General features: G+C 46.4%; 4 protein-coding genes across 4 annotated transcripts; all 4 read left to right on the top strand.

The window, feature by feature from the left end:
- Window positions 1-10,483: 10,483 nt before the first annotated feature.
- On the top strand, window positions 10,484-19,981 carry LOC132584053 (olfactory receptor 5AP2-like). Its single transcript, XM_060255838.1, has 3 exons — window positions 10,484-10,854; window positions 11,144-11,384; window positions 19,760-19,981. Exons 1-3 carry the CDS (start codon window positions 10,484-10,486, stop codon window positions 19,979-19,981), a joined length of 834 nt encoding a protein of 277 aa, XP_060111821.1.
- An 8,161-nt stretch (window positions 19,982-28,142) lies between these two features.
- Window positions 28,143-29,078, top strand: LOC132583391 (olfactory receptor 1N1-like). The gene has a single exon (XM_060255041.1). The coding sequence runs from the start codon at window positions 28,152-28,154 to the stop codon at window positions 29,076-29,078; it is 927 nt and encodes a 308-aa protein (XP_060111024.1). The 5' UTR covers window positions 28,143-28,151.
- A 15,878-nt stretch (window positions 29,079-44,956) lies between these two features.
- Window positions 44,957-45,907, top strand: LOC132583394 (olfactory receptor 5F1-like). The gene has a single exon (XM_060255042.1). The coding sequence runs from the start codon at window positions 44,957-44,959 to the stop codon at window positions 45,905-45,907; it is 951 nt and encodes a 316-aa protein (XP_060111025.1).
- A 24,230-nt stretch (window positions 45,908-70,137) lies between these two features.
- On the top strand, window positions 70,138-71,043 carry LOC132583929 (olfactory receptor 5A2-like). The gene has a single exon (XM_060255678.1). It carries the CDS (start codon window positions 70,138-70,140, stop codon window positions 71,041-71,043), a length of 906 nt encoding a protein of 301 aa, XP_060111661.1.
- Window positions 71,044-71,507: the final 464 nt, after the last annotated feature.

Consider the following 71,507-nt stretch of genomic DNA (forward strand, 5'->3'; position numbering starts at 1 on the left):
AGAATTAAAATGAAAGTCCTGATAGATGCGAAAGAGAGAGGTGGATTCCAATTACCAGATTTGAAACTGTATCATGAAGCAATTTGTTTAGTATGGTTAAAAGAATGGATAACGTTATTAAATAAAAAACTTCTAATGTTAGAAGGCCATGGAAAAAAATTCGGCTGGCATGCATATTTGTACTATGGAAAAAAGAAGATGGACGGTCTTTTCTCTCACCATTATATAAGGAGTAGCTTATTAAATGTGTGGATAAAGTACAAGAAATATGGTGATGAGAGGAGACCTTTATGGATAGTGCCGGCTGAAGTGATAAAGTTAACGGCCAAAACAGTCAAGGAAAAACAACTATCATACAACCAGTTACTAAAAATACAAAGCGGGAAAATAGAATTGAAAACTGCAGAAGAACTAAACTATAAATATGATTGGTTTCAAATGCAACAAATAAAAAGTTTGATGGAGAATGATATCAAAGCTGAAGGAATAAGGAAAGAACAAACAGAAATGGAAAGAGTTCTGCTTGGAGATAATGAGAAATTAATTTCAAAAGTGTACAAATTACTTTTACAATGGGCTACAGAAGATGAAGTAGTGAAATCTCAAATGATAAAATGGGCAATTAATGTAAATAAAGAAATAAAGATGGAATCTTGGGAATATCTGTGGAAAAATTCCATGAAACTCGCAACATGTCATAGTATTAAAGAGAACTGTTTTAAGATGATGTATAGATGGTATATGACTCCAAAAAAATTAGCAAAGATGAACAATAAGATGCCAGATAGGTGCTGGAAATGTAAAAAGCATGAAGGTTCTTTCTACCATATGTGGTGGACTTGTGAAAGAGCTAAAATGTTTTGGCAAATGATTCAACAAGAGATATCTAAGATCCTGGGATATGAATTCAATAAAGAGGCAGAGACTTTTCTGCTGGGATTACAAATGGAAAAATTTCCAAAAGAAGATAGAACATTAATATGGTACTTGCTCTCAGCTGCTAGGACATTGTATGCGCAGTTGTGGAAGCAAGAAAAAATACCAGAAAAATGGGACTGGATTATGAAAGTTATGTCATGGAGTGAAATGGACAAATTAACAAGAAAATTAAGAGACTGTGATTTAGAACTTTTTAACCAAGAGTGGAAGAAATTCAGAAGATATGTAGAGAAAGAGTGGAAAATAAAAGGACATTGGACAATTTTTGAGGATTAAGATTTTTAAGATAACAATATAACTCTTGAAGGGGGTTCTTCTTCCCTATGTTTCTTTTTTGTTTCGTTTTTTTTCTTGATAGTTAAGGGTACCTTTAATATCTGTTTTTTTAAAGAAAATAACACTGGCGGGGGTCAAGTAATTGGGGGAGGGATGGGAGAAAGTAAGATGTGGGGTAGAATGATGGTCTTTTTCTTAATATATATTAAGCTTTTTATAAGTTGTAGTTATAGTTCTACTACCATATGTTACTAATAAAATTGTTTATTCTGAAAGAAAGCCGCCTGACAAGTCGGTGTCCAATTCAGCCTGGCTCCCGGTCGCCTTGCCTCCTCCCCCCTCCCCTTCGTCTTCAGGAGGTCTGTTAGGGGCAGGGCGATCTGGGCGAACCCCTCAATGAATGTCCTATAAAAATTGGAGAATCCGAGGAAACTTTGGAGCTGTCTACGTGTCCTCGGGGGGGCCCACTCTAGAACTGCCTGAACTTTAGCTGGATCCATGGCCAGCCCGTCTCCAGACACCCGGAAGCCCAAATAGTCTAGTTCCGTGCGGTGGAACTCGCATTTAGACAGCTTGGCGTAGAGCTGGTGCTTCAGCAGGGTGGCCAACACTTCCCTCACTAGTTTCACATGGGATTGTTCGTCTTGCGAATAAATAATGATGTCATCAAGGTACACCACCACCCCCTTGTACAGAAATTTCCGCAATACATCATTTATGAAATTCATGAACACCCCAGGTGCCCCTTGCAATCCAAACGGCATGACCAAATATTCAAATTGTCCCATCGGCGTGTTGAACGCCGTTTTCCACTCATCCCCCTCTTTGATGCGCACTCGGAAGTACGCGTCCCGCAGGTCAAGCTTTGTGAAAATCTTCCCCCCCGCCACCGTGCTTAGCAAGTCTTTGATGAGGGGGATGGGGTAGGCGTTTGACATGGAAATTGCGTTAATCCCACGAAAATCAGTGCAAAGCCTAAGACTGTTGTCCTTTTTCTTTCTAAACAACACAGGGGCCGCGTGGGGGGCCGTCGCGGGTCTGATGAACCCCCTTTTCAAGTTCAAGTCTAGAAATTTTCGCAGCTCCTTCTTCTCAGCCCACCCCATTTGGTAGAGCTTGGCCCTGGGAAGGCTTTCCCCGGGGAGCAGTTCTATTGCACAGTCTGTGCTCCTGTGGGGGGGTAGCTGGTTGGCCTCCCGCTCACTAAATACTTCCATCAGGTCGCGGTAGGCGTCTGGGACATGGTGCACCTCTTCCACCAGGACGCACGCCCTCTCCCGAGCGGCGGGCGCTCGTGGCCCCCATGCTGCCTGCCAAAGGTGCTGGTTGCAACTTGGGTCGGGAAATCTGATGGTCTGGGCTCTCCAGCGGATGAGGGGCTCGTGCTTCTCCAACCACCCCACTCCCAGGACCACGGGGTAGCCGCAGGCGGGCGCGATCACAAACGTCTCTGAGTCCCAGTGGTCCTCAATCCCCAGGGGGCACGGCTCAGTCTCTTGCGTGCAGGGTTCCCCCCCCATTACTGACTCATCCATCTGTTCAAAGTGCATGGGGTGGGGCAGTTGTAAGCGTTCCAACCCCAGGGCCTCCACCACCTTGGGGGAAATCAGCTCCCTATTACAGCCCGAGTCTATGAGGGCCCGGATCTGTAGGAACCTTTTTAGCTTTGGGTTCAACAATTTGACCACTATAAAGTACAACCTTCCCGTGGGTCTCACCGTTAGTGGTGCCTCCTCTCGGTCGACCTGCTGGTTGGCACCGTTCAAAGCAGGTCGGTGTCGTTTCCCGCCGGCTCCTCTTCCCACGCCAGCTCGGCCAGCTCCTCTGATAGACGCACCTCCTCCTCTTGTAGGTCGTCTTGCACCAGGAGCGCGCTGCCCTTCGCCGCGTCCTTAGGGCGGCCGGTGGTGTTCTTGGGGCCGGGGGTGCCCGGGCGGGTGGCTCCCTGCGGCGGGGCGGCCCCAGTGGCTGGTTGGGGGCAGCCGGAGGCCAGATGGTTGGGGTCCCCACACCGGAAACAACGTCGGGGCCCCCCCGGGGCAGCCACCGCCTGCTTCTTGACTTTAGGTGGCTCGGCCTTCCCGGGGCTTGCTTTCGGCGTTCCCCTGCCGGCGGCTAGTGCTTGGCGCAGCATCGCCACTCGTTTCAGGTTGGTCTCCACCTCCCCCGCCAGCTGAATCCACCCCACCAGGGTATCGGGGCTGGCTTGCGTGAGCGCTCTATCCAGGATGCTCGGGTTCAGCCCATTGGTGAAGTGCTCGATCTTCATCACCTCGTTCCAGTTCCGGGCCCGGGCGGCGTTGGCCTGGAAGTCGGCCGCGTACTCTCGGATGGATCGGGCCCCTTGCTTCATGTTCCGCAGCGCCGCCAGCACTCGGGCTTCTTGCAGGGGATCCTCGTACTGGGTCAGCAGGGCTTGCACGAAAGTGTTTACGAAATGGAGGACCGGGCTGTTGGTTTCGCATAGGCTCACATACCACTTCTTCGCTGCGCCCCGCAGCTTCGACCCGAGGTAGTCCACGCGGCTCATTTCGTCGGGGAATGAGTCCCCCCAGTAGTACATGTAGCTGGTTGCCTGGATCGCGAAGTAGTTCACTTCCTCCGGGTCCCCGTCGAACGTGGCGTCCAGCTCCCGGCCTCCCCCCAGGTCTCTTTGTCTGACCGGGGCAGGAGGGGGCGCCGCTGGGGCTTGCGGAGCCGCTCCGGGTGGAGGGGCGGCGGGGCCCGGTTGAACCGGGGGTCCCCGCGGACCCGCCGGGGCTGCCTGTTGCTGGCGAGCCCCGGTCACCCCCAGCGCTCTGCCCAGTTGCGCGGTCAGGGTCTGCATCTGGTCCTTGAGGTCTCTCACTGCCCTGTCGATCTCCCTGCGGACCATCGCGCGAAACGTCTCGTACTCTTCATTGGTCTGGTCCTTGGGTCTCGCCCCTCCGTCATCCGCTCCGCACTCGGCCCCTTCGCTTCCACTCCCGGGGTCTTAAGTCCCCGCGGCTCCGGCGCCGTCGCTCGCCTCGCCCGGGTTAGCGGCGGCGGCCTCGGCCAGTTGGACCCGCTTGGTGTGGTGGGTCATGATCGCCTCCCGTCGGACCGGGGCTTGATCCATCAGCGTAGTGGAGGTCCTTGGCTGGTATTGCCGTGGGGTCACCACCAGATGAAACTGTGGAGGGTTGGCCGCGGTCCTTCTGGCAGTATGGATGTGCCAGGGTGTCTCGGCCCCCTCCACTCTGGTTGGGAATTCTCCGTTCTCCGGAGACTGTTCGGACATCGCCTTTTCAATTGCCGGAAAGGTTGAACTCCAAGATAGTGGAGTCCTTCAAAATGTCAAGTCGGCTGAATTCAATAACGAGTCTCTTGATGAAACAGAGTAACAAGTTTATTGTAATCAGAACTAGAGACCATGGCAGAGATTGAAGGACTGAAATACATATGCACGAAACCAGCATTTAAGGTATGGATGAAAAGGATTCCTACGGTGGGGGCAATCTATGCAGCACCTCTTCACACTAGGATGCTACTTCCGTCATTCCCAGGCCGAAGCCTTGACACCCCATCCTCCCCCAGAGAACAAGGCTGGGAAGGCGCCTTTATCTTATTCACATGTTAGCATTTCAAAGCAGACTACACAACAAAGCCTTTCTAGGGAGGGGGCAGGAAAGTGAGCTAGCAGCAATCGGTGTACACTGTAAAGTACCCAGACTCCTTTACTTCAGAACCGAACTTAATACAGATATTGAGTAACTCATAGCAGACTTGACAATAGCAAAACCTTTTAGAAAGCAAAATTAAACCTTGCAACTGGAAATGCAACAGTGCTTTATTTTATGCTTTCACCATTTCACAGAATAACTGTGTGTTCAGTATAAAATTCATCTCAAAATAATTTTAAACTATAATATAACAGATAAGAACTATAAAACCTGGAGGGATCCCAAGGTATCTATCTATCTATCTATCTATCTATCTATCTATCTATCTATCTATCTATCTATCTATCTATAAAAAGTAATATTTCAATTAATTTTCTGTGTCCTTAAATAGGGAAAGATATGTGCTAACACATAGAATTGTAGTTAAAAAAATCATCTTATGAAAAAAAAAACACATCTGTTTTTATTGGACTATTCTCCCAAATATGTGTTGTCACTTTTCAGCAGAGGAAAAATAACCAAGGATGGATTATGCTGCTCATTCAAGTTAATACTTATTTCATATTAAAATAAATGCAGCATCATTACATTTCACCTCCCTCCTCCCCCACCGCCCCCCAAAGAAACCTGGAGACCTTCCTATAGTCACACCAAATGGTCATACTGTGTTTTTGTCAAATTGTTAATCACAATGGATCCCAACAGCTTTACTGTTGAAGTTTTTCAGCAGAGGTTTGAGCACTAAAATGCTATACTGGGGATTTTTGGACTTGTTTGTATGGAATGGAGGCTATAGTAAGGAGGACATTTTGTCCAACCTCATTTTTGCTTTGGTAAGGGCAAGCGTTTGAGTACTGACTTTCTTGTGTAGAGAAACAAATTTTCCATTTATTCATTTGTTTAGAACATTGATCAACCACTCCACCACAAACAGTGTCTATAACAGTACACAATGACTAATTATGTATATAAACAATGCTATATAAAACTAGATACATGAGGGAAAAGAAACCAGCACCAATAAAACAAAACAGAAGATATGTTTGTATGCAGTTCCATCAAGTCATACATTTTAAATCTTAACTTTTTAAAAAGTTGCAACTGACTTATGGATACCTCAACAAGGAGCTTTCAAGGCAAGAAAGAAGCAGATACAGTTTGCCATTGCCTTACTTTACAGAATCTTCCTTGGTGGTATCCCTTCCAATTACTGACCCTGCTTAGCTTCTGAGATTGGATGAGATCAGGCAATACCTTCCTCTCCCCCAACATAAGATAGAATAACTGTTGAAGATGAAAGCAGGGGTGGGTAGCTAAGAGAAGGCTGCACGGAAAGGGTGGCTGAGCTTTGGTGTCTATATGTACAGGAGATGCAGGAGCCAGGCTTAAAGGCATGAGGGTTCATGCAGAATATGTTTCTTTCCTCAGTCAATGACACTACAATCTTATGAACAGTTTCAAGAGAGCAAACCCTGCTGAATTGACCTGAGTATATTGACCTCTGAGTTGGATTAGGATTGCTCTCTGAATTGGCAAGAGAGTTCTCTTTTTCTGATGCACAAACATGTTAATTTACTAGTGGGGAAGAGAATTATATGGGATCCATTAAACTACCATATACTAAATCAGACCATTGATCAGTCAAAGTCAGTATTGTTCACTCAGACTGAAAACATCTCTCCAGGTCTCAGGCAGGGCTCCTTCACATCACCTACTATCTGACTCTTTTAACTAGAGATGCTGAGGATTGAACCTGGATCTTCTGCATTCAAAGCAGATGCTCTGCTACTCAGCCACAGCCCATCTCAGAATAAATGTAGACAATCTGTGGTGCTAAACACAGCTATGCCTTTTCATTGAAATCAGTGGGTTTAGAAGGGCCATAACCTCTGCATAGGATAGCACTTTCAGTACTGCATTGTAGGGATAAAGATAAACTTAATTAACCATGAATTCATCTATACAATTTCTAACAAGGGGTGCTTTCACACACACACACTAAATAACACTCTTTCAGTCTACTTTCAATGCATTTTGCAACTAGATTTTACTGTGTGAAATAGCAAAATCCACTTGCAGTTCATATGCAGTTCATACCAAACCTTTAATGGCATAATAGATTCAGATAAAAATACACAGAATATAAAAATTTAAACATTGGAGATAAAATCAAAATAAAACCGAGCTTACAGATACATTCAAACATGGTCAGAATTAAATTTAAGGATGTCAGCCAGAAATTTTGCCACAGCCTCACTAACCACCCCCTCAGTATCACTCAATAAATAATAACAGGGTGGCAGAATAGACAAATCTGGAGAAAAAGAAAGCTTGCCAAATAAATCTTTACGGAGGTTATGGTAAAAAGAACAATCAAGCAATATATGCTGGATTGAGTCAGGGGTATTCGCTCCACAGGAGCAAAGTCTGTCGGCTAAAGGGACTCGCTGATATCTCCCTTGTAAAACTTTGGAGGGAAACGCGTTTAGTCTGGCCAACATAAATGCCCTGCGATGACTTGGAGTGGTTAGGTCTGATAGATAATTGGGCATTTTGCCACAAAAAGCATAAAGACCTAAGGAAGCTGGAGAGCAAGTATAAGGGAGAGTTGGCCGTAATTTCGTTTCCTCCAATTCCCACAGTCTCAGTTTAATACATCTGAAGATATATGACTCTTCAGAGGTAGAAAAATCATCTACCTCTAACCCCAATTGATTGAGTTTAGACAGAAGCACTGCTGTCCAGGACGAAATATATGGGTCTCTTTTCATACAATCAAGAAGGCTGTTGGGATCTGTTCTAAAATGAATTTTGAGCCAGAATTTAAACACTGCAATCCAGGCTTTTGTCTCCACCAAAGACTGACCCACTTCAGAGCAGAGAGCAAAGTAGGACACACATTTTGGCAAACCAAGAATTTGTCTAAAGAATGAGGCTTGAATGCCCTCCACTTTCCTGGTAAAAGCTGAGATCCATATAGGGATACCATAGAGGATTTGGGCAAGCGTTTTGGCTTTGAATACTTTAATAGCTGCTGGAACTAATTGGTTGCCCCTTGCAAAGAAAAACTGTTTAATTTGAGCAGCTGAACACTTAGCCAAGTTGATGGTGTTGTTACGATGTGAAACCCAGCTTAATTTGTGGTTAAAAGTGATCCCCAAGTATTTAAAATTTTTTGTTTGCTCGATTGTTGAATTGCCAATAAACCATCTCTGTGGGCCCCAGCAATTTGAAAAGACAACTACTTTAGATTTGGTATAATTGATAGTAAGTGAATTACAATTACAGTAGTCATAAAAGGCGTTCAAATACCTTTGCAGGCCCACTCTTGTACAAGAGAGGATGGTAGTGTCATCGGCATAAAGTAATAAGGGGACCGCTCGGCCTGCAAGTTTAGGCGGATGACCATTGATAGGGGTCAAAAATTGTGCCAGGTCAGTTAAAAATAAATTAAAAAGATGTGGGGCCAGCACACAACCTTGTTTTACCCCCTTTAACACTGGGATTTTACTAGTCAAGTCACCGCTAGAAGAAAATTTCACTTGGCAAAAGGTATTAGAATGAAGTTTCCTCAAGAGAAACAGCAAATCATTGAAGTGCATTAGAAACAACCACTGGATGTACTATTTTCCCATCCCACACTTTTTTGTTTGCAAGACGGAAGGTTATACCTACTATAGTTATGTAAGGGAGATTTTTTAATATACCTTATACTGATAGAATCTGCCCTTGAAGCAACAGGACTGATACATCCTTTCACACTCTGCTGGAATGCAGATTTTTTTGGGGATTATGAGGGACTATTCAATCAATCCTCCCCCAATTCTCCCTCTAAACTGTGGAGGCTTTGTGAGCAAAAATTCTACTTTGTGAGCTACTGGCATTAAAGTTGTGAGCTACTGCATAAATTAGCTTGCTCTGGGGCCATTTTTCCTGAGATAAGACAAAGATATGTGAGCTGGAGGCTAAAATACTTTGAGCTAGCTGACACTAACTCAATTTATAGGGAATAATGCCCCCCATACTCTGGAAACCCTGGCACTTTTGCTCAGTGATAAGGATCCTAAGATCACTCTAGCTTTTTTGAAATTTGTCTCAGTCCTTTTAGCCCTTGCATCCAATAATAAGAAATAAGTGTCTTCTGCTGCTCAAAATTCATGAATGAATGAGCTTCTAAGGATACAAAAGGAAAGTGAAGTGCATTAGAAACTGCATTATTTAACATATGTGAAAGCACCCAAGTATTCAAGGATTTTATTTGCCCCCCCAGTCGGAATGAAGAGACAGACACAAAGTGTTGGGTATAAAACCGGGCTGCTTTATTAATAATTAATCAACCTATAACTGGCAGGGATGGGACCTTAACAGGACAAGCCCTGGGGTCACCCCCGGACCCCGCCTTGTCCAAAGGGCGAGCCACCCTGCCCCCAGCACAAGCCCGCCGTATTTCGGGTTGTAGCTGAGCGGCCAGGCCCCAGCCATTCTCCACCTGGGCAAGCATCAATCCCCCATGGAAAGAACCGCCCAGGTGAGGCTTTCCGTGATCTGCATTCCCCGCACTGAGCCGTGTAGCCCATCTGCGGTTCCTGCAGACCACCCGCACCACTGGTGCTATGCCATAGGTGCTCCCCTGAAAACACTGTGGCCAAAACATCCTCCAGCCTGCGACCGAATTAAAAATTCCCACCGCTAACACCTAAGGCTAAAAGGCAGTACAAGGTAGGCGAAAAACAACTCCACATGGGCCAATTATGTGAAGATGAAAAAATTCCTACCTGGCCCCTAACAAGGCGACCAGTATAAACCTGTACTGTCAAGGGAGGGTGGCGGGCAGAGAGCCCGAAGGCACTGAGAAGATCTGGGTGGGGCCGGGGCTTATATAGCCCTGACGCCGCGCCCAGCAACAGACCCGGATGTACCTTGCAAGGCATTCCGTCACTCCCTCCTTCCGGGGGGGGGCAAATACGGCCCCCAGCCTGAACGCCGGCGATGCCGGCTTGGCTGGGAAGGGCCGGGCCATCTCTCAGTAGGTACTAGACATATTAACTGAATTGTACCTTCATGGCTGTATATTTGATAATTCGTGAGAAAAAGATCAATAGGTATGAGAAGAACCTTCTCTATTATTTGGTACTTATAACCATTTCAGAAGCAACTGAATTGCAACTGTTGTACAGAATGCTGACCTAGAAAAGCACAACTCATACTTCTCTGTTGTTGCTTCTCTTCACCATCTGACAGCAAATATTCAAAATATTTGCCTAAATCCTATCTTAAATGTTTTATTTTTTGCATGCCATCTCTTCCTGAGGGAACTGCACAAGAAAAAACCCAGTGAGGAGCAGAAAGCAGTTTTAAACGGCTCTGAGACCTTTTATGACGCTCATATCCTGTGCCATTTTAAATTAGGTTTTCAAAACAGGTGGAGTTGAGGAAAGCAAAAGGGGAATGATAGCTTCCCAAAACTTTCTAAGTACTGCCTAAACACTGATATGGAATATTTTGTTTGTGATTATGACCCCAAGCTTGAGGATATGAAACAGCAACAAAAAAGAATATGCATACAACCGCCCCCCCCCCCCCCCCATCCTCTAACATATGTCCCAGCTATTGTTCTTTCACAGATGGAGACACCACATCAAACGTTGAAGAATGGCACAGTTGTCACAGAATTTTTACTGCTGGGACTTTCTAGCAACCACAAAACCCAGCTCCTTCTTTTTGGTCTCTTTCTACTTATCTACTTGGTGGCCCTGATTGGGAACACTCTTATTCTTCTCATCATCAGTTTCAACAAGAGACTCCACAACCCCATGTATTTCTTCCTGGCCAATCTCTCTGTAGTAGACATTGGGTATACAACTTCCACTGTCCCCAAGATGCTGATGAATTACCTCTCCCAGGACAAAACTATCTCTCTAGCTGGTTGCTTCTCCCAGATGTTCTTCTTCATCTCCTTTGGAGGCATTGAATGCCTCCTGCTGGGTGTCATGGCCTATGAGATCCAGTTTGGTGTAGTGGTTAAGTGAGCAGACTCTTATCTGGGAGAACCGGGTTCGATTCCCCACTCCTCCACTTGCACCTGCTGGAATGGCCTTGGGTCAGCCATAGCTCTGGCAGAGGTTGTCCTTGAAAGGGCAGCTGCTGTGAGATCCCTCTCAGCCCCACCCACCTCACAGGGTGTCTGTTGTGGGGGAGGAAGGTAAAGGAGATTGTGAGCCGCTCTGAGAGTCTTTGGAGTGGAGGGCGGGATATAAATCCAATATCTTCTTCTTCATCATCTTCTATGATCGATATGCTGCCATCTGCCATCCGTTGCATTATAGTGTGCTCATGAGACCCAAAATTTGTATCTGTTTAGCAGCAGCTGCTTGGATTTTAGGCTTGGCTAACTCAGGTGTGCACTCTGGTATGATGTCTCTTTTGTCTTTCTGTTGGGACAATGTCATTCAGCACTTTTTCTGTGACATCCCACCCCTTTTCCAGCTGTCCTGTTCTGACACCCTGGCCAATCAAATTGCTATTGTTATGGTGGGTGTCAGGCGGGGGTTCATTGAAGCTCACAAATAAGCAGACTTGGTATTTGAAACAAAGTTGCATTTATTGGATACTTCAGAGTTACTCCAGCTTGGTAGGCATTGGAACTGATGGAGATCAGTTTAAATCTTTGGCTTTTAACATTCTATATCAAAGCAATTGCTTCTACCCCCATTCCCAAAACAAAAGGCTGCTTTTGCATGTGAGAGTTTTCTCAACGTTCCCCCCTTATCTTTTCAGTTGGTGGTTACATTTTCCCGGAGGCAATGTCCTTGCTGCCTCTAGGGAGAAGGTGAGAATATGGCACATACTTCCTACTTCAAAGAGGACTTGGCAACCTTTGATATTCCTAGGAAGCTACTCTCTACTTTCCCCCCTCCCCTCTTTACTACTCTGGCCCCTGGGTTAGTGAGCACATCTAGGCATTAATCGATATGGTTAGTAATCAGCATTTGGCAATGGTATTAATGAACAGAGCCTGACATACTGCCCCCCCCCTAAGCTCTTGCTCGGGGTTTGTCTGGGTGCAGTAGGTAAAATTGCTTAAGCAGTGGCGGAGCATTTAGATTAGAGGCTTTAACCCATTCATCACAGCTGGGCGGGAAATAGCGCCAGCGCACTAAGTAGTAAAGCACCCCTCTTTGGATTTTAGAGTCCAGGATTTCCTTGACTTCGTGGTGCTTCTGCCCCTTCACCATGATGGGCTTGGGCTCCGGTACACGAGGGTGCCACTTCGACCCACCCGGATCTCGACGCAAAAGGCTGCAATGGAAAACAGGGTGCACTTTACTAAATAGTTTGGGCAAGTCCAGTTCTACAGTCACTTGGTTGATCACCCTCTTTATTTTAAAAGGTCCCAGGAATTTGTAGGCTAGCTTCTTGGAGGTCTGTGGCAATGGTAGGTTCTTGGTTGAGAGGAACACCATCTCCCCCACTTTGAAGTCCCAGCTTGGACTGTGCTTTTTGTCAAACTGGGCTTTATAATCCCTCTTGGCCACCTCTAGATTTTCCTGTATTACTTTCCAAGTTTTTTCCAGGCAGCCCCACCATTGCTGACAGTCTGTGGGCTTGGAATCGCCTGCCCCCCCGGCAGCGTAGGGAACGGCTTTCCCTCGTAGCCATTCACCACCCGAAAGGGAGTCATTTTGGTGGAGCTGTGAAGGCTGTTGTTATACCCGTACTCTGCAAACGGCAGCAGCTCCACCCAGTTAGACTGCTGGAAATTTATATAGCATCTTAGGTACTGTTCTAGAAGCCCGTTCACCCGTTCACTTTGCCCGTCGGTCTGCGGGTGGTACGCTGAGCTCAGTCCTTGTTCCATTCCCGCCAATTTACAAAACTCCCACCAGAAGTTGGCAATGAACTGTGGCCCAAGATCACTAATGACCTTATTGAGGAATGAGTGGACCCGGACCATGTGCAGGAAGAATAAATAGGCTAATTCCTTGGCCGTTGGTAGCTTTCGGCATGGGACAAAGTGGGCTTGCTTAGAGAAAGTGTCCACCAGGACGAGGATCGCTGTCTGCCCTTGCGAGGGAGGCAGTTCCACTATAAATTCCATTGACACCACTGACCAGGGCCTCTCGGCTGTGGGGAGGGGCTGCAACTGCCCCGGCACTTTGCCCCCCTTCTTTTGGCCATGAGGCATGTTGGGCAGGTTTGCATGAAATCGGAAATGTCCTTTTTCATTTGGGGCCACCAAAATTGCCGGTACACTAGGTGGAGGGTTTTTACGTAACCGAAGAGACCGGAGAGTTTATTAGTTTGGCAGTGCTGTAAAACTTCTAACCACAAGCTCTTTGGGACGTACAGTCTCCCTTCGTAGTACCAGAACCCTCCCTCTCCTTTTAGCAATCCGTCTGGTCGGCCCTCTCCCTCCTTCTCGCTTTCCGTTATTAGTCTATTCCCCCCCCCCAAGGGTTTGGTGCCTTGGGGTTTGCTTTTGACCGGGTTTGTACCGCTCCTGCCACCGCTTCGGGGGGTATTAGGGAGTCTATCACTTCCTCCCGTTGGCTTTCGTGCTGCGGAAGCCTGGAGAGGGTGTCAGCTAAAAAATTTTTTGCGCCGGGGATGTGCTGCAGGGTGAAGTCAAATTTGGCAAAGAAGCCTGTCCATCGGATCTGCTTCCCCATCAGTTTACAGCGCCCCATGAGCGCTTCCAAGTTTTTATGGTCTGTCCAAATTTCGAACGGCACCCACGCCCCCTCCAACCAAGACCACCAGATTTTTAAAGTGAAAGTCACTGTGAATGCTTTCTTGTCCCACACAGACCAATTGCGTTGGTCTTGGAAAAATTTTTTGGAGATGTAGGCGCATGGTTGCAATTGGCCTCCCTCATCTTTAATATGGCTCCTACGGCCACATCGGAAGCGTCACATTGAACCACGAAAGGCTTAAGCTCGTTAGGGTGCACTAGCACCGGTTCGCTCGTGAACAGTCTCTTAAGGGTGTCGAACACCTTCTGGCACTCCTGGGTCCATATTAGTTTGGCGTCCGGTCTCTTGGCGTTCGGTCCCCTCCCTTTTGTCTTTAGGAGGTCTGTGAGTGGTAGGGCCACTTGGGTGAACCCCTGAATGAACGACCTATAGAAATTTGCAAACCCGAGAAATGATTGTAGCTGTCTATGTGTCCTCAGGGGTTCCCAGTCTAGCACTGCTTGTATTTTCACCGGGTCCATGGCTAAGCCTTTCCTGGGTACTCTAAACCCTAGGTAGTCCAGTTCCTCCTTGTGGAACTCGCATTTGGACAGCTTAGCATATGGCTTGTTTTGATACAGGGTTGTTAGGACCTTCCGCACGAGTTTCACATGCGAGGGGAGGTCCTTGGAGTAAATAATGATGTCATCCAGGTACACTACCACCCCCTTGTACAGGTACTCCCTCAGCACTTCGTTGATAAAGTTCATGAACACCCCGGGGGCCCCTTGTAGTCCGAAAGGCATTACAAGGTACTCGAACTGGCCCATGGGGGTATTGAATGCTGTCTTCCACTTGTCCCCTTCTTTGATTCTTACTCAGAAGTAAGCGTCTTGCAGGTCCAGTTTGGTAAAGATGGACCCCTCTGAGACGGTGCTTAGCAAGTCCTTAATTAGGGAAAATGATTGTAGCTGTCTATGTGTCCTCAGGGGTTCCCAGTCTAGCACTTGGACATAGAGATCTTGTTTATCCCACGAAAGTCAGTACAAAGTCTAAGGCTACCATCCTTCTTCTTTTGGAAGAGGACTGGGGCAGTGTAAGGCGCCATGGCAGGGCGGATGAAACCCCGCTTGAGGTTTTTCTCCAGGAACTTCCTCAGCTCTGCTTTCTCTGCCCACCCCATGGAGTATAGCTTCGCCTTGGGGAGAGACTGGCCGGGAATTAGCTCGATGGCACAGTCCGTGTCCCGGTGGAGGGGCAGTTCATCGGCCTCAACCTCGCTAAATGCCCCCCGCAGGTCCCGGTACTCATGAGGGATGGTGTGGACCTCTTCAACCGACACGCACAGCCTCTCATTCTTCGGCGAGGCTTTGGGGCCCCACTGCTCCCACCAGAGGTGAGACTTGCAGCACTTGTCGGTGAAGTCTATGGTTTGCTCCCCCCACTGGATATCTGGTTGGTGTCTGGCCAGCCACCCTACCCCGAGCACCAGGTCGAAGGAAGAGGAGGGAGCGATCACAAAAATTTCCAAATCCCAGTGATCGTCGATCCCCACAGGGATCCTTTGGGTCTCTTCCACACAGGGCTCGCCCTTCATTACTGTCCTGTCCATTTGCTCAAACTGGATCGAGCGTGGGAGGGGTTCTCGGGGTAGCTCTAACATTTCTACCAGTCTGGGGGTGATGATCTCCCTCGTACATCCTGAATCTATAAGGGCTCTGGCATGCGCGGACCTCTTCAGTTTCACATTCAATAAAGTCAATGGAACAAACAAAAGGGAGCCAGATATGTTCACCCTCAGTGGTGCCGATACTTCAACGACCTGCCGCCCGGCACCCATCAGTGCAGGTCGTTCCCGTTTGCCACCGGTTCGGTTTCCCAGGGGTCCTCCCCCAGGTCTTCCAGCATTATAGAATCCTCCTCTTGTACCATCGATAGGGCGGTGCTGCTCTGACTAGGCTCTTTAGGCCTGGTTGGTTTCTTGGCCCCCACCGGTCTCGGCTTGGGGGTTAAGGGGGGCCCATGGGGAGGGGGCTCTGGGCAGTTGGCTGCTAGATGGTTCAGGTCTCCACATTGGTAGCATCTGCGAATTGAGGGGGGGTTGCCATTCCCCCTCCCCCCTGGGTCTTTTTTGCTTCTGGCTTCACGCTTGGCTTGGGCTCCGGCCCGGCTTTGCCCCCTTGTTTCTGCTGCATTGAAGGGCCACCATATTCATGTTGGTTTCGACCTCACTCGCCAGTTGTATCCACCCGACCAACGTGGTGGGTCTCACTTGCCCAAGGGCTCGATCTAGTAGACTGACGTTTAGGCCCGGTCGGTACGCCATTATTTTCATCATCTTGCTCCAGCCCCGGATCTTGGCGCAGTGGGTCCGGAACTCAGCAGTGTATTCCCGGATGGTCATCATCCCCTGCTGCAGGTTCTGGAGAGTGGCGATGGCCCTCGTCTCTTGTAGAGGGTCCTCGTACTGGGATAGCAGGGCTTAGAGGAAGCCCCCCACGGTGTCTAGCTCGGGCCCCCTGGTCTCATACAGGCTCACGTACCATCTCTGGGCAGCCCCCTTCATCTTCGACCCCAAGTAGTCAACACGGCTGAACTCATCTGGGAAGGTGTCCCCCCAGTAGTGCATGTAGCTGTTTGCTTGAATTATAAAGTACTCCACTCCTTCGGGGTTCCCGTCGAATGTGGCATCTAGTTCTCGGGACTTCGCTCACCTCCCTGGCCCGGCTGGGGCAGCCCGTACACCCGGGGCAGCCGGTGCCGCCAGGGCGGCCGGAGCTGCTGGTACCACCGGGGCGTCTGGCAGACCCTGCTCTAAAGCACTGACTGTCATATCACAGTGGTTGTCAAAGGTATTGTGGGCTGAAACCATATGTAATACTTCCAATTTAATGTACTTTAAATATGATGATTTTAAGAGATGAATTGGCTCTCCTACATTTACTAAATAACTGCAGCACCATCCCCCTCAATGATACATGAATGAAGTATTTAAAACATACCAGAAACATTATTTTCCTGAGGATCTAATGGAACACCATTTATAAATCTTTACTATAGCATTGAATCTTTACTATATCACTGTGTGTTATACCTTTAAGAAAGAGATATCCAAGACACAGCTGCATGGAGTTACCTAGAATAGTTTTCTTTAAGTAGAGTTAGTTTTCAAATTTTTTGGAGAGAGCATTTGGCCAGTAAAATTCAGAAGGCTTTTGCATCTGGTTAGAAAAGAGGTTTAAGAAAGGCTAGCTCCTAATATAAATGTAATGCAGAGAACATTTGGCCAGTTAAATCTAGAATGTTTTTGTATCTGGTTAGGGTAGAGGTTTAATCACCATGGTTTATTCCAGGCTGAAAAATTCTGAAGAACTAAAGAGGTTGCAGAGAGCATTTTGCCAGCCAAATTCAGAGGGCTTTTACATCTGTTTAGAGAAGATGTTAAGGTCTAGCTCACTCCCAATATTAACACTGAATTGTAATAAGAAGCTGATAACTCTGAAGAAATAGAACACAGCTCCTACCTGATGCAGGCTGCCCAGCCATGCAAGTAGGGGGGTCACCTTTGCTCCCATGTAAAGAGGAAGGGTGGCAGGGCACAGGGAACCCTGGGAGTTTCAGGGGTGGACCCACAACTTAACAGCTGGCTGCACCCCTGCATCAGCAGTCTGCTCCTCATGCTCAGCCCAGCATTATGAGTTTTTGCTGGTTGCCCTTGTTCCATGGGGGGCTGGATAGGAATTTTTTCACCTTTTCTTATTGGTTAGCGAAGAGGTGTTTTTCGCTTACCCAGTACTGCCTGCTGAAGAGATTGTGGAATTGGCTGGGTTGCGGATGTTAAATAGGCTGGTCACTTTATGGTTGGCAGGATTTGTTTGGTTAATGTTATGCGACTTGGTGAGCACCATAAGCACCCCCTTTTGGGGGCATGGAGGTCTTGCTGAATCATTCCTGGACCATGCAGCCTGTTGAATGAGAATGCAGACTGCCTTGGGTCTGCCTGGATCTATTCTCCCCTGCAGCCATGCGGCTGGGGTTGAAACTCCTTTGCTGTGCTGGCCTGGTATGAGCCATTAGCAGATGGCTCTACCTAGGTGCTAGGGTGGTTCGCCCATTGTGTGGCAAGGGAGAGGATGTTTCAGCTCTGGCCTTGCCCATACCGCTAGTTAGGTCTACTGCCCTTGCTGTTAAAATATTGTTACTGAAGAAAGTGCCCTCATCTAGCCAAACCTTTGTGTCCACCTCTTTCCTCTGTCTATGTGAGCAAATACTCCTGAGGAAGACTTTTGATGAAATGAGCCAACATCCAAGTGCTCACTGAATGGACTTTTCTTTGCAATCTTGTAAAGCTGAACTTCTTTATAATGTGTTTAAAAGGATTTATATGACTTTAAAAGTTTTCCTGAATGTTGTTAGTCAGTATATTGCAGTGGTGTTTTGGTGTTTTGGTTTTGTATTTTCTGAACAGAAGCAAGCAGCCAGGCCTAGTTAAGTGATGCCAGTCAGGTGGCATCAAGTAACCCAGAGGGTGCTGCCAGGCCTAGAGTAGGAAACCTCCAGGAGGAGGCTGAAGATCTTCTGGTACCACAGCTGAACTCCAGATAACAGATCTTTTTCCCCTTGGAGAAAATAACTACTTTGGAGGGTGGACTCTATGGCATTCTATTTAGCTGGGGCCTTTCCCCTCACCAGAGACTGGCTTTCATAGACTCCACCACAAAATCTCCAAGAATTTCCCAACAATCTGGAAGTGGCAGCCCTACTCGGAACTGGTCCCAATGAGTTATCTCTCAAAGGCCAAAATAAGCCTGGAAAAAGCCTCATCTGCTTGCCTTTTACTGACAGAACCAAGCTTAGCCTATTCAGAAAATACTTGGGGATTTTGGGGGTGGAGTCAGGAGGCTTTTCCATTTCTCCCACCCAAAATAAAAATACAACATTGTTCCCCTGAATGCACACTTAATTTTCTCACTCCCCCAGCAGCTGACTGCACTTCCACTAAATGAAAGTGAACACACACACACACTCTCACATAAAGCAGCGAAATAAACACAGTTTGCAAGCACACTTTTGTGATCTTACTGGGGCAATTTACTCCCTGGAGCAATTTACTCACCAGAACTGCTGAATGTAACCATATACTGTCTTTCAACCAACTTCTTAATATTAGCAGGAAAATGAAAGCAGAACAGCTCCAAACAAACAGATGGGGCTCTGCTCACTTCTCTTCCTCTTACACACTCAACAGGAAGACCCAGAAGCCCTCAGCCAATTGGGAGAAGGCATTCTGTGACTGTTTCCCTCCTCCTCCCACTCTTAGCCAATGGAATGCAACAGACCTTGATTGATGGTTTGACAGGCCAAAGGTTGCTGCACCACCAATCAGGTGTTCCATTTTGCCACCACTAAAGGGCAGGCAAGTGGACAGACATGCAAACAGATGATGACAGGCAGACAGACAGACAGATAGAGACAGACAGACAGGATTAAGAAGTTTCCTACCAAAGTGTGTTTAAGTTTACAAAGCAGGATTGTCTGCACATAAACTTCTACAACTAGATAATGGCCATTTGTTAAATGAGTCCAAGAATGCACTATTGCTTTAAGCACAGATGAAGTACTTTTTAAGGTCCAGCCAAGGTTGATTTGGTTCAAGAATTTCAGCATCAGAAGAGCTAAGTGGTCCACTAGAAAAAGGACAATGGCCCACCAATAGATTGCACTCCACCCTTTTCAATGGCCTACAGGATGCATTGGTGCTTTCTGAAATTAAAATTGAATTTTAAAAGTATAGTCATCATGGAACGCAAATAATAAAAATTGACCACTGACCCTCTCTCTCTTTCCCTTTTAAACATCACTTTATATCTCTCTTTTATTTATGAAACTGTCTATTTTTTAAAAAAAAAATCAGACTACTGTTCCTTTCTGCCAACAAAGGCCCAATGTCCTGCATGAAGATGGACTTCATCAAGCATCTGAGAAGACAGAACTGACCAGTGTCACAGAGTTTGTTCTCTTGGGATTCTCTGTTGACCAAAAGAAACAGACTCTTCTCTTTGCTCTTGGCTTACTAGTCTGTCTGTTAACTTTAGCAAGGAATCTAGCCATCATTACCTTGATCTGGATAGATCAGTGCCTCCAAACTCCCATGTACTTCAGCAACTCCAATGTTACTGACCAGTTCTATGACATTTCCCCCCATACTGTGATACCTCGGTTAGCCAGTTGGTAACCTATAACCTTTCTGGGGGTAACTTGATTGTGGCTTTTGGTCTGATTTTTCTCTCCTACATCCTCATTGTCTCCTCAGTGCTGAAAATGCATACAGCTCAAGGTAGGAGCAAGGCGTTTTCCACCTGTGTTTCCCATCTCACTATGGTAAGCATCTTCTATGGAACCCTCTTGTATACCTACATATGCCCTTCCTCCAGTCATTCCATGGAGTAGGACTGCCTGGTTGCTGTACTCTATGCCAACATCACTCCAATGCTGGATCCCCTGATCTACAGTTTCAGGAATAAGGAAGTGAATGGTGCATGGAGCAGTTCAGCAAGCTCTTGGTAAGTACAGGGAGTAGATATTGGGCAGCTTTAAAAGACGGCATCTGCAAGAATAAAATAAAATTGATTGAAAAGACTGTCATTTTTTCTTTCTTTTCAACCTTAGTGTGACTTTTATTTATTTTATTTAACATATAACCCACCCTCCCACATGCAGGAGGGCTCAGAGTAGGGAACAGTTGAAACAACATTCCAGGTTAAAACATCTAACATCTTAAATTCAGTGAAAAGTTACAATTTGCAATATACAAGTTACTGATGGCACATACGGCACACTATTTGTGTCTTCATTTTTTAAGGGAAAAGAAAGAGGAAGGCAGGCTAGATGGAAAAACCATTGCTGTCCTCAGCCATAAAGTTGGCAGAACATCTCTGCCTTGCAGGCTCTTCAGAACTACATTAGGCCCCACAGGACACAGATCTCATTTGGCAGAGAATTCTATCAGGTGGTGTCGGTTCTTACAACATTTTCAACATCAATTGATAGGAATCAGTTGTTTAAACCATCTAAATCTGGTATTTTATAAAACTGTGGTTGGATCCAATCAACTTTAATGCTCAGTCAGCTTTAAATCTCATCCTTACTACAGTCATTGTCCAACAGGACTTTTGTCAATGCAGCTCCCATGATCCTTGGCAAAGTCTCCTGAGGAATCCAAGGATGACCCTCTGTACTCACTTTGACCAGTGGAAAAGTAGTGAATAAAACTCATAAGTACATTTCTTTCCCAGTCATAGGCGATAAGGTTTTCCCAGGAGTTTAAGGCAATTGCAGAACATCTAAACATTCTGAAAGAATCATTGCACGGCAACTGCAAAATCCCAGTTGTCCTCCATTGGATGGAAAAGCTGTGTAAGCTCAGTACTTTACTTCAGACATTGGTCTAATTCCCTGTGTCCTGATTGGCTAAGCTGTCAAACTGAAGGATGCAGTGGACTAGCTTGGCTTATATCAGCCTCTGGCTAAACTACCAAGAAACAGCAAGTAATGGAAGAACCTCAGAATATAGAATTGCCTGCGTGTTTGTGTGCATAACATCATTGACCAATGTTCTGTGCATTTCCACTTGTCTAATAACTCATGATAGAATAAATTAGGTTCATGTTACAAATTGTCTCAAACAAGATTAATGCAGCTACTCTTCTGGAGTTGAGAAGAAACCACATCACAAGTTGGCAGAAATCAAGAACATAGTAAGTGCTGTTTAATTATATTGTTTGACCACAAATAAACTCCCCCTCCCCATCAGCTCCTTGCTTTACTTTACTGGGTCTCAGTTTTTACACCATTAGTTTGTCAAAGCTTGTGATTTGATTAAAATATAACTTTCTCATTCCATAGTAAAATCTTTTAGAAAGCAAAATTAAACCTTGCAACTGAAAACGCAATAGTGCTTTATTCAATGCTTTCACCATGTCCCAAAATAACTGAGTGTTCAGTATAAAATTCAACTCAAAACAATTTTAAAATGTAATATAACAGATAAGAACTCAAAAATCTAGGCAGCCTATTCAGTTGGATCCTCTTTAATTGAGTTCCTATCCCATATGCCTTTTGTCCACCAGGTGTTATGATGCTAGGGACAGCCTCTATGGGTGGTCAGAGAACCTGGAAGGATTCTAACCTGGCTGGGTGGGAAGAATCCCTTTATTGTACTTGGGTTGATCTCTTTCTCTCTCTCTCCATTGATCATCTATCTCTCTATCCATCTATCATCTACCTATCTCTCTATCCATCCATCATCTCTCTCTCTCTCTTATATATATCATCCATCCATCCACTTTAAAAAGTAATATTTCAATCACGTTTCTGTGCCTTTAAATAAAGAAAAATATGTGCTAACATGAAGAACTGTAGTTAAAAAAAATCCTATAAAATAGCACATCTGATTTTTTTTTTTTTGGACTATTCTACCAAATATGTGTTGTCACTTTTCAGCAGAGTAGAAATAACCAAGGATGGATTATGCTGCTCATTCAAGTTAATACTAATTTCATATTAAAATAAATGCAGCATCATTACATTATACCCCCCCCCCCAAAAAAAAACACCTTGAGATCCCCTCTATGTTCACACCAAATGATCATACTGTGTTTTTGTCAAATTGTTAATCACAGTGGATCCCACCAGCTTTACTGTTGAAGTTTTTCACCAGAGGTTTGAGCACTAAAAAGGCTATACTGGGGATCTTTGGGCTTGTCAGTGTAGAATGGAGGCTGTAGTGAGGAGGACATTTCCTCCAACCTCATTTTTGCTTTGGTGAGGGCAAGCATTTGAGTACTGACTTTCTTGTGTAGAGAAACAAATTTTCCATCTATTTAAGAGTATTCATTTGTTTAGAACATTGATCGACCACTCCACCACAAACAGTGTCTAAAGCAGAATACAATGACTAATAATGTATATAAAAATGCTATATAAAACTACAAGATACATGAGGAAAAAGAAACCAGCACCAATAAAACAAAACAGAAGATGTGTTTGTGTGTAGTGCCATCAAGTCATACATTTTAAATCTAAATAAAAATAATTTTTAAAAAGTTGCAACTGACTTATGGATTCCTCAATAAGAAGCTTTCAAGGCAAGAAAGAAGCAGATGCAGTTTTTCATTGCCTTACTTTACAGAGTCTTCCTTGGTGGTCTCCCTTCCAATTACTGACCCTGCTTAGCTTCCGAGATCTGATGAGATCAGGCAATACCATGTTGCCTTCCCCTTCCCCAAACAGAAGATAGAATCAATTTAACTATGAAACAGGATAACTGTTGAAGATGAAAGCAAGGGTGGGTAGCTAAGAGAAGGCTGCAAGGAAAGGGAGGCTAGGCTTTGGTGTCTATATGTACAGGAGATGCAGGGGCCAGGCTTAAAGACATGAGGGTTCATGCAGAATGTGTTTCTTTCCTCAGTCAATGACACTACAGTCTTATGAACATTTACATAAGAGTAAACCCTACTGAATAGACCTGAGTATATTGATCTCTGAGTTGGATTAGGATTGCTCTCTGAGTTGGAAAAAGAGTTACTTTTTCTGATGCACAAACATGTTAATTTACTAATGGAAAAGAGAATCATGGGACCCATAAAACTACCATATAATAAATCAGACCATTGGCCAGTCAAAGTCAGTATCGTTCACTCAGATGAAAATATGTCTCCTGGTCTCAGGCAGGGCTCCTTCACATCACCTGCTACCTGACTCTCTTAACTAGAGATGCTGAGGATTGGACTTGGACCTTCTGCATTCAAAGCAGATGCTCTGCTACTGAGCCACAGCCCATCTCAGAATAAATGTAGACAATTTGTGGTGCTATCCTAAGCAATGCTATGCCTTTTTGTTGAAATCAGTGGGTTTAGAAGGGTCATAACCTCTGCATAGGATAGCACTTTCAGTACTGTATTGTTGGGATAATAAAGATAAACTTAATTAACCATGAATTCATCTATACAATTTCTAACAAGGAATGCTTTCACACACACTAAATAACACTCTTTCAGTCTACTTTCAATGCATTTTGCAACTGGATTTTACTGTGTGAAATGGCAAAATCCGCTTGCATATGGTCACTGAAGCAACCACTGGATGTACTATTTTCCCATCCCACACTTTATTGTTTGCAAGACTGAAGATTATACCTACTATAGTAATGTAGAGAAAATTTTTGAATAGGCCTTAGATAGAATCTGCCCTTGTGCAACAGGACTGATACATCCTTTCACACTCTGCTGGAGGGCAGATTTTTTTGAGATTATGAGGAATTATTCAGTCAATTCCCCCCCCCCCCAAAAAAAAATGCTACTTCTAAACTGTGGAGGTCTTGTGAGCAAAAATTCTACTTTTTGAGCTTCTGGCATTAAAGTTGTGAGCTACTACATAAATTAGTTTGCCCTGGGGTCATTTTTTCTGAGCTAAGACAAAGATTCGTGAGCTGGAAGCTAAAATACTGTGAACTAGCTCACACTAACTCAGTTTATAGGGAACAGCCCCTGGAAACCTTGGCACTTTTGCTCAGTGATAAGGATCCTTCCCCCCCCCCCCAAAATAAACTTTATTAAGCTTTAATATTCAAGTCACATCCAAAGCTATGAAATGGAATTTTATACCACTCACATCACATAATTTCAGATCCCCTAAGAGGGAAGATCTTTGTCTGTATATGTACATGACAAGCTTACTAATAACAATAACCAGTACAAACCGGTAAACAAATGAAACAGTTAGAACAATTAGATTAGTTGTTGTTATTAAACCAATTGCACAGTTGACTGAGTTAAAGACTGAGTTAAAGAAAAGAAAGATTACAGCTAAACATATAAACTCATTCTCAGTTAATAAAAAGCAAAGTCTAAGTACTTATGTGGTACTTTGAGCTCAGGTATTTTATTAGATTGTATAAAATCAAAAAATCCAAACCATTTTTCTAGAAATGTATCTTCCTTGTTTTCAGAAGAATCCATTTTAACTAAATTTGAAGCTATTTTATCCATCACGACTATTATCAAGGACAGAATGAGTAGGCACATTGATGAACACGAGTTAGTGAGGAAGACTCAGCATGGGTTCTGTAAGGGAAGATCTTGCCTCACTAACCTGTTACATTTCTTTGCGGGGGTGAACAAACATGTGGACAAAGGAGACCCAATAGATGTTGTTTACCTTGACTTCCAGAAAGCTTTTGATAAAGTTCCTCATCAAAGGCTCCTTTGAAAGCTCAAGAGTCATGGAGTAAAAGGACAGGTCCTCTTGTGGATCAAAAACTGGCTGATTAATAGGAAGCAGAGAATGAGTATAAATGGGCAGTCTTTGCAGTGGAGGACAGTAAGCAGTGGGGTGCCGCAGGGCTCAGTACTGGGTCTCATGCTCTTTAACTTGTTCATAAATGAGTTGGAGTTGGGAGTGAGCAGTGAAGTGGCCAAGTTTGCAGATGACATTAAATTGTTCAGGGTGGTGAGAACCAGAGAGGATTGTGAGGCACTCCAAAGGGATCTGTTGAGGCTGGGTGAGTGGGCATCAATGTGGCAGATGAAGTTCAATGTGGCCAAGGGCAAAGTAATGCACATTGGGGCCAAGAATCCCAGCTACAAATACAAGTTGATGGGGTGTGAACTGGCAGAGACTGACCAAGAGAGAGATCTTGGGGTCGTGGTAGATAACTCACTGAAAATGTCAAGACAGTGTGCGATTGCAATAAAAAAGGCCAACGCCATGCTGGGAATTATTAGGAAGGGAACTGATAACAAATAGCCAGTATCATAATGTCCCTGTATAAATCGATGGTGCGGTCTCATTTGGAGTACTGTGTGCAGTTCTGGTCACCGCACCTCAAAAAGGATATTATAGCATTGGAGAAAGTCCAGAAAAGGGCAACTAGAATGATAAAAGGGCTGGAACACTTTCCCTATGAAGAAAGGTTAAAACGCTTGGGGCTCTTTAGCTTTGAGAAATGTCAACTGTGGAGTGACATGATAGAGGTTTGCAATATAATGCATGGGATGGAGAAAGTAGAGAAAGAAGTACTTTTCTCCCTTTCTCACAATACAAGAACTCGTGGGCATTCAATGAAATTGCTGAGCAGTCAGGTTAAAACAGATAAAAGGAAGTACTTCTTCACCCAAAGGGTGATTAACATGTGGAATTCACTGCCACAGGAGGTGGTGGCGGCTACAAGCATAGCCAGCTTCAAGAGGGGATTGGATAAAAATATGGAGCAGAGGTCCATCAGTGGCTATTAGATACAGTGTGTGTGTGTATGTATATATATATATAATTTTTTGTCCACTGTGTGACACAGAGTGTTACATTGGATGGGTCATTGGCCTGATCCAACATGGCTTCTCTTATGTTCTTATGACTATATCCCAAATCATTGAGTACTATTTCTGGACTGAAGGGACTGCCTTAGATTTCCACAATTTAGCTAGCAATTGTGAAATTTGTCTTGGTCCTTTTAACCCTTGCATCAAATAATAAGAAATAAGTATCTTCTGCTGCTCAAAATTCAGGGCTTTTTTTGTAGCAGGAACTCCTTTGCATATTAGGCTACACCTTCCTGATGTAGCATTCCTCCAAGAGCTTGCAGGGCCCTTCTTACAGCGCCTACTGTAAGTTCTTGGAGGATTGGCTACATCAGGGGTGTGTGGCCTAATATGCAAAAGAGTTCCTGATACAAAAAAAGTTCTGTCAAAATTCATGAATCATTGAGCTTCTAATGATACAAATGGAAAGGGAAGTGCGTTATAAACAGCATTATTTAGCTTTTGTTCCTGGTTATACCATGGTGCCAGCTGAGGGTGCTGAGGTGTGATCTCATCAATGGCTGTAGAAAGCTAGTCTTGACAAGACTCAACTAGGTCATCTAGAGAAATACCTGGGAGCCAGGATCCATCAGGCTCCGCGGGTGAGCTAAAATATGCTTGCCACCTAAATAGGTTTGGGCTGGAACTTCCATATGAGCCTTCAGGACATAGTGGTCTGACCATGCCACTGCTTCAGCAGTAATCCGGTCTACTAAAACTTTCACTGCAAAGATCAGATCGAGCATGTGTCTGGCCTGGTGTGTGGGTGTTGTTACAAATTGGAAGAGTCCTAGTGTTGCCATGGATGACACAAGGTCCGCTGCCTGATTGGAATTCGCATCCTCAGCATGGACATTGAAATCACCCAGGATCAAAAGCCTAGGGTGTTCCAATGCCCAGCCTGCTACAGCCTCCATCAGGGATGGTAAGGCACTGGCCAGTGCATTAAGTGTATGGTACACCAGCCAGATCGCCAATCCCTCCCCAACATCCCACGCCTAACCAGCACATTCAATGCTGTCGGTCTCTGGAGATGGGAGACCTGGAAGGAGTAAGCCTCCCATATGAATAGGGCCACCCCTCCCCACTGCCTGCTAGTCCATGATTGCTGAAAGACTGAGTATCCTGGGGGAGCTACTTTGAGAAGCAAGGGGATTGTAACTCTTTGGTACAGAACAATGACCTAGAAAAGCACAACTCACACTTCTCTGTTGTTGCTTCTCTTCACCATCTGACAGCAAATATTTAAGTATTTGTCTGTAATCGTATCTTAAGTGTTTTATTTTAGCATGCCATCTCTACTCAAAGGAAGGTGGGGACATGTACATTTAATTAACTAAATCATCCTGTATTACTAAAAATGCCAATGCCTTAACTCTCTAACACTATCAATCACAATATTGCAAGAAATCACACAGGCCACTGGGCATAGATTAAGAGAGAATTTCTCTCTCTCCCAAAATATTAGAACTTAGGGGCAACCAGAGAACTTGATGCAAAATAGATTCAAGCTGGACAAAAAGAAATTTAAGTATGGAATTTGCTGCTAGAAGATATAGTGATGGCTGCAAGCAAAGAGAAGTTTAAAAGAGGAGGAATAGAGAAATAGTCCATCTGTGGCACCAAAAGGAAACCTCAACATTTGAGATATGTACCACCTGGAAAAATGCAGTTTGTGCAGTTCGTGGCCGAACCACAAACCAAACTAGAAGGTTCATTCATTCAATCAGGTTTATTATGGTTAAAAGATCAGCAAGGTTAAAAATAAATGAAAAGGCAGTGTTTAAAATACATAAATGTAGGATCGCAGATAAAAGGAAATTCATTCATGAACGGGATCATGGTTTGTGGCTGCACAAACCCCATTGAAAGAGACTACAGTCCCTTTAAACATGGTTTGTAGAAAGAAAAAAAAGAGCTGACTAGTGGAAAGCAGTCTGTTCTGTCCCACTCAGTTGTTTTGGGCTTAAAGGGACTGCACAAGAAAGCTCTCAAAATGGCAAAAAAGATAATAATTGAGGAACAGATTTAAATTAGGTTTTCAAAACAGGAGGAGGTGAGGAAAGCAAAAGGGGGATAATAGACTTCCCAAAACATTCTAAACGCTGTCTAAACACTGATATGGAACATTTTGTTTGTGATTATGTCTCCAAGCTAATTATACTTGAGGATATGAAACAACAAAAAAAGAATATCCATACAACCCCCTCTCCCTAACATATGTCTTACCTATTATTGTTTCACAGACGGAGACACTACATCAAATGTTGAAGAATGGCACAGTTGTCACAGAATTTTTACTGCTGGGACTTTCTAGGAACCCCAAAACCCAGATCTTTCTTTTTGGTCTCTTTCTGCTCATCTACTTGCTAGCCCTGATTGGGAACACTCTTATTCTTCTCATCATCAGTTTCAACAAGAGACTCCACAGCCCCATGTATTTCTTCCTGGCCAATCTCTCTGTCATAGACATTGGGTATACAACTGCCACTGTACCCAAGATGCTAATGAATTACCTCTCCCAGGACAAAACTATCTCTCTAGCTGGCTGTTTCTCCCAGATGTTCTTTTTCATCTCCTTTGGAGGCATTGAATGCCTCCTGCTGGGTGTCATGGCCTATGATCGATATGCTGCCATCTGCCATCCGTTGCATTACAGTGTGCTCATGAGACCCAAAGTTTGTATCTCTTTAGCAGCTGCTGTTTGGATTTTAGGCTTGGCTAACTCAAGTGTGCACACTGTCATGATGTCTCTTTTGTCTTTCTGTCAGGACAATGTCATTCAGCATTTTTTCTGTGACATTCCACCCCTTTTCCAGCTGTCTTGTTCTGACATTCTGGCCAATCAAATTGCTACCTTTGTGGTGGGTGGAGGGGTGGCAATGACTTCCTTTCTGCTTACCCTAGTGTCTTACATCTACATAGTCCTGGCCATCCTCAGGATCCGCACAAAAGAAGGGCGTCTCAAAGCTTTCTCAACCTGTGCTTCTCACCTCACTGTAGTCAACATCTACTTTGGCACCATATTCTTCACATATTTTAAGCCCAACTCCATATACTCTCAGGAGCATGATCAATTCTTGCCTGTTTTGTATGGTATCCTTACACCTATGCTTAATCCAATCATATACAGCTTAAGGAATAAGGATGTGCAAGGGATACTTCGGAAAACCATGTGTAGGACTGTATAAGATAAAGTGGTGAATTTATAAGCTACAATCAGTTTTGGGTAACCTCCTTTAGCATTGGTATTGAAGAAGTAGTACTGAATGCATGTATTAAGTACAACAGAGTAGTTTTATGAAATATTAAAGACTAATTTATTATTATACTAACTAGCAGAAAATCTCATTTTTGGAAGAAATACAAAAGGCCCTAGAAAAATATTCAGGAGGAGAGTGATGAATGTGTAGGCAGCAGGAAGGTAGACAAACAGAATGAAAGAGAAATAAAGAGAGAGACAGAGAAAGAATTTTAATGAAAAGATGGGGAGAAAAGAGTGAGAGAAAGACTCTTTCTCCATTCAGCTTTGCTCCAGATCTACAGAGCACTGAATCCACCTGCTACAAATTCGCATCATTCAAAATGCTTCTACATTTAAAAATATGCTCCTCACATTTTGTGGAGTTTTACTTCTTTATTTGAAAAGAAGGAAGCCCTAGGCAAGGATCCCCCCCTCCCCATGAAGCGATGTGCAGATTGCTGCCACGTGCTGCTTATTTCGCCTGCCTGGGACCCAGGCAACTGAAGGGGGTTGCAGGGCACCTCTCTGCCACTTGGAGGCTGCCTTCCTTTGCCACCACCTCTTTCACCTGCCCAGGAGCTGGGCAGGCCCAGAGCTAGGGCCTCGAGTGCCCCAGGCTGGCACCTGTCCTGTGCCCCCCACTTGCACCTGCCCTGCCGCTGCACCTCCACCCCCACCTACAGTGGCATGATGAAAATTTCATTGGTCTGCTTTGTATGTTTTGGCTATTTCCCCATTTTTGGTGGGGAAATATATTAAAAAGTTTGTCAAATCTTATTCAGTAAAATTCTCACAAGGCATTTGAACAATGTAGCCCAGAAGCATTTTTTGTGGGGGAGGGGGTTAAGAAAGAAAGAGTACAATACAAGTGAGAGGTTCTGGAACTCTGCTCCTGTGAGCTCCTGCCCAAAATGAGGCCTGAGTGAAAGAGATAAAGACAACAAGGAAGATAGAATGAAATAAAAAGACAGAGAAAGAATGAGAAGAATGAAGTGAGAGTTATGTAAAAGTTTGTGAGAAAGGAATAAAATAAAAGGAAAGGAAAAAAGGAAGATAGGGAGACAGAGAAATGACAGGAAGACAGGCAAGCAGGCAGGAAGGTAGGCAGCCATTAGAAGCCTGCCTTTAACCCCCTCCTACTTGCATGTGTGTGTGTGGGGGGAAGCTAAAGGGAGCCTTCAAGTGGCTTCCTGCCTCTTAAAGCAAGCAGCCCACTGTAGTCTAATTTGAATAGAAAGAGCGAAGCCTATTTGCAGGTGGAAAGGGGGCTTGAAAATAGAATGCATAGAATATAGAGAGTCTGTTTCTCTGGTGCTAAGCTCCCCCCCCGCCCCATTGTGAGGGAACATTCCTTTTCTGCCCATTGAAGAGATTTAACTGTTTTCTGTCAGAGTTTGCATCAGTGTATATATTTATTAAATAATGTTCAATGTTATTGAAGCAACTATGTCTGCCGCATTATATTAGTTTACACTGGATTCAACCACAGACTGTGCTGTAAATGAAGAGGTGGAATATTACCCCATAAGGAGGAGTTTCTGGAATATTATATAGATACACACCTCCCAAACAGTATGGGCGGGGTGTGCGTGTGCTGGGCAAGTGCAACTTTGGTGGGGAGTGTTAGTTGGAGGTGGCAAAATGGCAAAATGGTGGCAGTGTTGTTTGTGGGGGGGAGATGAACTGAGGAGAGGCAGTAGTAATCAGTGAGGCTCCAGGAAAACCTCTCAGCAGAGAACCATCTCACTCAAAGTTCATTGGTCTTTTGATGGGGTTCTGGCATTACAGGTGTGACAGTAATGGAAGGGTTAATAGAAAAACTAAGGACTCATAGAGCCTGAGTCACACTGTTTGACCAGGGATACCAGGTGAGATTTGAGAAAACCTGCTGCAAAATCCTGGGAGGTGGGGGAAAGTTGCTTGTGACAGGAAAGAGGGAAGGTAAACTGTATGTGGTCCAGAGTGATTGTGCCCAGGTGGCTCAGGTGTCGAATGAGCCTGTGCACAATAATTGTATACATTTGCTCCATAGGAGACTTGGGCACTGCGGATTTAGGGCGTTAAAGAAAACCCTGGAGCTTGTGCCTAGTTTGAAAGTAAATCCTTGCAAATGTTACTTGGATTGCCAGGTCTGCAAGAAGACCAAAAGCAAGGCGTGTGCTGTTGCTAAAGAAAGCTCAAGGGAAAGCACACGAGCCCTGGAACTAGTCCATTTAGACGTTATTGGCCCATTGCCAAAGAGTCTGTCGGGGAGGAGATACTGCTTGGTGGCCACCGACGACCACACGAGGTACGCGTGGGTTTTCACCATGGTGCATAAGTCTGAGGTGTATAAGACATTCACCAAGTGGGTCAAAGCAGTGGAGAGACAATTAGGGGTTAATCTCCTAGCTGTACAAACCGACAGAGGGGGGGAATTCTTATCTAACCAGATGAAACGTTGGCTGGAGAACAAGGGCATTGCCCACCGTCTGACGAACCCGGCAACGCCCCGAGAAAATGGGCATGGGGCTGTATTGCAGAATGTGATGTATTGCATGTTAGAGGATGCACAACTGCCAATGTCCTATTGGGCAGAAACCATACATGCAGCTGTTTTTTTGCAAAATAGGGTTTGGTGTAATACTGTGAAAAATGTGCCTTACAGGTTACTGTTGAACAAGACCCCAGATTTGAGTTCTTTAAAAGTCTTTGGGTCACGGGCTCGGGTTGGCATCCACTCCACGAGTAGCGGGGAGGGGGATGTCCGGGCAGAGAGCCTAATTTTTCTGGGCTACAAGCCAAGGGCCAGGTGTTATCGTTTCTGCAATAGCAAAAGCAAGATAACACTTAGTAAGAGTGCCCAGTTCAATGAAGAAAGCAGCTGGCCAAGGTTGCACTCCTTGCAGAAACAATTTGTCCTGCTGCCAAGTAGCGATAACGATGTTGGAGCGCAGCCCAGAACTCCAGCCCAGGAGGTGGCACCCAGTGGGGCTGGAGAAGGTGAGCCGAATGCTGGCACAGAGCCCGACGAGCAGAGTCAGGAGGCAGAGCCTCAAATGCAGGAACTGGAGGTAAAGTGTGAGAGTCAGGAGGTTCAACACCCAATTACAGGGGCAGAGCAACCAGCCCAGGAGGTGGGAACAGAGCAACCCGAAGAAGACAAAGCTGGTCCAAGCACAGGGCCACGGGTGTCTGCCAGGTCCACCAAAGGCCAACGTCCCGCTAGGTACAAGTGTCCCTATGTCACTCTGACTGTCAATCCAGACCCACCCGGATTTGAGGAAATGTTAAAAGAAAAGGCTAAGAAATGGAAAGCCTGGGTGGCAGAGTGCGAGGCAAGGGAGAAGGAGGCTGAAGCCAAGCGTCTGAAAGAGCTGGCTGAACAGGAACACGATGATGTGTTTTACAATCATGATGAGTTCCTGAACGAATTCCGGAAAGGGTTCCGAGCTACGTAAATATGAACTGTAATGTTGCTGGTGGACATGTATGTAAACTGTGTAAAGTGTTTTGGTGCACTGGGTTTAAATAGATTAGGAGGTGTGCTGGAGCAAGAATCTACATAAACCCAGTCTGACAGCCACAGTATGACAGCTGGTGATCTAGCTGCCAGGCTAGGTCACAGTGACCTGATCAGCAGACCGGCTTGAGCCGGCAGAAGCCAAGTGATGCAATCTGCTGAGTCAGCATGGCCAGGATTGGCTGCTTGGACTATATATGATCTGTGTGTGCATCACACAGGTCTCTCCCTGTGAGATGGTGGTTAGGCGAAGCACTTTGTCCGTGGAGGTGATATTGTATAGACTGCACAAGAGAGCACTTGTTGTGTATATATGTTAATACACCTTTTGGCACTAGTTGCACGTGTCTGCCTGATTTTCTTTCCTGAAGCCCTGTGTCGGGCAAGTCATCTCCCTCACTCTGCTACTCCCGCTCCGACAATCTGAGGGTGGGGGCCGGAGTGCTTGGAACTCTCAGGAGGAGTGATTGACAGATAATGGCTGGGGAGTCGTCAGTGACTAACTGTCAGAGGGAGACAGTTGAAGAGAGGAGTTGGTTTTTCAGCAGAGAGCTGAAGAGACAGGGAGATATCAGCTGAGAGCTGAGGAGAAGGAACTGAGACAGGAGCTAAGGAGAGACTTCCAGTGAAGTGAAGCTCGCTGCTAGCTCTGTGGAGACAGCCAAGGGGCTGAGGGTGACAAAAAGAGAGTCACAGTGAAAGACCTGAGAGGTCACAGAAACATATACACTTCTCTTAAGAACTAAAGAGGTTGCTGAGGGAGAGATGTGGGTCTAGAGGAGTCAGAAGGGCTGAGAGTAGAGACAGCAGTCGGCTCAAGAGACCAGACACATAAAGCCCAAGAGGCCAACCAAAAATAGGGTTGGAGAGTGAAGAATATATGAACTGTGAACCCTGAGAGACATCAGTAAAATCTGTACTGTAAAGCCTGAACCATTTAGCAACTGTTATTCATCTGAGATACAGTATAACCCATGTAAATACATCCCATCCCCCAGTTGGAGACTGTGTGTAAATAAAATTTTGTGGTTTACTTTTAAGTTCTCTGGTGCCTGTATATTGGGAATAACCGTCGAATCAGCCATGACCCTCTATATACTGAGTTATCCATCCATCTGAAAATAAAACAAAAACCCTGAAGAGACTAGTTTTGAGAAATCCATATTATACCCACCCCTTTGGTTCAGTAGTCGTGAGGTAAAATACAGAAGGAAGGAACAGAAGCTGAAATAGGGGCTGGGGTTGCCATAAGTCACCTCTGAGGGAGCAGGGCGGTCATAACAGGGCTGGCAGTAGGTGGGTCACAGCAAGGCTACCCAATGACAGGGGGAGTGGTAACAGAGTGCAAGGCTACTCCAGTGATAGCCACAACTTCCAATAAAAATTGAGGATTGAGCCACCACATTGAGCTTTTATTATATGCAGCATCCCCTCTAAGCTGAGTTAGCATGAGCTAGCTCACAGATTTTTAGCCTCCAGCTCACAGATATTTGTCTTGGCTCAGGAAGGATGACTCCAGAGCACACTAATTCATGCAGTAGCTCACAACTTTAATGACAGTAGCTCACAAAATAGAATTTTTGCTCACAAGACTCTGAAGCTTAGAGGGAACATTGGTTATATTTATGATTAACTGGAATGTAAGTGTCTCTGGATCATGCCTCATAAATGTGTCTGCATCATACCCACAATATTACAAATATGGCTTTGAAATCTCTAAGCATTCCTTATTTTTATTATTAAAATGTTTACAGTGTTTAAACATTTTTTTTAAATGCAGCCACCTAACACAGTTGGTGAGAGATAATAGTAACAAACAAGTAAATAAATATGTGATTGTGATTGTCATAAATTAAAGGAGTGCATTTAACAACTCAAAACTTAATCAATGGACTGGAGTTCCAACCTCACCCTGTTTTTCCTACAACAACCCACCTCCTTTACAGTGTTAAATATAATAATGTTTTTCTAGAATTCACATGTTGTCTATTAAGCTCCAATTAGAAAACATTATAACCTGAAATCCCACAATCTAATGAGATCAAGAAGTGATGTAGCACACAGACTCCTGGGAACACTCCACAAGAATTTTTAGCATGTTTTTTGAAGTATAATTTGCAACAGCATATTTGATAAGACACAGACTGAACAGATGCTGAGTTTGGTATGTGAGGTTAAAAATATCAACTTCACTGAAGTACTTTTCGAATGAGACTACAAAAGATACTACTTTCAACAAATGTAACAGGTAAACTACATTGTAAAGTCTAATTTATTATAGCTTTTTCATTTATTATTTTTAAAATATGAAAATAGTTTATTTGTTCCTCAGGTTGCCTTAAGATTTATATAGCTGTTTTTCATAGATGATAGATAGATGATGGATGGATAGATAGATAGATAGATAGATAGATAGATAGATAGATAGATAGATAGATAGATAGATAGATAGACAGACAGACAGACAGACAGACAGACAGACAGAGGCTTAGAAGATTTTCTGTGCTATAAGCAATGATATGACATTTACCAGTGAAGGGATGAGAAGTAGCATATATGCTAATGTACCCACCTAGACATATATGTGAAATGTGTACATGCGTATGAATGTAGCTGTATATGTTTGAGTTCTGATTTCATTTTAGTGAGGACAGTTCACAAATACATCAATATTAGTACATGAGCTAATAGAGTCTTGCAGATGGTCTCTCAAAGCAATGAGCTAGGAGACCAAGAATCAAATCCCACTCAGCAGTATAACTAGTTCATTGATTTTTGGTGAGTTGTTCTGTCTCAGCCTAACTGACCTCAAATGCTGATGTGAGAATAAAACAGAGGGGGAGACCCAGGGATTTTGCTCTGAGTTCCTTGGAGGAAGGCAAATAATATATACAGATGCACTATTCTATCTACCTTTCACTTGCAAAGGAAGAGGGTCACTGACATTTTGGACTTTTCCCAGAAAGCTAACTAACTAATCAAGCTGGAAAAACATTTCACAAAATTACCTCTAATTTATGTATGATATGGGGTATTAAGGAAAATAGTGGATGTATTAATCACAGAAGGCATCTCTTCATGCTGTGATTTTTCTGTCTACTACTGGAACAATTTCCTCATATCACTGACATCTAGTCCATTATAGATCCAGGTGAATAGCCATGTTGTTTGAAGCAGTAAAACAAAGTTAGAGTCCAGTGGCACCTTTAAGACCAACAAATTTGTATTCAAGGTATAAGCTTCATGTGCATCCACACTTCTTGAGAGAGAGTAAGTGAGAGAGAGAGGGTGTGTGTGAATACACATGAAAGCTTAAATCTTTTTTTAAAAAAAACTTTGTTGGTCTTAAAGGAGCCACTGAGCTCTAACTTAGATCTACTCCATTAGGTCACTGGTTTCAGACAACCAACATTTTTGTGCTGCTCTATTTATCTTTAGAAGCTGGACTTCAGAGTCGCAAGATTCATGCTGTAATGGATAAGGTGGACAGGTCTTGATGGTAATGTTTGATTTTGGGCTTAAAGCTGGTTAACAGATCTTGAAATAAATCAGTTCTCTAGATAAGATTATATCTAATACGTAGTAAGTATTTGAACAGAATGATGGGAGGTAGAAGATGGGGTGAAGACAGGTGTAGTGTAAAATGGACATATTTGATCCCATCCCTTCCTTATAATATCAGTGCATACTTATCCAGGAATACTATTGAACATAGTATGACTTGCTTCTGAGTAGACATTCATTGCATTATTAGTAACTCAGCAAGAAAAGTTGCTTTAAATAGTATGATATAAAGCAAGAAGAAATAAGAGGAGATAGTGGAGGATGCTCTAATTATGAGAATTCAAGCCATTCTATCCAAACCATTCATCTTCTTTGATGAAATGTGTCCTCAAATTCAGGGAGGATGGTACTGGAATTTCTTTCTTCCATTTTTTTTTAATTGATTAACACCGATGTTAACAAAGAGAAAAACATGCACAGACAAAATTATCCAGTAAAAAGTGTTAAGTGATTCATTACTATAAAACATATTTTAGTACTTGGGTTTTTAAAAGTATTTATATAAATAGACACCCCCACAACTCAGTATACAAAAAGATATTTCATCTCAACAACATTCTCCATTACACCCTTGGACTTTAGCACCACCAATAAGTCTAATTCATACATACCACTCCATAACTTTCCCCAGCTATTCAATTTCCTGGGAACTTGGACTTCTTTTTCAGTGTCTAGCAGGGACAACCTATGCTGCGATGATTATGTTAAGAATTATCACCTGCTACAGCCTGGGAAACTCTGTAGCAGGGTTCAGGAGAAAAATAAATCAGGAGATGACAGTACAGTTGTAGCAAAGCAACCAGAAATTCTCTTCATTTTATTGTCCAGAAATGCTGACACTGTATAATTTCTTATACTCTACCTGGGATCCAATACTATGGGGCGAAAGTTCAGTTCCTGGGGATACTAGAGAATTGCTAGAGAATGTCAAGCATGCGGATTCAATGACGAGTCGAAGTTGTTACAAAGACTAAGTTTATTAATAGACCGATACTTTTGGCATAGTCATCTCTTGAGAGTAATGAAACTGATACACTGATACAATACATTTAAGGCTTATTTCAAAGGAATTCCAAGGGATGGGTTTAGATAGATAGATAGATAGATAGATGATAGATGATAGATAGATAGATAGATAGATAGATAGATAGATAGATAGATAGATAGATAGATAGATAGATAGATAGATAGATAGATAGATAGATAGATAGATAATTTTATTTATATCCCGCCCTCCCCGCCGGAGCAGGCTCAGGGCGGCTAACAACATCATTCAGTTATACAAAAAACAAAGTTACATTTAACATTAAAATTCTGATAAGTTTAAAATTAATTAATTAATTAATTAAGTGATAAAAGTGCTAATGCTATTTGTTCTTTTATGATGGCGGTAATCATTAGCAATTACTTTCTTCATCAGCGAAAGCCAGTTGGAAGAGGAAGGTCTTGCAGGCCCTGCGGAACTGTTCAAGGTCCCGCAGGGCCCGCATTTCCTCTGGAAGTTGGTTCCATAGGTTCGGGGCTACAGAGGAGAAGGTCCGATTGCGGGTGCATTGCAGCTTCACCAATCTTGGTCCGGGGGTGGTCAACAAGTTTTTTCCAGCTGACCTCAGTGCTCTCTGGGGTTCATATGGGGAAAGACGGTCCCTAAGGTAGACAGGTCCTCGACCATATAGGGCTTTAAAGGTAATGACCAGCACTTTGTAACGAACCAGGTATATAACTGGCAGCCAGTGCAGCTCGCGCAGTCCAGGCTGTATGTGCTCCCATTTAGGGAGCCCCAGCAACAGTCTGGCCGCTGCGTTCTGCACCAGCTGCAGCTTCCGGGTTCGGTACAGAGGCAGCCCCATATAGAGGGCATTACAGTAATGCAGTCTCGAGGTGACCGTTGCGTGAAGTACCGTTGCCAGATCTTGGCGCTCTAGGAAGGGAGCCAGCTGCCTTGCCCGCCTCAGGTGGAAAAAGGCTGACTTGGCAGTGGCTGCAATCTGGGCCTCCATTGATAATGAAGGCTCCAGTAGAACTCCCAGACTCCTAACCCGGTGCGCCGCTTTCAGTGGTGCCCCGTCGAAGACCGGAAGAGGTATTTCCCCTTCCCGGGCGCCCCGACCCAGGCAAAGGACTTCTGTCTTCACTGGATTCAGTTTCAGCCCGCTCCCCCTCAACCACGTTGCCATATCCTGCAAGGCCCGGTCTAAATTCTCAGGGACGCAGTCAGGCCGGCCATCCATCAGCAGATAGAGTTGGGTGTCATCTGCATATTGATGGCACCCAAGTCCATATCTCCTGGCAATCTGGGCAAGAGGGCGCATATAGATATTGAATAACATTGGTGAGAGAACTGCCCCCTGAGGCACTCCATAATCCAGTGTGCTCCTCCGGGACCGCTCGCCACCAATTGCCACCCTTTGTCCCCGATCCTTGAGGAAGGAGGAGAGCCATTGTATGGCAGACCCCCTCACCCCTATATCGGTGAGGCGGCGGGTCAGTAGCCGATGGTCGACCATGTCGAACGCGGCCGACAGATCTAACAACATCAGCACCGCCACACCGCCCCGATCCAGGTGCCGTTGGAGATCATCTACCAGGGCGACCAGTACTGTCTCTGTCCCATAACCCGGGCGAAAGCCGGACTGACAAGGGTCTAGGATGGAAGCATCATCCAGAAAGCTCTGCAACTGCAACGCCACTGCCCTCTCTATTATTTTACCTAAAAACGGTAAATTAGAGACCGGTCGGTAGTTTGCCAATTCGGCCGGATCTGCTGTACTTTTTTTCAAGAGGGGTCGGACCAAGGCCTCTTTCAGAGGTGATGGAAAGCGCCCCTCCGAGAGGGATCTATTTATGATGTCCCGTAGAGGACATTCAAGCTCCCTCAGGCAGGATTTAATTAGCCAGGAGGGGCATGGGTCCAGGTCGCAAGTTGTAGGGCGCGCAGAGGAGAGAATTCCGTCAACTTCCTCCAGGCTGAGCGGGTCGAAATGATCCAGAGTTAAATCAGAAGACAGGCATAGGGCCTCGGGCTCATGTACTGTATCTAAGGTGATGGGCAGGTCCTGGCGGAGCGACGTGATTTTGTCTGCAAAAAATTTTGCAAAAGCCTCACAGCCTATTTCTAATTCTCTAACATCTGGTCTGCCCTGGGGCAGTGTAGTTAAATGTCCAATTATTTTAAACAATTGTGCCGGGCACGAATTTGCAGACGCAATCTTGGCCGCGAAGTACTTCTTCGCGGCCTTGACTGCCATCTCATACGACCTCATAAACGTTCTATAGGATTTTCTCGCCGCTTCGCCACGAGTGCGCCGCCACTGCCTCTCTAGTCGTCGGAGTCCTTGTTTCAACCGGCGTAGCTCCAGGGTATACCAAGGAGCCAGCCTTGAACGAGGGCGCAGAGGATGTCAGGGTGCGATCTTGTTGATTGCCCCAGATAGCCGGTCTTGCCAGGCATCAACCAGGGCATCAAGGGAATCACAAGGGGGCCAAGGATCCCGAAGAGCTGTTTGGAACCGTTCCGGGTCCATCAGGCTCCGCGGGCGAGCCAAAATAGGCTCTCCGCACTTACAGGGTTGTGGTAGCGTCTCCATACGAGCCTTGAGGGCTAAGTGATCCGACCATGGTATCGCCTCCGTTGCTATTTCATTCACTTTAATCCCGGCCGCAAAGATCAGATCTAATGTGTGCCCAGCCTGATGCGTGGGAGTCGTGACAAATTGGGAGAGTCCCAGTGTCGCCATGGAAGACACTAGGTCCATCGCCTGAGTGGAAGCCGCGTCATCGGCGTGAACATTGAAGTCACCCAGGACCAGAAGCCCTGGGTACTCCAATGCCCAGCCGGACACCGCCTCCATCAGGGATGGTAAGGCGCTGGCCGGTGCGTTAGGCGGATGGTACACCAGCCAGATCGCCAACCTCTCCCCGACATCCAATGCAAGGCCGACACATTCAACACCATCGATCTTTGGGGCCGGGAGGGCCCGGAAGGAGTAAGCCTCCCGTATGAATACCGCCACCCTGCCCCCCGCCCGCTAATCTGCGACTGGTGGAAGACCGAGTAACCCGGGGGAGTTATCTGGGAGAGTGCCATTGTCTCTCCCTCTTGAACCCAGGTCTCGGTCACGCAAGCCAGGTCTGCATCCTGCCGAAACAGGAAGTCCCTAATGGTCTCGATCTTATTATTTATAGACCTGGCATTGCATAACACCAGTGTCGGACGCGGGCAATTTCTCTTGGTCCCCCTACTTGTCACCGTTGGGATGGGAAGTAGACTAGAAGGGGGCTGAGCACTGTTTTGTCTCTGTCTCCTTCTCTCATATCTTTGTCCATTCCCACCGTCATATCTTCCCCTCCCCAGGAGCACTGGAATCCCCTGACCAGTCATCCCAAGCCTATTCTTTGATGGTTATATTAAGTTCGGCTGACTAGTTTACATGCACAGCACAGATCCCCGGCCCACCCCCGTCCTCAGTTCCCAATTGTCTAGATCACCAAAATCTTTCCTAATTGATTAGTAAATAAATAATTCTTACTTAGCACAGTACTAAAACCTAATTCTTAAAATTTTTAAAGTGCTAACATGAATAAATAATCAATCAATTAATTAATCCTATATGCATTTAATTACATAAAATACACAATAATAATCCGACTTCTAATCAATTTAAAATTTCTTATCCAATTTCTAATCAATTTAAAATTAATTCATTGTTAATAATTCTAATAGGTGATCAATAGTTAATTAGGCAACAAAGATGAAATTAAGGAAGTGAGGTAGGGTGTAGTTCTTAAAGTGCTGTTAGTTGGTGTAAAAAATTTTTAGAAACGAATGTCCAGGTTTTAGGCGTCTTTGGCGCTTCGTGGCGGCTTTAAAGTGCAGGTGCTGTTTTCTGGTATAGAGACAGTTTTTGGGTGCTGTTCTTAGTATAATTTTTTGAAGCATGGATGGAAGAGCTTCTTGGCTGATGGCCCTGCCTCGGGTGAGGGGGGTGTGGGGGCAGAAGAATACGGGAGCAGGGTAGCATTCACACATAAACCATCATAAATGTCTACGTTCCCATAGCATTATCTGGACTTTGTCCTTGCTTTCTGGGAAGGCACTGATTATTTAGTTTCTGTTCTCACTACTCCTAATTACAAGCCATAAAGCAAGGAGGGGGGAAGGGATAGAATAACAAGTTAACACAGTGGGATCCTTCATGACACTTCCCAGACCAGACTTACACAGGGCCCTAAAATAATTAATTACCAATGGAATTTTACCATGCTTGAGACCCTGTATAATTGCTTATACTATACCTGGGATCCAATACTATGGGGCAAAAGTTCAGTTCCTGGGGATACTAGAGACCTCATATTCACTTTATTAATAGCAGCAGAGAATTTATTAGCTACAAACTGCAGGGCTCTTAATATTCTGACATTGTACCAGTGACATTTAAAGACCTGGGGATATTTTATGCTGGACAAAATTAAATATTGGGTGGAGTGATTTGAGGGTAATCTGTCATCACATAATGTGATGAATAAGTGTTCAGCATGGATAAATATTTTTTTCTGGTGAATTAAAAACCTCACAAACATCCCAGACATCTAGGACTGAATATTTGCTTTTGTTTCATTGACAAGTTAGTTTGCTGCATTTTTTTGTTCTAATAAGAATCCATAATAACAAATTTTGTATATTGGTTTGAAAATATGACAGACTGTAACTGCAATTCATTTGGTTGACTACACAATAAGAGTTTAAAAATAAAAAAGAAGGAAATGTTCACCCTTAGAGGTCACTATGACATATTTATCTCATTAATTGGAATGGTTTTTCTAAGATAAATGAATACACTAATTACAGTTATACATAAGAGATGATGAATCTATCACATAATTTGCAGGAATTATCCTGAATCATGTGCCTTAAAATAATCATCCCTATAGCATAGCCATTGCAGAAGATATTTTGCTATGGACATGGCTTAGGGAGATGCATCTGTATGTCTGAGAAATCCATAGAACACCAACCTGAGGGGGAAAAGATGACATTCATTTCAGTGATTCCAAGGAAGCAATTACAAAACTGTACTTTTGACCTTTGAATGGAAACTCTCCAGGAAAAGGAAAATAGTAAGTATATAAAAACTTGCTACCACAACCAATGACTTTAAGTGATTCACAAGTGGAAATATAAACCAATTTGGCACAGTTTGCTTGTACAAATTCTTGTTCAAAACAAAAAGCTTTCCTTGCTAGATATAGAACCCAGAAATGGGTTCCACAAGTTATTTCATAAACAGGCTTGAAAATAAGGATACAAGAGCTCTAGTGCAACCAGAAACTTTGTGCTGGATCCAAGCCAATATCTACAATGCAGAAGAAAAGCCAGTGGAAATGGAAGGAAAATGGAGAATGTGCAGAGATTTTCCCCCCTAAAATATATATATATATTTTGCAGTCTCAGTACTGTTCCCCCTGGCACTCAGATCTTCTCACAATCAAATCAATAAATAACTACAGGTATATAAAAAGTCAAAAAGATTATGCATGGCAAAGAAAAAAATTAACAAATAAATTATTGTAAATGCCCTTGAATCAGAAATGTGTCATAATGCATATTCATGGAAGAACCTGAGGCTATGACAGATAGAGTACAGATATTTCTGTTTTAAAGAAATATATGCATGCACACATTCAAAGGACTGATAACAAGAGAAAGAACTGAACTGTTAAAAATCAACAGTTCATTAAATAATAGTCATAAATACTGTGCTCGTGGAAGGAGGTCTTCTGTTCAGAGATGGAATAGGAGTAGAAGATTTTTTATTCGCCATTGAGAAGATCCCCCCCCCTCCATTTGTAAGGTATTATATTTAGATCCAGCCAAATTTTTGAAAAAAGTTATTGCAATAATAATAGCAATATACTGGATAACTATATGTTTGAATTAGAAATTAGAATATTATTTATTTTAACCAACAGAAACAAATGCATCTGAGATTCTCAAAACAAAACAGTTTTAGTTAATAAAGAACCACCTCTCATTCAAGAGATGGTTGGGTAAATTCTAGAAGTTAGTGCTCATCTCACACCTCTGATACTTTGTTTGGACAAGTCCCATTAAATAAAACAGGACTATCCTGTTGACCTGCATATGATTTCTCCCTTAATTATGGCCAATTTAGAGGGAGGTCCGGTGACATCACTAATATATGTTTTTTTCCTTGGATGATACAAACTAGTTTACACAGTCTAGTTCTGTTGATTTTGACAAATCCAGGGTGATGCAAAACATCTGAAAGACAGGAAATATAGAATAAATACCTGGAATAAATCCTAGATGGAGGATTACAACATTACAATTCAGTTTTGGCTTATATTTCATTATATCCTTCCATCTCAGATTTATACCTATTATTTCTGCTTGATAATTCGGTAACAGAAAAAAAGCCCACAGGAAAAAAGTTCACAGAGAAAAACTTGCAGTCACAAATGCTCTCAGAAAAAAAAGCCCCCACAGAAAATGCTCACATGGAAATAAGCTCACATGGGAAAAAGTCCACACAGAAAAAAGCCCACAAAGAAAAAAGTCCACACGGAAAGAAGCACACATGGAAAAATACCATGTAAAGCATCGTAGATATTTATAATTGTGGATAACCATTTATGAATGAACAGGTATTACCTATATGCTGTTATTTTAGGATCAAAATACGTTATGTTCACATGCAACAATTTGTGTTGTGATTTTATCAAGTATAATTAAATAATATTTTTGCTAAGTTATTTGTATATTTGGTGAACTGCAGAGGGACCCAGCTTCCCAAATGGCCAATGTGTGGGAGTAGGAGAGGTAGGCAGCAGCCATTTGGCAAGCTGGATGTCTCTGCATATCTATGGTGCTTTACATGGTATTTTTCCATGTGAGTTTCTTTTCATATGGGCTTTTTTCCTTGCAGGGTTTTTTCTGTGTGGGCATTTTTCTATGTGGGCTTTTTTCCTGTGAGCATTTATGACTGTGGGGTTTTTCTGTGAGCTTTTTTTCCTGTGGACTTTTTTCATGGAACTGATCATTCCAACTTTTTGGATGCTGTTTACCATCCTGGCTCTGCTATACACTTTTGGCTTTCTGGACGACCTCTTTTGTTTGTTGTGCAGTTGATTTCAGCAAGACTTCTTCCCAAAAGGAAGTAGCCTAAAAACCTGAATGCATCCTGCCCACTGCCAAAAACTACAAAACCTTTCTCTTGTCATTTATTCAGTAGTCTGACCACCATCCAGTGAGAAAGCAAGGGAACTACATTTGACATTGTCTGATTTCTTTCTTATCAAGAAGATTTCAATGGCCTACCAAAGTGTGTTTAAATTTACAAAGCAAGGGTATCTCCACATAAACTTGTAGACATAGATAACGGCCATTTGTTAAATGAGTCCAAGAATGCACTCTTGCTTTAAGCAAAGATGAAGTACTTTTCAAGGTCTGGCCAAGGTTGATATGGTTCAAGAATTCCAGCAGCAGAAGAGTTAAGTGGCCCACTAGAAATGGGATAATGGCCGACCAATAGAATGTACTCCACCCTATTCTATGGCCTACATGATGCATTTGTATCTTCTGAAAGTAAAATTGAATTTTAAAAGTGTATTCATCATGGGAAGTAAATAATAAAAACTGAGTGCTGACTTTCTCTCTTTTCTTTATGAAACTATCCACATTAACAAATCAGACTACTGTACCCTTTTCTGCGAATGAAAGTCCACTGTCCTGCATGAAGATGGACTTCATCAAGCCTCTGGGAAGACAGAATCAGACCAGTATCACAGAGTTTGTTCTCTTGGGATTCTCTGTTGACCCAAAGAAAAAGTCTCTTCTCTTTGCTCTTGGCTTATTAGTCTATCTGTTAACTTTGGTGGGGAATCTAGCCATCATTACCTTGATCCAGATAGATCAATGCCTCCAAACTCCCATGTACTTCCTCCTGGGTAATCTGTCTTTTATTGAGATCTGTTATACTTCCACCACTGCCCCAAAGATGTTGTGGGACCTCTTACTGGGAGACAGGACAATCTCTTTTGTAGGATGTGCACTCCAGTTGTATTTCTTTGTCACATTAGGGGGCACAGAGTGTGTGCTTCTCTTAGCCATGGCATATGACCGCTACGTAGCTATCTGCCACCCACTGCGCTACACCCTTCTCATGAGCCAGAAAATATGTTGGGGACTCCTAGCATGTTCCTGGGCTATTGGAAACTTAAATTCCATAGTCAACACAGCCTTGGTTTTCTCCCTTGACTTTTGCCACTCCAATGAAATTGACCACTTCTTCTGTGACATACCTCCTCTTCTGCAACTCTCTTGCTCTGATACCTCAGTTAGCCAGTTGGTGACCTTTAACCTCTCTGGGAGTAACATGATTGTGGCTTTTGGTCTGATTCTTCTCTCCTACATCCTCATTGTCTCCTCAGTGCTGAAAATGCATACAGCTCAAGGTAGGATCAAGGCATTTTCCACTTGTGTTTCCCATCTCACTGTAGTGAGCATCTTCTATGGCACCCTCATGTATACTTACATACGCCCTTCCTCCAGTCATTCCATGGAGCAGGACCGCCTGGTTGCTGTACTCTATACCATCATTACTCCAATGCTCAATCCCCTGATCTACAGTTTGAGGAATAAGGAAGTGCAGGGAGCAGTTCAGCGAGCCCTTAGTAAGTACAGGGGGTAGGTAGGTATATATTTGGCAGCTTTGAAAGGTGACCTCCCCAAGAATAGAATACAATTGATTGAAAACACTATTGTTGTTTTCCCCCCTTTCTTTTCAACCTTGATGTGATTATTTATTTATTTACTTTGACTTACAACCCACTCTCCCCTGTGCAGCAGGGCTCAATTAAAACAATATCCCAATTTAACACTTTAAAATTCAGAGAGAAGTTACAATTTACAATTTACAGATGGCACATACAGCACACTTTTTGTGTCCTCAGTCTGTAGAGGAAAGGAAAGAGGAAGCCAGGCTAGATGGAAATACTATTACTGTCCTCAGTCATAGGCTTGGTGGAATATCTCTGCCTTGCAGGTCCTGTAGAAGTGCATTAGGTCCCACAGGGCATGGATCTCATTAGGCAGAGAATTCCATCAGGTCAGCATAGATTGTTACAAAACTTCCAGTATTGATTTATAAGAATGTGTTGTATAAACCATCTAGATCTGGCATATTTTGTGGTTTAACATTATTCATGTCCCCTCCCACCATCTTTGCCTCAGTATTAAAACTTCTAAATTTGCTTACATTCTAAAATCTAAGTTTTATAGCATACTGAGGCCTCTCCCCTCCCCAAACCCTGCACTCATCAGACTTCATCACAAAATCTCCAGGGATAACTCAACATGGAGCTGGAAATTCTAACCAGGGCTGGCCCCAATAATTACTCCTTCAAAGGCCAAAATAGGTCTTGAAAGAGCCCTGCCCCCTCCCTCTTACCTCAGTCCAAGTTCATACAAATGCTAATGGGTCTAACTAGAGAACAGAGCAGGGAGAAAGCAGAGGACAGAGATCTGGAGGATTTTTTTTTTTTGAGATTTTAGAAAAAAGCTTCTCTATCCTGGCCTGACCTGGTCAGTTGGTGGAGGAAAAGAGTGGTGATAAAACTCAGGGGAGCAAGGAGAAAGTGCTCTTTGGTGTGGAGTCCATGAGAGCAGGCAGAACTCTTAACTGGTGTTGGGAGGAGGCAGCCATTTAAGCATATGCTGTCCTGGAGAGCTGAAGAAAGCTTCAAGGTAATGAGCACTCTGCAGAGATCTATAACATTACAACCCCAGCCTCAAGCCCCAGGACAGATTGGGCCACTGGGGGAGCTGCCTTGGTGTCCTATTGATGTGTCCCTCCAGGTCCTCCATTTTCCCTCAGTGGCTCTTGCTAGGAAACCATAACATCCCAGTAAAAGGTAAAGGAAGAAGGAAGCCCTTTCCAGGCCTATTTTGGCCTTTGAAGGAGAACTCATTGGGGCCAATTTTGACTAAACTTGCCAGCTCCAGGTTGGAATATTCCTGGAGATTATGTGAGGTCTAAATAAAGCAGATTTTGAGGAGAGAAGAGGCCTCAGCTAACTATAATGCCATAGAATCCATCCTTCAAAGCAGTTATTTTCTCCAGGGGGAGGGAGATCTGTTGTCTGTTCAGAATGGTATTTTTTACGGAGAGCTCCACCCCGCTTTGGGAGTCAGAGGACATAGTAATTAATCTGTCTACTTGTAAATTATCCCAACAGGAAAGATGTGTTAAATTTGGGTCTAGGCTTTGCTCCCACCCCCTGGTATGACCCATTTAAGACTAGAGTTGATTTGTTTAAATTGTTTCACCAAATTAAACTGAGGTGGATGTTTGGGAAGATTGACAGAAAACAGGAACTGGTGGATGCAGTTTCTCTTTCACAGTTCCATTCCCCATCAATTTGCATGCCTACTATTTCAGATCTATGATTCTTAGCTTTGAAAAGGTGGTATTGAGGGATCTAGAAGCAGCAGCGTCTCAATTCAGAACAGTTTGGTACAATATAACATGTTGGGATTACCAGACCTTGAGGAATTTGGTTTAGGATTCAGAGATTATTATCAATCTGGCAGACAAGGGCGAGGCAATTGTTGTGTTGAATAAAGTGGATTATTGTACAGAAGTGCATCAGCAATTGTCAGATGAGTCTAGTTACAAATTGATCTCTGGTGATCCCACTATGCATGTAACCAATGTAATCAAGGTGATGTTGGATGAAGCTCTTATGTTGGGCTACATTGATTCTTCTTTATTTCCAGGCCAATAAAGATATTTGGATTTGAATTCTTCTTTGTTCACATTTTTGTTTAATAAATCTTCTTGTGTCCCGGTTCTTTATTTTTTTTATTTATTTATAACAGTCATAGAGCAGCAAACAATTCATAAAAGTCCAATTCATAACCAATAAAAGGTAATATAAATATACAATAATTATTATACACTAAGATATGATACCACCTAAAATATACATAAAATACAAATACAGACTTTAAGACACTGACACTGAAGATGTAAAATTACTGTTAAAATCAAGGATAAACTAAAAATCCTATCTAGGCCTCTTTGTTTCTTCCCTTAATAAATAAATTATTTATTCACTGCCTAAGGCAGCATTTAACACAGTAAAATCATACAAAATTAAAACTGATTGTCCATAAAATCATACATAAAAGGCATAAAATACTGTTATAAAACTACAAATATAACAAAACAGTTACAGCCAACAGATTGGGAAAGGTGTTTAGCCATTTCCTGACTGAATCATTAGAGTTTTCCTTATTCTTGTGGCAAGCCAGTCAAATTTTGCTAATTTGTATATAACCTCAAGGTTCATGGCGATTGATGAGGATGTTATCACCATCGAGGAGTCGAGCGAGGAGTCCTGGGATCCCGAGTCGGCGGGAAACGACAGCAACCTGCTTTAATCGGTGCCGCGAAGCAGGTCCACGAATCGACGGCACCGATGACGGTGAGAATAACCGGGGAACTCTTGTTTATGGCGGTGACTTTATTAAACCCCAGCCTAAAGCGATTTATGCACGCCCGGGCCCTAATAGACTCGGGCTGCACCCGAGACATCATCACCCCCCGCCTAGTAAAGGCGCTTGGGCTAGCCAGGTCCCCCTTGCCCCACCCGATCCAATATGAGCAAATGGACGGGACGGTGATGAAAGGGGAGCCCTGCACGGAGGAGACTCAGGCGGTGTCGGTGGGGACGAAAGAGCACTGGGGGATAGAAACTTTTGTGATAGCCCCCTCTTCCTCATTCGATGTAGTAGTGGGAGTGGGGTGGTTAGCAAGGCACCAGCCAGACATCCAGTGGGAAGCGCAAATCGTTAACTTCCCGGACTGGAGGTGTGAGCACCACCACTGGCGGAGGGAGTGGGGACCCAAGCCCCCGCCACAAAATGAAAGACTGTGCCTGACCATAGAAGAGGTGAGGTCGATCCCCAGGGAATATAGAGACTTGAGACGAGCCTTCAGCGAGGAGGAGGCTAATGAGCTCCCCCCGCACCGCTCCACAGATTGTGCTATTAAACTGATCCTGGGGAAGGAGCTACCGAAAGCCAAACTCTACTCGATGGGGTGGGCGGAAAAGGCAGAACTGAAAAAGTTTATAGACAGAAGCTTAAAGAGGGGGTTCATCCGCCCGGCCACCGCTCCCCACGCGGCCCCGGTCTTGTTCCGGAAGAAAAAGGACGGGAGCCTGAGACTTTGCACTGATTTTCGCGGGATAAACAAAATTTCTATGTCCAACGCCTACCCAATCCCGCTGATAAAAGATCTGCTTAGCACAGTGGCCGAGGGCAAGGTGTTCACGAAGCTCGACCTCCGGGACGCTTACTTCCGAGTGCGGATTAAGGAGGGAGACGAGTGGAAGACGGTGTTTAACATGCCAATGGGACAATTTGAGTACCTGGTTATGCCATTTGGACTCCAGGGGGCACCGGGGGTGTTCATGAACTTTATAAATGAAGTGCTTCGGGAGTACCTGTATAAAGGGGTGGTGGTGTACCTGGATGACATCATTATTTACTCCAAGGACTTAGATTCGCATGTGCCGCTAGTCAGGAAAGTACTAACCACCTTGTACCAAAACAAACTGTATGCTAAACTGTCAAAATGTGAGTTTCACCAAACAGAACTAGATTACCTGGGGTTTCGCATGTCGGGGGAGGGATTGGTGATGGACCCAGCCAAGGTCCAAGCTGTGTTGGACTGGGATCCACCCCGAACCCAACGGCAGCTACAATCTTTCTTGGGGTTTGCAAACTTTTACCGCGGGTTCATAAAGGGGTTCGCCCAGGTAATGCTGCCCCTCACCGAGCTCCTCAAGACCAAGGGGAAGGGGGAGAACGCCAAAAAGCCAGGGGCTCGCTTGGATTGGTCGCCTGAGTGCCAAGACGCATTCGATGAGTTAAAACGGTTGTTCACCAGCGAGCCCATACTAGCCCACCCCAACGAACTTAAGCCGTTTGTGGTGCAATGTGACGCCTCTGACGTCACGGTAGGAGCCATATTAATGCAGAAAGACGAGGAGGGTGGGTTAAGGCCCTGCGCTTACATCTTGCGCAAGTTCTCAAACGAGCAGCAAAACTGGTCAGTGTGGGATAAGGAAGCGTTCGCAGTGACGTTCGCCCTAAAAACTTGGTGGTCGTGGCTGGAAGGGGCCCAAGTCCCGTTCGAAATATGGACAGATCATAAAAACCTTGAAGCGCTGACAGGCCGGCGCAAGCTCACCGCCAAGCAAATTCGATGGGTGGGGTTTTTCGCCAAATTTGACTTTGTGCTAAAACACATCCCCGGTACTAAGAACTTTCTGGCTGACGCGCTCTCCCGCATGCCGCAGCACGACAGTCAGAGAGAGGAAGTGGTCAATTCACTCATCCCTCCCTCTCAAGTAGCGGTCACCACCAGATCAGGGAAAACAACCGGGTCCCCAGAGCCCAAAGAGAAAGAACGATTTGTGAAGGAGTCAGAGGCTGAAGGAGGGGAAAGGCCCTAGGGCCTGGAAAGAGGCGAAGGGGGGCTCTGGTTTCACAACGGAAAGATTTATGTGCCAAAAAGCCTAAGAGGGGAAGTCCTCGCACAGTGCCACTCCAGCCGCCTGGCGGGGCATTTTGGCTATGTGAAAACCCTGCATTTACTAACTAGACAATTCTGGTGGCCGCAAATGAAGAGAGATGTGTCAGAATTTGTGAGCTCGTGCCCAACCTGTGTCATGGCCAAACGGAGGGGGGGGGAAACCACCTGGGCTCTTGCACCCACTACCCACCGCGACGAGGCCCTGGGTGGTGGTGTTGATGGACTTTATAGTGGAACTGCCACCCTCCCAGGGGAAAACAGTAATCCTAGTGGTGGTAGACACCTTCTCCAAGCAGGCCCACTTCATTCCATGCAAAAAGCTGCCCACCACTAAGAAATTGGCCCACTTATTCTTCCACCACGTGGTCCGCCTTCACTCGTTCCCCGATAAGGTAATTAGTGACCGCGGGCCACAGTTCGTTGCCAACTTCTGGCGGGAGTTCTGTAAAATCATGGACATGGAACAGGGGCTCAGCTCCACTTACCACCCACAAACGGACGAACAGACAGAGAGGGTGAACGGGCTGCTGGAGCAATACCTTAGGTGCTATGTCAACTACCAGCAGATCAATTGGGTAGAGCTCTTACCCTTCGCCGAGTATGGGTACAATAACAGCCTCCATAGCTCCACCAAGTCCTCCCCCTTTCAGATAGTCAATGGGTATGAGGGCAAGCCCTTCCCGCTATTAGCCATGCCGGCCGGGGCACCTGAACCAACGTCGTGCCAACAATGGTGGGAAGGTATCCGCAAGGGGTGGGAGGTGATACAAGACAACCTGGAGAGTGCAAAAGAGGAGTACAAAAAACAGTTTGACTGAAAGCACTCCCCCACAATGGACATTCAAGGAAGGGAAGAAGGTATTCCTCTCGACCAAAAACCTCCCCTTACCGCAGACTTGCCGGAAACTAGCCTACAAATACTTGGGTCTGTTCAAAATCAAACGAGTAATCAATGAGGTGACTGTGGAACTGGAGCTACCCAAACTGTTTAGTAAGATCCAGCCTGTTTTTCATTGCAGCCTTCTTCGCAAAGATCCTGGAGCTACGTGTTGGCACCCTCACCCTCCCGAGCCACCTCCTATTCAAGTGAAGGGCCAGAGCCACCATGAGGTGCAGGAAATCCTAGACTCCAAGATCCAGCGTGGGGTCTTGTACTACCTGATCAGATGGAAGTACTTTCCCCCAAGCTGCGATGAGTGGGTCAAAGCCAGTGATGTATCAGCTCCGCAATTGCTCAAGAAATTCCACCTACTGTACCCGCACAAGCCCTGAGCGAGGGCTTAGGGGGGGCAGTATGTCAGAACTTGTGCTTTCCCTGCTTGCCAAGCTTAGTAATGCTAGCCTAACTGACTCCATCTTGTGTGTTAATACTAACCCTGTATAGTAGCTAGGCCTCTAATCAAAGTGCTTTGCATTTCAAACAAACTGTGACTGCTGGAGGAATGGCAGATAGCCCCTGGGAATAGCCTGCAGGTATCCTTTGAAGGCAACCGCCCGGGACAGCGCAGCAGGACTCCTTCCTCCCTCTGCTGATAACAGACTCTGGAAACAGACCAGTGTCTCTGGAGGTGTGAGAACCAACTTGATTGTTTCTGTAACAGCTGCATAAAATTGTAACCAATGCTTAACTCGTTATAAGAGTTATTCTGCGCCTTCATGACCTTAGTTCTCAATAAACACCTATACTTTGTAACGAAGTACTGGGCCTCGTTTGAAGTTCTTCAAGTTCTGACACAATGGGAATAGAATTTAAGTACCAATGGTGTGATCTGGTGTCTTTTTGCCAAAGGCCATTACTTCGGTTTTAGCGTAATTTACTTCTTGATTGTTTACCAGGCAATATTGAGCGAAAGCTTTCAAGGCTCTTCTGAGGCCTAAAGGAGTCCTTGAAAGTAAAACAGCATCAGCAGCATAAAAGAACACCCCATATGTTTGTTACCTAGTTTCAGTGGGTGACATTCTGGTTTATTTATATGCGAAACCAAATCATTAATATAGAAGTTAAATAAGTAGGGGGCCAGGAGGCATCCTTGCTTAACCCCTCTGTTGGTAGGGTCTGTCAAATAGCCTTGATGGAAATATATGATCCGGATGGTTGTTTGATCATAAAGGGCTTGAATAAGAAATAACAGCCATCTATCGGTTGGTGGCTCTTAATTTATCCCATAGGATGGTCCTAGCGATAGAGTCAAAGGCTGACTTCAGGTCTAGAAATGCAGCATATAATGACACACTTAAGTTTGAGGACTATTTTACAATCAAGTGGTCCAACAGCATGCAGTGGTTTAATAAGGCACAACTTTCTCTGAAGCCAACCTGTTCCTCACCTAGGCAAAAATCGTTCTCAAGCCAGTCTCTAAATTTCCACAGTAAGTGTCCAGCTTATAGCTTGCTTGTTACGCTCAACAGGCTGATTGGCCTTATGTTGGGCTACATTGATTCTTCTTTATTTCCATGCCAATAAAGATGTTTGGATTTGGATTCTTCTTTGTACACATTGTTGTTTAATAAATCTCCTTGTGTCCTGTTCTTTATTGTTTCCAAAGATTCATAAACCATTCTTTCCATCACCTGGTAGACCAATCATTTCAGGGACAAACTCTTTGTTGGAACCATTTTCTATGCTTGTGTCACGGGCTGGGGCCAGGCCAGGCGAAGTCCAGGAGCAGTCCAAGGTCTGTAGCTGGGTAGCAAGGAGGGTCCAAAGCGCCAAAACCGAATCACAGTCCAGGTATCGTAGGTCAGAGATTCAGAAGCCGAAGTCAGGGGGTCCAGAAGTCAATGCCAGAGTCAGGGGGTCCAGAAGCCGAAGTCAGAAGCCGAAGTGGATGCTAGAACGTCAGGTAAGTGACTACTTGCTTCCACAAAGCCTTCCCTCAAAGCCCACAGCTATATAGCCCTCTGCTGTCTGTTGCCCATTTGGGCTAATTGCTGACTCAGAGGGCAGCCAGGATCCTGCTGAGTGTCAAGTCTGCTGTAATGTCTGAGTAGTTTAGGCCCAAACGCTGGTTCAGAAGAGGGCCCTTGGGTAAAAGCCATACTATATTCAAATGCTGCTAGCTCAACCTCTCCTTCCCCCCTCCTTTCCTTTGTTATGTAGCACAGCTTGGTAATGAGTATATGGGAACAAGATTATGGTACCTTCTCAGAGATAACGAGCGCTAAGGAAGCGCCCAAGACCAACCAAGGCCTGAGAACGATAAAAGTAACAACGATGTGTGAATGTACCCTGCATAGTGTGCCCCCCCTCAGGAATGCTTTTGATTTGTACCTTAAAAGTTTGCTTTTTGTGTATGCTCGCCAGTCTCGCAATCTTTCATCTATAGCTCTGCAACATGTTACAATAAACTAGAACCTTCTTATCAAAAGAGTCTCGTTATTGAAATATCAGACTTGACATTTTGCGAGACTCCCTTTTTGGGATCCAACCATTCCAGCAACTTGAAAGGCCCGATGGCCGACCAGATTTCGGACGACGGAGAACTCCCACTCGACCCGGGAACCGAGGGGCCAGCCCTGTGGCACGTCTTAGATCCTAGAAGAGCCGCGGACTTCCCCCTGGAGTTCCAGCTGGTGCTATCGCCCCGGCAATACCAGCAGCGGACCTCGACCACCATCATGGATCAGGCCCCACTGTGCCGAGAGGCCATCCTGAACTGCCACATCAGGTCAATTCAGGTGGCTGGACCTGAAGCCGCGAGCCCGGGCTCGGGGGAGTCGGGAGAAGCGGACAGCATCATCGTCGTCCAGGTCGGGGACGATGGAGATGACAAGGCGGGAAGCCGAAAGGCCGACTGCGGGGAGCGGAGGCTCCGAGACCAGGACGAGGAGGACTATCAAATGTTCCGGTCGATGGTCTGCAGAGAGGTGGACGGAGCCATAGGGGGTCTGAGGGACGAGGTGCGAGACCTGACCATCCAGCTCGGGAGGGCGCTGGGGATACCTACCTCCCGAAGACCTGCTGTGGCCCCGGTGGGAACCGGGGGCCGCCCTAGCCAACCCGCCGCACCGACCGCCCCGGCTCAGGCGGGGACCGCACCAGCCCCTACCCCGCCACCGCTAGCGCCTCCGGGGGGGCCGAGAAATGTGAGCCGTGAGCTGGACGCCACCTTCGACGGGGACCCGGAGGAAGTGAACTACTTCGGGATCCAAGCAAACAGCTTCATGCACTACTGGGGAAATTCCTTCCCGGACGAGTTCAGTCGGGTCGACTACCTGGGGTCGAAGCTGAGAGGGGCGGCAAAGAGATGGTATGTGAGCCTGTGCGAGGCCAGGAGCCCAATCCTGGACGATGTGCACACCTTCCTACAAGCCTTGCTGACCCAGTTTGAAGACCCGTTGCAAGAATCCCGAGAATTGGCAGCCCTGCGGGACATGCAACAAGGGGCCCGATCCATCCGCGAGTACGCAGCCGATTTTCAAGCTAACGTTGGCCGTGTCCGGGGCTGGAATGAAGTGATGTAGATCGAGCAGTTCACCAGCGGGCTGAACGCCAGCATCCTGGATCGAGCCCTCACCCAAGCCCGTCCGACAACCCTGGTGGGGTGGATTCAGCTGGCCGGTGAGGTAGAGAACAACCTCAAAAGGGTGGCCATGCTCCGGCAACACCAATCGGGGAAGGCCCACCCGAAGGGGGCCCCGGGGAAGGGCGAACAGGCCAAGGCGAAGAAGCCAATGACTGCCCCGCCAGCGGGACCCCGCAGGTGCTACCGATGCGGAGACCCAAACCACCTGGCGTCTGCCTGCCCCCAACCTCCGCCGGCCCGGCCGTCGCCGGCCCCCCTGAAACCGGGCACCCCGGCCCCAAAGAAGACGCCCAGCCGCCCTAAGGACGCGGCGAAGACCAGCGTGTTGGTGCAGGAGGAAGAGGTGCTCCTCTCCGCAGAACTGGCCGACCTAGCCTGGGTGGAAGAACCGGTGGGAAACGAACCCGACCTGCTGCTCTGAAGGGCGCCCAACGGCAGGTTGACCGCGACGAGGCGCCGCTGACGGTGAGAGTAAAGGGGAGACTGTACTTTGTGACTGTTAAATTACTGAACCCCAAGTTGCGGAGGTTCATGCAGGTCCGAGCCCTTATAGACTCAGGGTGCAACAGGGAACTGATTTCTCCCAAGGTGGTGGAGGCATTGGGACTAGAAAGCGCGCAGCTGCCCCACCCCATGCTGTTTGAGCAAATGGACGGTTCTGTGATGTGCGGAGAGCCGTGCACCCGCAAGACATTGCCCTGCCCCATGGGAATAGAGGAACATTGGGATCAGGAATTCTTTGTAATTGCCCTGTCCTGCTCCTACCCGATCGTACTGGGGGTGGGGTGGTTGGAAAAGCACGAACCCCTGATCCGGTGGAGGGCGCAGACCATCAGGTTTTTAGACCCAGGGTGCAAACAGCACTTCTGGAACCCCACATGGGGACCCAAGGCTTCGGTGGCGCACGAGAGGGCATGTGTATCGGTAGAGGAAGTGCACCCAATTCCTGCGGTCTACCGGGACCTGAGACGGGTGTTCAGTGAGGAGGAGGCCAACCAACTGCCCCCCCCCCACCGAAGCACTGACTGCGCCATAGAACTGATTCCGGGGGAAACCCTGCCCAAAGCTAAGCTGTATCAGATGGGGTGGGCTGAGAAGAAAGAACTTCACAAGTTCCTAGACTTAAACCTAGCGCGTGGGTTCATCCGACCGGCCACGGCCCCCCACGCCGCCCCGGTGCTATTCCGGAAGAAGAAGGATGGCTCGCTTAGACTTTGCACAGATTTTTGCGGGATTAATGCGGCGTCCATGTCCAACGCCTACCCCATCCCCCTCATCCGGGACTTGTTGAGCATGGTGGCAGGGGGAAAGATTTTCACCAAACTGGACTTGCGCGACGCTTACTTCCGCGTGCGCATCAAAGAGGGGGATGAGTGGAAGACGGCTTTCAACACCCCGATGGGACAGTTTGAGTATCTGGTTATGCCATTTGGGCTACAGGGGGCCCCGGGAGTGTTCATGAACTTCATCAATGATGTCTTAAGGGAGTATTTGTTTAAGGGGGTGGTGGTTTACCTGGATGACATCATTTATTCTCAAGACCTGAAGTCGCATGTAAAGTTAGTAAGGGAGGTGCTCAGCACGTTGCTGAAACATCAGTTATATGCAAAATTGTCCAAATGCGAATTTCACAAGACTGAACTGGACTACTTGGGGTTCCGGGTGTCCGAACAAGGCCTGGCCATGGATCCGGCCAAGGTCCAGGCAGTATTAGAGTGGGCCCCCCCGAGGACACGTAGACAGCTCCAATCTTTCTTGGGGTTCGCAAATTTCTACAGACAATTCATAGAGGGGTTCGCGCGCATAGCCCTACCCTTGACCGACCTCCTAAAAACCAAAGGCAAGGGCCCAGAGGCGAAACGGCCCGGGGCGAGGTTGGTATGGACAGCAGAGTGTCAGAAAGCGTTCGATCACCTGAAGCGGTTGTTCACTAGCGAGCCAGTCCTAAGCCACCCGGACGAGCAGAGGGCCTTCGTGGTCCAGTGCGATGCCTCCGACATGGCCGTAGGAGCCATTCTCATGCAAAGGGACGGGGAGGGAAAGCTGCGACCCTGTGCCTATATCTCCCGAAAGTTCTTGGATGAGCAGCGCAACTGGTCAGTGTGGGACAAAGAGGCGTTTGCAGTCGTGTTCGCACTAAAAACCTGGAGGTCTTGGCTAGAGGGAGCAAGACTACCCTTCGAGGTGTGGACCGACCACAAAAACCTCGAGGCACTGACGGGGAAGCGCAAAATGAGCGAAAAGCAGATCAGGTGGGCGGGCTTCTTCTCCAAATTCGACTTCACCTTAAAGCACATCCCTGGGACGAGGAACTTCCTAGCTGACGCTTTGTCAAGGCTCCCGCAGCATGAGAGTCAGAGGGAGGAGGTGGTGGACTCTCTAATTCAGCCATCACAAGTGGCGGCCATGGTCACCACCCGCTCCCAGAAGAGGAAGGAATTAGAGGGGGTGAATCAGGATCGCCTAAAGTTAGAAACCAGAAGGGAGGGGGAGGAATGCCCCGAGGGAGTGCAGAAAGGGGGAGATGGGCTGTGGTACAAAGGAAACAAACTGTACGTGCCCAAGTGCCTGCGCAGAGAAATTCTCCAGCTTTGTCACTCATCCAAGCTGGCGGGGCACTTTGGCTACGTAAAGACGCTGCACTTGGTCAATCGGCAGTTCTGGTGGCCGTCCCTCCGAAAGGACGTGTCCGAGTTTGTTACGAGCTGTCCAATGTGCATAATGGCCAAAAGGAGGGGGGGAAGCCACCGGGGCTCCTGCAGCCGCTAGAGATGGCCAAACGCCCCTGGGCCATAGTGTCCATGGACTTCATTGTAGAACTCCCCCCCTCCCGGGGGAAGACAGTCATCCTGGTGGTGGTTGATACTTTCTCCAAGCAGGCCCACTTCATCCCCTGCTCCCAACTGCCCACAGCAAAGAAACTGGCAGCCCTGTTCTTTGACCACGTCATAAAACTACACTCATTCCCAGAGAAGGTCATTAGCGACCGCGGGCCTCAGTTCGTTGCCACCTTCTGGCGGGAGTTTTGTAAACTGGTGGGAATGGAACAGGGGCTGAGCTCAGCCTATCACCCCCAAATGGACGGACAGACGGAGAGGGTCAATGGGGTGCTGGAGCAATATTTAAGGTGCTTTGTGAACCAACGACAGTCCGATTGGGTTGATCTACTCCCCTTTGCAGAATATTGCTACAACAACAGCATGCAAAGCTCCACCAAAGCCTCCCCCTTCTCCACAGTGTTGAGTTACGAAGGGAAGCCCCTCCCCTTGCTCCCGGGAGGGGGCAGTCGAGACACTCCTTCCACGTTCGAACAATGGTGGTAGGGACCGAGCAAATGTTGGCCCGTCATAAGGGAAAACTTGGAAGCGGCCAAAGAGGCTTACAAAAGGCAATATGACAAATCCCATGTCCCAGTGGGAGATTTCAAGATAGGGGACTCGGTGAATCTTTCAACCAAGAATCTACCTCTGACCCAACCTCCACGAAAACTAGCAGTCAAGTTCTTAGGGCCTTTCAGGGTGAAAAGGGTGATCAATCTGGTAACTGTAGAATTGGACCTGCCCCCCGCCCTAGGTAAAATCCACCCTGTCTTTCATTGCAGCTTGATCCGCCGGGACCCCGGGCCGTCCAGCTGGCATCCTCCACCTGCGGGGGCCACCATCGCCCTAACCGACCAATGTGCCTTCAACCAAGGAGCCCCGGTGCGTGATGCAACTATACACCCTCCCCGTGCGGTGGAGGGGGCTTAGGGGGGGGCAGTATGTCAACTCTGCTGTAATGTCTGAGTAGTTTAGGCCCAAACACTGGTTCAGAAGAGGGCCCTTGGGTAAAAGCCATACTATATTCAAATGCTGCTAGCTCAACCTCTCCTTCCCCCCTCCTTTCCTTTGTTATGTAGCACAGCTTGGTAACGAGTATATGGGAACAAGATTATGGTACCTTCTCAGAGATAACGAGCGCTAAGGAAGCGCCCAAGACCAACCAAGGCCTGAGAACGATAAAAGTAACAATGATGTGTGAATGTACCCTGCATAGTGTGCCCCCCCTCAGGAATGCTTTTGATTTGTACCTTAAAAGTTTGCCCTTTGTGTATGCTCGCCAGTCTTGCAATCTTTCGTCTATAGCTCTGCAACATGTTACAATAAACTAGAACCTTCTTATCAAAAGAGTCTCATTATTGAAATATCAGACTTGACACTGAGACTCAAGCACCCTCACTCCTAGAAGGGCCAGAATCCTTTCAAAACTCAGGGCTCAGGGAGCGTCTTGCTCGTGAGCGTGCCGCCCTCCTCCGATCCCTGAGGTCCTGACGAAGGCGGTCACGCACACAAGCCACCCGAGAGGGCGAGGCAGGGGGGCTTGGATCTTCTCCAGCAGGAGGCAGGGGCACTGGTGCAGGTGGCAGGGGCACAGTTTCTTCTGCAGGCTCGGCTTCTTCTGCAGAGCCCCCAGCACCCATGACACTATCCCCCCCCAGGGCCCCCCTCCGTCGAAGGGCCTGGGAAGTCGGGGTGGTCGGTGTGGAATTGCTGCACCAAGTCCGGGGCATGAAGGTTGTCCACGGGCTCCCAAGACCGGTCTTGCGGGCCGTATCCCTCCCAGTCCACAAGGTACTGGAGGCCTCCACGATGGTACCTGGAGTCCAGGATTTGGCACACCTCATATTCTTCTTCATCATCCACCAGCACCGGTGGTGGTGGGGAAGGAGGCCGAGTTGGGTCAGGGGGTGCAGCCGGGACAAGGAGGGAGCGATGGAACACGGGGTGAATGCAGAGGTGGGGTGGCAACTGGAGCCTGAAGGTGACGGGGTTTACTTGTTCCATGACGGGGTAGGGTCCAATGAACCGCGCATCCAGCTTGTGAGACCGACCAGGCCGGCGCAGGTAGCGAGTTGAGAGCCACACATGATCCCCCGGCTGCACTGGAGGGCCCTCTTGCCTCTTCCAATCCGCAGCCAGTTTATATGCCTCCTTGGCCCGCTGTAGCTGCTCTCGGAGCAAGTCTTGGCTGGCACGGAGTTCTTGCAGGTAGGCATCAATGGCGGGGACATTCGTGGTGGCAGGATCGCTGGGAAGAACCGAGGATGGTACCCGTAGGTTGCAGCAAATGGGGTCATTTGGGTGGATGAATGGACCACGTTGTTGTACGCAAACTCTGCTAGGGGCAACAGGGTGGTCCAGTCATCCTGCTGATGACAGGTGTAACAGCGGAGATATTGCTCTAGCGTGGCATTGGTGCGCTCCGTCTGACCATCCGTCTGTGGGTGGTAGGCCGAGGAGAGGTGCACTCGAGTACCCAGGCTGGAATGGAGGGCTTGCCAGAACCGAGAGGACAACTGAAGGCCCCGGTCTGAGATTAGGTGGGCTGGGAGTCCGTGCAGACGAAAGATGTGTTGCAGGTAGAGCTGGGCCGTCTCCTGAGCTGTCGGAAGTTTTGGGCACGGAATGAAGTGGGCCATCTTTGTAAACAGGTCGATGACCACTAAGATACAAGTCTGACCCTTGGATCGCGGAAGTTCTGTGATGAAGTCCATCGAGATGGTATCCCAGGGTCCTGAGGGTGTGGGCAAGGGCTATAACAATCCTGGGGGTTTGGCTGGGATGTCTTTGGGACTGGGCCCATCTCCGGGCTGGCAGACGTCACAGGAATTGACATAACGGGCAACATCGGAGCGAACTCGTGGCCACCAGAATTCCCGTGTCAACAAGTGGGTGGTCTTATGCTGTCCAAAATGCCCAGCGGGTAACGCGTCATGGGTCAGGCGTAGGACTTCTGCCCGCAAGGGCCCGGGCGGCACATACAGGCGTTCGCGGTGTAGCAAGAGGCCGCCTCGAGTCGTGAACTCGCCTGTTGAGCCATCTTGGAGTGCCTGGAGGTGTTGCTGGACACAGGGATCATTGTCCTGGCTAGCACGAATTTCCTCCACGAGTGCTGGTGAAGTGGAGGTGGCTGCAAACACTTAGGGCGGCAGGATGGGAGCAGCAGGTGCAGTCTCAGTTGAAGCAGGGGCGTATTCCGGTTTCCGCGAGAGCGCATCGGCTTTCCGGTTCTGGGTATGGGGGATGTAGGTGATCCTGAAGTCGAAGCGGGAGAAGAATAGGGACCACCGGATCTGGCGCTGGTTGAGACGGCAGGTGGTCTGGAGATGCTCCAAGTTCCGGTGGTCGGTGAGCCCTTGGACAGGGTGGCGAGCCCCTTCAAGGTAATGTCTCCAAACCTCAAAAGCCGCCTTGATCGCGAGCAACTCCCTCTCCCAGATGGTATAGTTCCTCTCTGCAGCAGTGAGCTGGCGCGAGTAATAGGCGCAGGGCTGGAGTGGCTGGGATGGCTCCTCGCGCTGGGACAGCACTGCTCTTAGGGCCACGTTGGAGGCATCAGCTTCCACAGTAAAGGGAAGCTGGGGGTCGGGGTATCTCATGAGTGGCCCGGTGGCAAAGCGGGTCTTCAGGGTGGAGAAGGCGTTATCGGCCTCTGGGGACCAGTGGAAGGGTTCTTGGGGCGGAGTAGTTGAGTCAGGGTGTGGTCAAGGATGCATAGGCCGGAATGAATTGTCGATAGTAGTTGGCGAAACCAAGGAACCGCTGCAGGTCCTTGCAATTCTGAGGAGCCTGCCAGGTCAGGACCGCTTCCACTTTTCTGGGGTCCATGAGTATTCCCTGCGGTGACACAATGTGACCAAGGAACTCGACGGAACGCAGGTCAAATTCGCATTTCTCCAGCTTGGCGTAGAGGCCATGGGCTCGTAGGCTCTGCAGGACCTGGCAAATGTGCTCAGCGTGCTGGGCAGGATTGCAGGAGTAAATCAGGAGGTCATCTAGGTATATGATCGCGAAGCGGTCGAGCAGGTCCAGGAATACATCATTCATGAACCTCTGGAAGACAGCGGGGGCGTTGGTCAGTCCGAAGGGCATCACCAGGTGCTCGTACTGCCCGTATCGGGTCCCAAACGCGGTCTTCCACTCATCTCTGGGCCATATGCGCACCAAATTGTAAGCTCCACGGAGGTCCAGCTTGGTGTAGATTTGGGCCCCCTTTAAGCGATCCAAGAGTTCAGGGATCAGTGGTAGAGGGTACCGGTCACGGATGGTGATCTTGTTCAGGGCCCGGTAGTCATTGCACAGCCGGAGCTCCCCACTTTTCTTCTTCACGAAGAGGACTGGGGCAGACAGGGGAGAGGTTGAGGGTCGGATGAATCCGCGTTTCAGGTTCTTGTCTAGGAAGTCTCGCAGAGCTGCCAGCTCAGGCTCCGACATTGGGTACAGACGCCCCACCGGGAGTGGTGCCCCAGGTACCAAATCAATGGCACAGTCATAGGGCCGGTGAGGGGGAAGCTGATCATCTCCTGTCTCTTCAAAGACATCCGTGAAATCCGCATACTTCTGAGGGAGCTGACGACCACCACTTGGGATGCCGGCTGTTAGAGTGGTGGGAGGAGTCAGATGGGGGCATGGGTCTCGGAAGCGTAGTTCCTGCTGGGCCCAGTCCACAATGGGGTTGTGCAGCTTCAGCCAGGAAAGGCCTAGAATCAGCGGGAAGCGAGGCATGCAGGCGACATCAAACTGCAGCTGTTCTTGGTGCTGCTGGACGTGGAAGGTGATGGGACAGGTTTCCTGGGTGACGGGGCCAGAACGGAGGAGGCGCCAGTCAATAGCCTCCACCAGCATCGGAATCTCTTTTTTCTGCACTGGGATCTGGTGCTGCTTTACAAAGGCGGCATCTACAAAACAGTGGGCCGCTCCCGAGTCCAGCATGGCATACACGAACAGCCAGCGTTCGTCAGGCAGACGGAGTTTGACTGGTAGCAGGAACGGGCTCGGGGTATCAGCCTGCTGTTCGGAGGACCCAGCTAGTCGCCCCAGGCTGGAGGGTCCACTTACGCCTGGGGCTGCCCTTTTGGCGGCGGTGGCAATGAAGGTCCGGGTATCCGACGCTTAGCAGGGCAGCCAGAGGCATAGTGGCCTGCTGTGCCGCAGTAGAGGCACAGATTCTGCGTGCGGCGTCTGGCCTTTTCTTCTGGAGTCAGGCGGGGTCGAGCAGCTCCAAGCTGCATAGGCTCACCCTCGTCTCTGGTACTAGCTGGGGGTGGAAGAGGAGCCGAGTGGCACGGCGCAGGGAGCTGGCGCCCTCTGGTCTTGGCTTGGCGGCGACTTTCCAGGCGGCCATTGATGCGGAGGCAGAGGGTGATAAGTCCTTGGAGCGTGGGTGGCTGCTTCACCCTGGCCAGTTCGTCCAGGACTTCCTCCCCCAACCCTTCAGTAAACTGGTCTATCTGGGCAGCCTCATTCCATGCCAAGTCTTGGGCCAAGAGCTTGAATTCGGTGGCGTACTGAGCCACTGAGGATTTGCCTTGTTTCAGGGCCCTGATTTTCCGGTTGGCTGTAGCTGCTTAGACTGGGTTTGAGAAGGCAGCAGACAGGTGGGCCTCAAACCCCTGGTAATCAGTCAGCAGGGGAGAGGACTCAACCAGTAGGGGTGTGGCCCACTTGGCCACCTGCCCCTTTAACAGACTGATGATGAAACACACCTTTGTTTTGTCATTGGGGAAGTCCCGTGCTCTTAATTCGAAGTACAGCCGACACTGTGCTAGGAAAGGAGGAAATTCTTCCACGGCACCCCCAAATCTGTCAGGTGGGGGAACTGGGCACTTGGGTGGAGCACTGGCCACAGGTTGTTGCTGCAAGTGCACTACTGCCTGTGTCAGCTGCTGTACCTGGGCTTTGTTGAGCAGCCAGTAGTCCTGCGGTTCCACTTGCTTCAGCATCCATCCTGTGGAATGGGTGTTTGTGGTGGTGGAAGCAATCTGTCACGGGTTGGAGCCAGGCCAGGCGAAGTCCAGGGGCAGTCCAAGGTCTGTAGTTGGGTAGCAAGGAGGGTCCAAAGCGCCAAAACCGAATCACAGTCCAGGTATCATAGTTCAGAGGTTCAGAAGCCAAAGTCAGGGGTTCCAGAAGTCAATTCCAGAGTCAGGGGGTCCAGAAGCCGAACTCCGAAGCCGAAGTGGATGCTAGAACGTCAGGTAAGTGAGTGACTAGTTGCTTCTACAAAGCCTTCCCTCAAAGCCCACAGCTATATAGCCCTCTGCTGTCTGTTGCCCATTTGGGCTAATTGCTGACTCAGAGGGCAGCCAGGATCCTGCTGAGACTCAAGCACCCTCACTCCTAGAAGGGCCAGAATCCTTTCAAAACTCAGGGCTCAGGGAGCGTCTTGCTCGTGAGCGTGCTGCCTCCTCCGATCCCTGAGGTCCTGACGAAGGCAGTCACGCACACGAGCCACCCTAGAGGGCGAGGCAGGGGGGCTTGGATCTTCTCCAGCAGGAGGCAGGGGCACTGGTGCAGGTGGCATGGGCACAGTTTCTTCTTCAGGCTCGGCTTCTTCTGCAGGGCCCCCAGCACCCATGACAGCTTGTTGCTTTCTTTTTACAACTGTTTGTATGGCAAATGCAAACTTATATTGGAGACAGTGGAGATTTTATTTCCAAATTTGAGGGTATGGATCTCCCTTCTTCAGCAGTATTAATGACGTTGGATATATCAGCATTATACACCAGTATTTAATTAGATGAAGCTCACATAGTAGTTCAGGATACATTGGATTTATGTTAGGACCCCCATCCACTGACTCCTTTTAAAATAGAACTGGTAGATGTTATTTCTGAACATAATTTTTTTTTAGGTTTGAGGAAGATTTTATTACCAAATCAAAGGTGTTTCAATGGACAGCATGTTTGCACCAAGTGTAGCCAATTTATATGTGGCCAGGATGGAAGACGAATATGTGTGTAATGCATTTTAAAAGACATTTTGGCATACGAACATTTTATAGATGATCAGTTCTTTGTTTTTCTAAATAAACAAGTGGCTCAGCCTTTGATTAATTGGTTAAATGGTCTCCATCTCAATATAAAATTTGCAGGATCATTTGACAAGAATTCAGTGGTATCTTTGAACATGGAAGCGTACAGATCTGCTTGTTTTAAATTAGCTGTAAAGCTCCATAGGAAAGAAACAGATCATAGCACATATTTACATTTCCATACTTTTCATTCTTCTCATTTTAAGCATAATTTGCCCTTTAGTCAATTTTTAAGGGTAAAAAGAAATTTGACTGCCCATTCACATAACATAAGGGATCGTGATAGGATAGGCTTCCCAATCCCCAGGTCCCAATGGGGGATCCCCTGGTTTTACAGGCTTCCCCCTGCCCACAGCCACCTTGCAGCTCTAGATCTTGGGCAGGTTGAGAAACCGGCAAACAGGTCTGTTTCAAAGTGTGTGTGTGTGTGTGTATGCTTTCAAGTTGAGCAGGAAATACTTCATGGGAACACAGTCCCTCGGCTTGTTTTGCTTTCGTTTCAGAGCAACTGTGTGTGTTTTGTGTGTGTGTGTGAGAGAGAGAGAGGGTTGCCAATCACCAGGTTTGGAGGCCCTCCCCCCCCACCCCCGCTTTAGGGTCATCAGAAAGTGGTGGTGGTGAAATGTCTACTGGATAATCCCCAGGTTTGGAGGCCTTCCCCACCCTGCTTTAGGGTCATCAGAAAGCGGTGTGGGGAAAATGTCTACTGGGCAAATATTCCCTATGGGAAATTATTCCCATAATGGGAAATTGATCCACAGGTATTGGGGGCTCTGGGGGGGATGTCAGGGTGTGGCCTAATATGTAAATAAGTTCCTGCTGAGCTTTTTCTACAAAAAATCCCTGGGGTTGCCAATCCCCAGGTGAGGGCAGGGGATCCCCTGGGTTGGAGGCCCTCTCCTGTTTCAGAGTAATCAGAAAGGAGGGGAGGGAAATGCACTCCATTATTCCCTATGGAGACTGATTCCCAGAGGGTATAAAGGAGAATTGATCTGCAGGTATCTGGGGTGGGGGGTGTTTTTTGAGATAGAAGCACCAAATTTTCAGTATAGCATCTAGTGCACTCCCCAAAATACCCCCGCTCCAAGTTTCAAAATGATTGGACCAGAGGGTCCAATTCTATGAGCCCCAAAAGAAGGTGCTCCTATCCTTCATTATTTCTTATGGAAGGAAGGCATTTTAAAAGGTGTGCTGTCCCTTTAAATGTGATGACCAGAACTCCCTTGGAGTTCAATTATGCTTGCTCCTGGCTCCACCCCCAATGTTTCCTGGCTCCAAAGTCCCCAGACATTTCTTGAATTGGACTTGGCAACCCTATGATAGGATGGCAGGAGACTTTCTGTCTTGAGGTTTTCCTATTGATTTTGTAAGATTTGCAAGACATAGGGCTGATGCCAAAGATTGAGATGATCTTTTCCAAAGAACAGAAAGGCAAGTTCAGAATAATATGTGGTGTGCTTTTGACTTCACACCATTCATGAAAATCTGGAGAATAATTTGTAGGCATTGGGACTTACTTAAAGATGTTCCATGTCGCCAACTTATCCCATTTTTTAACTATTAAATCAGACATTTTTAAGTATTAAATCAGACATTTTGACTTCTTAGCCTGTGGGTTCTAGTGTAAGTGGTCATTATCAGTGTGGAGATTGTTTAATCTGCTCACTATCAGTTGAAACTAAAGAATTTTTGCCACTTAATAGAGATTTTAGAATTTCATTCAAATCTTTCAGTAATTGCAAATAAAAAATTGGTGCACGTAATCATCTGCCCATGTTCCTTCATGTATGTGGGGACAACAACACACCCTATCAAGGTGAGAAGGAAAAGAGGCTTGGCTCAGTAGCTCTGCTGTGTGATTGAGAGAGCCTGGCATAGCAAGCTCTCCCTCCTCCCAAGTGAGGAGTCTCAGCCAATGGAGAAAATGGAGGCTTTGATGTGTAGCTCCTGTGCAATTAAGCAAGCCTGGCAAAGCAAGCTGTGACACAGAAGGAAGTAAGAGAGAGGAAGAAGAGAATAGGAATCCTCTGGGGGCCTAATTTGGCCCCTGGGCTGCACAATTGATGCCCCTGTTATAGAAACTGTTGCATTTATTTACATAACAGCCATTATTCCTAATACTTTATAATGTTGGGTGCTGGTATTGGTTCTTAGGAATACTATCTTAATGGGAGCATCAGGGGGAAGCAAGTTAGTTGGCAAGTGGCTATTTCTCCAGGGGTGCACAAGGCAGTAAATGGTCCCCATGGTGACCAGGAACTGAGCAGTGGGCAACACAGTGGCAAGGCCTTAGAACCTGGCAGGGAACCTCAGAATCCTGACTTTCCTAGTGGGTAATTCCTGCAAAAGCCAGATGGTAGTAGTGGGTTACCAGTGAGAGAAAAAAGCCTCTCCAGTTGTTAGGAAAAACTTGGAGGGCAGGGTGGAATAGGGCCTGCAGACTAGAGCCGACTTTGTGATGCACTGTGGAGCCCCACTTTTCACAGAAATAAATTATTTCTGAAAATCACCTAGGTTCCAACAGTGGTGTGGCAGAAAGCCTGACTTGGATGGCCCAGGCAAGTCTGATCCTGTCAGACCTTGGAAGCTAAGCCCTGGTTAGTATTTGGAAGGGATACCACCAAGGGTAGTCCAGGACTGCTCCCCAGAGACAGGAAACAGCTGACCATCTCTGTTAGCCTCTCCAGTTCAAGTAGCCTACCAGGCATCCATCAAAACCTGTTCCTTTTCATTAGTGACTTCCACTCTTCACTATGCAGATGTAGTCAGAAATAAATCACTCAATATGCATTCAATAGTTGTAGAAGGCTTCTGAGCCTATGATGATGATAAAATAATAATAATAATAAGGGTAGTCCCCTGTACAAGCACTGAGTTGTTACTAACCCTTGGGGTGATATTACATCACAATGTTTTCTTGATAGACTTTTTGTTATGTGGTAGTTTGCCATTGCCTGCAAGTTGCCCTGAACAGTTCCGCAGGGCCTGCAAGACCATCCTTTTTAGGATGGCCTACACCGATTACCAAAGCTTTCGATACCGTTAGCAGGAAAGGCCTGTGGCAAATCTTGGAACATTTAGGATGTCCCCCAAGGTTCCTCAGCATGATCATCCAGCTACATGAAGACCAGCGAGGCCAAGTCAGACACTGCAACGACCTCTCGGAGCCCTTCCCAATAGGCACAGGTGTAAAGCAAGGCTGCGTTCTCACGCCAACTCTCTTTACGATCTTCTTTAGCATGATGCTTCAAAGAGCCACAGTAGATCTAGATGATGACGATGGTGTCTACATCCGCTATCGCACCGATGGCAGCCTGTTCAACCTGAGGCAACTAAAGGCTCACTCCAAGACAATGGAAAAACTCATCCGAGAGCTACTATTTGCTGATGATGCTGCACTCGTCTCCCACTCGGTATCAGCTCTGCAGCATATGACGTCCTGCTTTGCAGAGGCTGCCAAGCTATTCGGCCTAGAAGTTAGTCTGAAGAAGACAGAAGTTCTCCACCAGCCTGCACCCCAGGAAGATTATCACCCTCCCTGCATCACTGTGGGTGAATCAGTTCTGAAGATAGTCCAGCAGTTCAGCTACCTGGGGTGCATCATCTCCTCAGATGCCAAGATCGACAAGGAGATTGACAACAGGCTGGCAAAGGCAAACCATGCATTTGGCCGACTGCACAAAAGAGTGTGGAGCAACAAGCATCTGAAAAAAGGCACAAAGATCAATGTTTACAAAGCGGTTGTGATGACAACCCTCATCTACGGCTCCGCATCGTGGGTTTTATACCGTCATCACCTGCGACTCCTTGAGCGCTTTCATCAGCGCTGCCTTCGCACCATCCTCAACATCCACTGGAGTGACTTTGTGACCAACACTGAAGTCCTCAAGAGGGCGGAGGTTACAAGCATCGAAGCACTGCTGTTGAAGACGCAGCTGCGCTGGGCAGGGCATATTTCTAGGATGGAAAACCACCGCCTTCCCAAGATTGCTCTGTATGGCGAACTTTCCACCGGCCATCGAAATTGAGGGGCACCAAAGAAGAGGTACAAGGACTCCTTGTGAAGAAATCCCTTGGCACCTGTCGCATCAACCATCACCAGTGGTCTGACCTAGCCTCAGATCGCAAAGCATGGAGGCACACCATCCACCAGGCTGTCTCTTCCTTTGAGAACACATGCATAGCTGGTCTTGAGGACAAAAGGAGATTGAGGAAGAATCGCACTGCTACAGCACCAACCCCAAATCAGACTTTTCCCTGCAGCCACTGTGGCCGGATCTGCCTGTCCCGCATTGGTCTTGTCAGCCACCAGTGAGCCTGCAGCAGACGTGGACTACTGCACCCTTCTTAAATCTTTGTTCGCGAAGTCAAGCCGAGAGAGAGAGAGAGAGAGAGACACCGATTAAAGAGAGAGACTGCTAAGGAATAAAAAAATACCATCTGTTTTAATAGCACCAGGATGTCAATTTTATTAATTTTATTAATTTTAGAATTTTAATTAATTGTTAAATTAGTTATTGTTTTGAATATTATTGTACTTACTGTATTGATTTAATGCTGTTAGCCGCCCTGAGCCTGCTTCGGCGGGGAGGGCGGGATACAAATAAAATGATGAATGAATGGATGAATTGCCTTCCCCAGTCATCTACACTTTACCCCCAGCAACCCGGGTACTTATTTTACTGACATCAGAAGAATGGAAGGCTGAGTCAGCCTTGAGCCAAGTACCTGAACCCAGTTTCTGCCGGGATTGAACTCAGGTTGTGAGCACAGCAGTACTGCAGCTTAGCACTCTGCGCCATGGGGTTCCTCTGCTTTAGATAATATACAGTTGTAATTATCTGAAATAAATGTTGCCCTTTTCCTAATTGTGCAGATCTTCCTGCAATGATGTAATCCCTCTGCAGTTGCTTTGCAGATACATAATTCACTGGGAAAATGGAAAGAAAGAACCAGACAATTGTGACAGAGTTCATTCTCTTGGGACTGTCGGATGATCCTAACATCCAGACGGTCCTGTTTGCTACAGGGCTGTTGATATATATGTTCACATTAGCAGGGAATCTGGCCATTATTGCCTTGATACAGACTGCCCAGCACCTCCAGACTCCAATGTACTTCTTGCTGAGCAATCTGGCCTTTACTGTGATCTGCTACACCAGCTCCACCATGCCAAAAAATTTATGGGATCTCATGTCAGAGAACAAGACCATATCCTTTGTTGGCTGCACATCCCAAATGTTCTGCTTTCTAACCACAGCAGCTACGGAAGGTGCTCTACTCTCAATCAAGGCATATGATCGTTATGCTGCCATCTGCCACCCATTGCACTACACATTGCTCATGAGCCAACCTATGCTCAGATGGCTTGTCGCAATGTCATGGGTGATTGGAGGAGTTAATGCCACTGTTAATGCTGCCTTTGTTTTCTCCTTGAACTTCTGTGACCCCAATAAGATAGTGCACTTCTTCTGTGACATCCCACCTGTCTTGCATCTGTCCTGCTCCGACACTTCCTTTGTTGAATTGATTACTTTTATGATCTCTGGAACCATCATCATAGTGACTGTCTCCTTAATTTTCCTCTCCTATGTCCTGATTGTCTTATCTGTGCTCAAAATCAGTACGGTTCAGGGCAGGATCAAGACATTCTCTACTTGTGCCCCCCACCTTACTGTGGTGAGTATCTTCTACAGCACAGCCATCTTTACTTACCTGAGACCTTCCTCTGGCCACTCCATGGAAGATGACCGTGTGATCTCTGTGTTGTACACCATCATCACTCCTTTGCTGAAACCTCTAATCTACAGCATGAACAACAAAGAAATGCAGGCAGCACTCTGAATCTTCTTGGGAAGAAGCAAAATTGTCTACTGTGAAAGCACATCATTTATTGCGAGACACAAGCATGGAATTCCTTTAAATTAGAAGACATTTCAATAATCCATTCATGATGAAGACCTATCATTTTTTATTTTGTTCATGAGCCTCAGGTGCAATGTTGAATTGACCAAAGCAAGCATAACAGCTACCATTCTACTCCCTCCATTCTACCCTCTATCTCCTTGGCTGAACACATTATTGAACATTCAAATGGGGATGGAAAGAGAAGGAGAGGAATTGCTGGATCATTATGATGTTACTGAACCATTAATCACCTACCATAATAATTAAGAGCATTAGTTACTGAAGCCCTGCTCACAAGTTATTGCGAATGCAAATACAATCCATGTCCAGTGTACATTCCATTATTTTATGCATGTGTATTGACTAACTCTCATGTTGCAGTTAGTATATGTACATTTGAA

This window comes from Heteronotia binoei, chromosome 15 (assembly GCF_032191835.1).
Source record: "Heteronotia binoei isolate CCM8104 ecotype False Entrance Well chromosome 15, APGP_CSIRO_Hbin_v1, whole genome shotgun sequence".
NCBI lineage: Eukaryota > Metazoa > Chordata > Lepidosauria > Squamata > Gekkonidae > Heteronotia > Heteronotia binoei.

Bases quoted from the DNA above. Each gene is read 5' to 3' on its own strand.
- LOC132584053 (XM_060255838.1), top strand. From the start codon at position 10,484: ATGGAGACACCACATCAAACGTTGAAGAATGGCACAGTTGTCACAGAA. The intron at 10,855-11,143 runs CTATGAGATCCA...CTTCATCATCTT, and splicing joins CTCCTGCTGGGTGTCATGGC to CTATGATCGATATGCTGCCA. The intron at 11,385-19,759 runs GTTATGGTGGGT...TCGGTTAGCCAG, and splicing joins TGGCCAATCAAATTGCTATT to TTGGTAACCTATAACCTTTC.
- LOC132583391 (XM_060255041.1), top strand. From the start codon at position 28,152: ATGTTGAAGAATGGCACAGTTGTCACAGAATTTTTACTGCTGGGACTT.
- LOC132583394 (XM_060255042.1), top strand. From the start codon at position 44,957: ATGGACTTCATCAAGCCTCTGGGAAGACAGAATCAGACCAGTATCACA.
- LOC132583929 (XM_060255678.1), top strand. From the start codon at position 70,138: ATGGAAAGAAAGAACCAGACAATTGTGACAGAGTTCATTCTCTTGGGA.